This window comes from Adiantum capillus-veneris, chromosome 2 (assembly GCF_014529385.1).
Source record: "Adiantum capillus-veneris isolate H3 chromosome 2, ASM1452938v2, whole genome shotgun sequence".
Classification (NCBI taxonomy): domain Eukaryota; kingdom Viridiplantae; phylum Streptophyta; class Polypodiopsida; order Polypodiales; family Pteridaceae; genus Adiantum; species Adiantum capillus-veneris.
In genome coordinates, this window is record NC_140932.1 from 27,301,205 (window position 1) to 27,373,293 (window position 72,089).

General features: G+C 41.2%; 1 protein-coding gene and 1 pseudogene across 1 annotated transcript; one reads left to right on the plus strand and one right to left on the minus strand.

Annotated features, from left to right (window-relative positions):
- Nucleotides 1-32,337: 32,337 nt before the first annotated feature.
- Nucleotides 32,338-33,360, minus strand: LOC147462550 (uncharacterized; annotated as a pseudogene).
- Nucleotides 33,361-33,416: 56 nt separating this feature from the next.
- On the plus strand, nt 33,417-47,607 carry LOC147462551 (uncharacterized; the record flags this gene model as incomplete). Its single annotated transcript, XM_086493822.1, has 4 exons — nt 33,417-33,627; nt 33,731-33,776; nt 46,928-47,199; nt 47,308-47,607. Coding segments are annotated over 4 exons (564 nt in total), but the record flags the coding sequence as incomplete, so codon positions are not given.
- Nucleotides 47,608-72,089: the final 24,482 nt, after the last annotated feature.

Here is a 72,089-nt window from a genome sequence, read left to right on the forward strand (position 1 = left end):
AATTATTGTGTTAGCTCATGCTTTCCCTACGAGACAGGGCTAGGAAACCTTTTCAATGGCTTGGACTCAAGTTACTTGGTGGTGAGAGTTTGTCCATTAGAAATCTTGTCTATCTGACTATGATTTTCTCAATCAATTAGGGCCTAGCAACCTGTAAGGTGCCCTCTTATTGCCAAATGGATATGGTAACGGGGAGGGGACCTCACATGTGGTATCAGAGCCTAAGTTAGGAAACTGAAAAAATCGTTATTGTTTGAAAATTCAAAAAAATAAATTGGAGACTTAAGTTTGAGAACTTACTAGCATCTATGTTTAAAGAAGATGCTGATGTTGAGTATTGTAAGCTCAAGACCTTTGAGATAATGTATTTTGAGGCTCATCTCTCTTCAAATTTTGCTTTTCGATGCAACATGATGAAGACTTTCTATCCTCCATCAACAAGAATCCAAAGGGGATGGGAACTTGCATGGGGCTGTGAAGGTGGCATGCTCGGATGCCTCTCCTCTGATCAAAAGAAGCTTCGATGGGGAAAAGAGCTGCAAGTTATCCATATTTACTACTTTCTTGGTACTACTAGGGATGACTACACTGTTATCTCTGAAGATGGCCTTTCCATGACCTTAAATGAATGGGTTTTTAATCAAGTGGTGAAAGTGATCCCTACTTATAGGATCGAACCTATTTTTTTCCCTGACATCTTTCCTCAAAATAAGAGTCTTGTGTTCTATGAACCCCACAAAGATGTTTATAAAATCTACCACTCATACGAAATACTGGATTGTAAAAACTTAACTATAAATACCTATCGATTTTACCACTATGTCCCTGGGAATCCATCTCTAATAATCATATAGCTTTCTAGTAGAGGTAACCTTTGTATATATCGTAATAGAATAAAAAGATACTCATCCATGAGATCTCAACTTGTACATATCTTGATATAAATAAAGTTATCTAATCTTGAATTATATAAAGATAGTTGCTTTCCAAATTTTGTCTTGACTTGTGGAAGTTTAAAGCACTTGATATTGTGTTAAGTCTTTAAATCAAACCATCGACAAGCGTATTATTGAGTAGGTACCGTCAAATTCCTTATACACTTTTGTAAAGGAGAAAAAACTTCTCCTAAAACAAGCCCAACCGCCCACGTTCAAAGGTAAGGGAACCCATATCGATCCTGGATTGAGGCAATGGAAGACTATTTTGAAAGTGTAGGAACCCAACCTGTCAACCAAACTATGCTTGCAACGTTTTGTCATACTGGCGATGCAAAAATATGGTGGAAAAAAAATTGCAAGGACTTGGGAGTTTTGGGATCTTCCCAGTCTTGCGAGGATATTAAAGGAGCGGTTACAACACGATATCTTCCACCCGCTCATCGAGACATCAACATGAATGAGTTCTTTGATCTAAAATAGATATCCTTATCAGTGGGGGGGTATGACTCCAAATTTTTAACCTTGAAAAGGTATGCCCTAAAAATGTCCTCACTCTAATGCTAGTAGTTTTTCTTTAACCTCTACACCTAGTTCTCCTCTTTTGAGTGACGAGCTACAAAGATGGAAGAACTTTTCCATAGATGATGGGTAGCTACTCCACAAGGGGAGAGTTTGTGTACCAATAGACATGAACATTTGGTGCCAAATCCTTTATGAATGTCATGATAGTCTAGTGTAGGGCACCCAAGAATAAATAAAAATTATGCACTCATTCTATGGAAATTTTACTGGCCATGCTTACACGGGTATGTTTAAGAGTATGTCTTGCATTTCCAAAAATGTCAAGTGAGATAAAACGAAGTGCCTAAAAGTACAAGGTCTCTTGCATCCACCGGAGATTCTTAATGGTGAATGGGAAAGTTTCTCTATGGATTTCATTGTGGGTCTACCAACCACTATACAAGCTCACGACTCGGTATGGATGGTCGTAGATTGTGAGAGGTGGAAGTGCAAAACAGACTGGGTGTCCTCTACACCAAGACTATGCACGATGGCCTCATCATGGGAGGTACACAATAGGGGCGCCACCTAATAAGATATGCGGCTAGGACACATACATATACACAATCAAACATGCCATGGAAAACAATTTCAAGATCCACGCCCAAGTGTGAGATGGGGTGGTTGGAAAAGAGGAATCCCAAACTCCGAGTAAATTTTTTCGAGCAATGATAAAATCCAGCGAGTTAATGAGAGGCACTTTATCAAAACACACATAGCCAAGAGTGAGAGAGAAGCGAGACCTACATCAAGAGAGAGAAAGAAAGAGCAAAAATTGAATTTTAGAAAACTGTGTCGCCTATGCAGCTCTAGGAAAGAGAACCCCCCTGTCACCTTCCTTGCTCTTCCTCACTCTTTTTGTCGTACTTCTTAGCATGATCCCTAGCCGGCTCCCTGTGTCCCTTTCCTGGGCTAGCATGCCGAGCATGTGCCTTCTTATGTCCCCCCTTTTCATTTTTATTCCCCTTTTCACTAGCAAACCTTCCAAAGGACCTTCCTCGATTCCACTTGAACAATTGATTTCCCCTTCCTTTTCCATTTGGAATAATGTTTTCCCTCATGGCAATGCCTGCATGATTCTTGTGCTCCCTGCCCCTCCGTTAGTCGAGACGTTGCTGCCAAAGTGTGCCCCCATACCTCCCTCCCATAGGGGTCATCTCTTCCCTTGCTATCATGATTGAAATGATTGCACCTCTGCTGGTCGAGATGCTGCCGTCAAAGTGTGCCCCCATCCCTCCCTCCCTCCCACATGGGTCATCTTTCCCTATTTCCATGAAAGTGACGACTACACCCCCCACAACTTTGGATAAAGGTCTACTAGACGAGAGGGGGAGAAAGAGAGATTAAATTTTCCACTTGGGGATCTCTTGTAGCGAGAGAAGAAGAAGATGCAAGAAGCCTGAAACATCTATGCGCTGAGAGAGAGAGAGAGAGAGAGAGAGAGAGAGAGAGAGAGAGAGAGAGAGAGAGAGAGAGAGAGAGAGAGAGAGAGAGAGAGACTCCGCTCAATATTTGCACGCATGGATGCATGCGCGTGCGCACACACACACACATCGTCTCTCCATAGCCGCCGTAACTGCCTGAGAAGCTTTGAGATACAGAGAGTGAAGACGGAGTATCCAATTGAGTTTTATTAAAAAGAAAAACTCTCAAGTCAATCCTTAGAAAAACTCTTAACTCAATCCTCGACTCTTGAGCTACCTTCTACAGTCGCATCCGACCTGAGAGAGAGAGAGAGAGAGAGAGAGAGAGAGAGAGAGAGAGAGAGAGAGAGAGAGAGAGAGATTGAGATTGTGTGCCATGTGTACGTGGGTAGCTTGCTTGCTAGCAACCCTCATCGAGAGACACAATGGACCGTACACCGCTCATCAAGACTTGCACAATGCACCCTTCATATTCGAGCCGACATAGGAAAATCTCTCTCTCTCTCTCTCTCTCTCTCTCTCTCTCTCTCTCTCTCTCCCCCCCCGCGTGCGTGCCCTGTGCACTTTTGTCACTCCACTCACTTTTGCTTTTTAAAAAAAGGAATCCCCTTTTATTCACTTGAAAGAAAACCATCCAAAATCATTCTAAAAAGAAAGTCTTAAAACAAAAGCCTCCCCACTTAGGACTTAAGGATTTAGTAAAACAAGACAGAGTTAAAAAAAAAACAAAAAACAAAACCTCCTCTTTTCTTTTGTTGCAAAACTCACAATTGTGAGTGAATTATATTAATCAACCCATAGAATTACAATGTCTTGCCATGCTCGTGTTGAGCCATGACATCATCCAAGGACATAATTACATCGGCTATAAGGGCAGCCATCCCTACCAACTCGCCCCCTTATCCTTGATACATAAGGTCCATTATCATGTTCTTTTGAGAACTTTTAATTACCGATAGCCAAGATTTCCCCCCATCCTAGGCATATCCTCTGCTGACAACAAGGCACAATTAGTCCTAGACCAATCCTTCGGGTGTTGCTTACGCCCGAGTGTCTAAATTAGCACTTTCTTTTATAGTGATCGTTTAAGGAGGATTTGTTATAATTTTCTTTGCAAGGGGCCTTCAATGTGAACGTTGCGACAGAATCCTAGGTGTCTTACATTCACTATCAACTCTGCCTTGTATGCATAAGCCAAGAGGACCTTCTGGAAGCAATGCTAGGCGGCGAGCGAAGAGGAGGGGGGGGGGGGGGGGGGGGGGGGGGGGGGGGGGTCTTTGGTGGCGGCTAGGCATAGAGGCATTGACACCTGCAAAACTGGGATTTGCACTACAGAGGAGTGGATGATCTCCCCGGCGTTGGGGGCCATGGGATCGTGATGACGAATGCTCTTTTTTTTGGCCTCCCGATTTTGAGCATGATAGGTGATGGAGACTGAGGGATCCCCCCTTTTTGCAGTAGTACGTGTTTCTTTGATCAGGTTGATCTTGCACGGAGGACATGTCGGATCGAGTGAGAGGCCACCCAGCATGGTGGGATTCCCTTGGCAAGTTTTGCTCTTCGACTTTACGTTTTTCTTTTGGCTATGTTTACCTTTGTATAAGTGTTTAGCTGTGTGTATGGGTTCGAGGGCTCCCTATAAAACCCAATTGACTTGTGTCGTTTGATGGTGATCTCTCTAATACCGTGGCTCAGTTTGAGCAAGTGTGGTCTTGTAAATGATTTGGTTTATAATTTATTACTCACAAACAGTGAGTTTTGCAAAAGGAAGAATAAGAAAAGCTCTTCAATGTGTTTGAAAAAAAATTCTCCCTCGAAGGGTATATACGGTTGCACATCCTTTGAGGGATTTTTTTTTTCAGAGAGAGAGAGAGAGAGAGAGAGAGAGAGCACGGCTAGAAAAATGCATTTTTCCTAACCAATGAAAATAAGGGAAAACTTGAATTTCTCCCGATTTTTAAGTCAAAAATTGAAGCTTTTGCCGTAAATCACATTAAACTCGTATAAATTTCCTAGTTAAAAAAAGAAAAGCAAAACTCACAATTGTGAGTGATATTATATTAATTTATTTCCTAGTTTCTTAAACGCAAGCTCAAAAGCTTGCACAAATTTTGCAATTTGATTGGGTTAAAACACACTGGAGAGTTTCCAAAAAAAAAGATGCATTCACTGTATTTTAAAATGGCTTCTAAATCTCTTGTCACACTAGGGCGCCTACCCCAACCTCCTTTTGCAGATGATTGTTAACTTTGCTGCCACACTCTTGAAAACAAAAGCTACTTATTTTTCTCAGTGAATGGGAGTAGCTTAGGTGGTTAAACCTCCAACTTAGACGCTATCTGTTAGGGTTCAAAGCCTCTAAAATGAACTCCCCCACGCACTTTTTGTAGTTGGTGGGTGCTTGGAGAACTTGGACGAGGGTACGAGGCCATCCCTCTAACAAGGGGAGGAGGCCAACTTTTTACCTTTCATTTGCAAATGAGTGGCTCTGCCACCTCCGCATGTAATAAAACTATAGACATGGTCCCTAGGTGGCAAGCCTCCCTCTGCTTCATCATTGATATTGAGGATGGGTCTCAAAACCGCACCACGTAGGACAACACGGGCCTATGTTGTATAAAATATTCGTTGGAATTTTGATTCGCTCAAAAAATGTTGCTCGGTGTATGGTAAGTGAAATAAAACAAAGTGCCTAAAAGTACGAGGTCTCTTGCATTCACTGGAGATTCTTAATGGTAAATGGGAAAGTATCTCTATGGATTGCATTTTGGGTTTACCAACCACTACACGAGTTCATGACTCGGTACAGATGGTCGTAGATTGTGAGAGGTGGAAGTGCAAAATAGACCGCGTGGCCTCTACACCAAGACTATGCACTATGGCCTCATAATGGGAGATACACAATAGGGGCACCACCTAGCAAGATATGCGGCTAGGATGCATACATATACATAATCAAACATGCCATGGAAAACAATTTCAAGATCCACGCCCAAGTGTGGGATGGGGTGGCTGGAAAACAAAATGAGAGGAATGGTGAGTGAGTGAGAATAGGCTTGCTACTCATGCATGTAGTAATGAAGATAATGAGGTAAAGGAAACATGCAAGTATGCTCACTTCTCATACCAGAAGTGGCAAATCCGCACACCTTAAGATGCAATTAGCAAGATGATAGGAATATGAGAGGGAGAGAGAGAGAGAGAGAGTGTGTGTGTGTGTGTGTATGGTGGCGAATCCGCACACTTCAACATAAGAAAAATGAAAAGAACAAACATAAAGAAGTGTATCTCAAATGACACAAGGTATGGCACCAAGATGGAGTGTGTTGATTGTTTGCAAAAGATGAATACAATAGGTAGCATAGGGTAAGAAGATGAGAAGGGGACAATACCATAGGATGCATACTAATGGAGGGATGGGAGTTGATGGCGAGGAATATCATGAGTGTAGCCATTCTTCTTCTTGAAATTGCGCCTTCAATCCTTCATTAAAAGTGTGTGTAGACATAGTGCTCATTTTGTGCATGGTGATGATGATGATGTTGTGATTATGTCATTAGGGTTCATGCTACTAGCATGTAGCACAAGGGTGTGTATGTGTAGGTGTGTGGGTATGTGATATTGTGCATATGGGGTAATGTGTGTGTGTGTGTGTTTACAAAAGAGAAGGCCTCGTTTTATAGGCCAAGAGAGTGATTAGGGAAGAGATTATGAGCAAAAGGAGTTATTACAAAGTAACCTCAGATAGAGGCATTGTCCCAATGAGAGAGCTTTGTGTGCCTTGCTTATTGACCAATTTCCTCATAATTGCCTTGATCATGGCAAGCTTTGTCTCCATGCCACCTTCCATAGCTTGAGTCCAAGAGCTCCCTTTTAATATTTAAGAGAATCTTGATAAAATAAGAAAAAATATAGAAATAATGAAGAGAAACCTAAAAGAAATTGTGTGTGTGGAGCTGGATAGTCATGACTTCTTCCCATGTGGACAGATAGACTCCATTGTTTCGGTCGTATCTCCCAAACCATAGTTCCAAAAATTATAAAAAAAATAGGGGCCAAATGATCAGCTCAACGCTACAACTTAGCTGTTGAAAACTTTTTCCAATTCACAATGGAAAAAATATAGAAAAATCTCACAAAACTATGTGTCCATCTTTTCCCTTCCAAAATTTTTCCAGGCGGTCCCCTCTTGACTTCATGTGCAAGCCTTGTGTCCACAAGTGAATTATGCTTGAATTTGATAATATTTTGTTGACTCCAACTCCATAATGCATAAGATTCTCTTCCATTTCAGTATTGACTTGTACTCTTCACTTGTAGTGACCGTAAGGTAGTGATCGTCGGGTAGAATCAGCATCTAGTGAAGTTTTCTTTTTCATAGGGTTTGTTCCTACCTCTCCTTATTTTCGAGATCCAAATGTATCAAAACCATAGCTATGTACAAAATAAATACATAGACTTTTTTTGTGTGTTTTTCATGCATCGGGTCCTTCCTCCTCTTGGAGAGGGGGAATGGGAGAACACACCGAGCACAAACACAAGGGCCTCACTTTAGCTCAGGGTATCCACATCACCCCTGTCCTCTCGAAAAACACCTTCAAAACAAAACTTCACACCAGTAGACCACCGTCTGCTAAATTTCCACAGCTCACACACTCCACAAATCTACCACCCGATGCACACCTACCACCATAGTCTGTCTCCACCCTTACACACACTCACAGCCACTCAATCTCACTCTCTCACACACGACACCGTCAATCCTGGGGACGCACACATCCGCACTGCCGGCACCGAGCGGAAACACCAAAGCAGAAGAAAGAGAAGGAGGAAAGGGGAAACAACAACAAGACGGGGCAACAGTGGCTTGATTACACTTCAAAAAACATGTACACAGGCTAGCAACAACATCACCATGGCCATTTTCATGAGAAAATACAAAGGGCTTTGATAAGCACACTCCTCTATCACAAAGCTCCACTTTGCAGGCTTCAAACGACCCAAAAAAGCCCGAAAAAAAGCCCCTCATTTGATTAAAATTTGACTTTTATAGGGGGGGTCTTCAATTTAGGAAACGGCTCTCATATTTGACCATCTGGCACCCTGATTTGGTATCTTTGGGAAGGGGACACCGCCTTGCTTTTTTCATATACTCTTTCTTCCTCTCTTTCCACTTGGAAGGGGGGTTGCAATAGCAAGGTCGCTATTGCCCCCTAGGCATTTATTATTTTTTTTCACTTTTTACCCCTTTGGGAGTTTAGCCTTGCACTGCCTATTTTTACCCTTTGACCACCTCTTGTCTAGTTCATACCTGCCTCCTCTCTCTCTCTTTGGTCTCGACCTTGCCCAACCTTGCCTTGAGGTGAAGCCACCCCTTTGCACTTGGTCCACATGGCCTCCCCCTAGGGCTCTTTCTCTTTCTCTTTCCATGGGATTGACCCCCTTGACTGGCCTTTGATTGGGCTTAAACCCGGTTGCACTTCCCCTCTCTTCATCCTTGTGGGAGGTGCCCTCTATCTCATGGTAGGGGGGGAATTAGGGATGTCGCTAATGCCTCCCTCCTATATCTTTCCAAAATGGGGCCTCTTAGGCCGTAGGAACGGGTGCTTGCCACATCATCTGTTGATTGCGTTGACTGTCGACAACCGAGAACCGCCGGTCACTCCCCAGCGGACGCGCGCATTGCGCCGCCCCTCGCCACAAAAAACAGGCCAATTGAACCTCCTTGCACCACCACACACAACTAGAGCAGCGCTCACAACGCACACCATTGCCACGGGGTGAGGGAGCTCCCCTCTTTCTCCCTTTGTGTACTAACTCCACCTCACGGCCCAGCCCCTATAAAGACCGGGCGCCCTGTCTCCTTCATTGCATGTGGGCCTTATGCTAAGCCACGTGGCAGTCCCCGATTCATTTAGCTTCAAGACATGGAAAATTTTCCAAAAAAAAAAAAAAACCTCCATACAATGCTTTTCTTTGAGTCCACCTTCCCCATACTCCCTTTAATACTAGTTCTGTAATCGGACACTCAAATGTCCTGAGACACTAAAGTGTCCTGCTTTTCTAGCAACTTGTCATAATTATTTAGTGAATCTAAAAAAAACATTCATACGTCCCGTTCATATCTTAGGTCAACTATGAGGTGAAGAATATAGCCAAATTTTACTTTTGCCAAAATTAATACCAAATTAAAATCATAATGATAAGCTTTAAGATTAAAAAATGATAAAAATTTAGTGCAGTTTTAACAAAATTTTCATAAATTGAATATAACTTCTCATCAAAATAAGATTTTGCATAGATTTCAAGGTGTATGGATAGGAAAAAACTTATTATAGCAAGAAATTGAGCTTCATAACCTAGTTATGGGACTAGATATTTGTTATAATCAAAAGACCAAAATCTTGAAAATGATGACAAAAGAGGAAAAATTTTGTCTTTCAAGGCTTCTTTCATTAACATGATGAGGTAATGGAACAAAACCTAAGGTGTATAATGTATCTATAGGTCAATACCCATCAACTAAGCATTTTTCAAGGGTTCAAACTCATAGGAATCTTGTAATTTAACCTCGTTTAAAAAAGTTTGTAGTGCGTAATTTCTTGCACAAAAAACATTGCTATGAGAAACTAATGAAAGTGTGTATATAAATCTCCCAATTGTGTCCATGTGAGACATTTGTATACAAATAAGTGAGATGAACGTAAAAATTCAAAAGTGGACTTTATTTTAAGGCATATCTTTGATAAATAAAAAATCATAATTACAACATGTGTAGTTTTTTGGATATGCCATAAATCACCGAATGTGGCTTACATAACCATTAAAAATTATCACCTTATATAATGGAGCCATAGATCTAGTATATATGGATCATAAGAAATTGTAAATTTAGATGAAATAAATGTTTTTTGTGATCGTTAATTGAATTTGTGAAGGTTGTATATTTGACCACAAGACTTTCTATATTTAATTCTAGTCACAAAGGATTTTTTTCTCACATGAAAATTGCAAAAATATCAAACACATATTTAAGTAGTTACCATGGATTATTGAATGCACCCCGCTCATTTTTTTCTCAGGCTAGAGTACGAGTTTTAATGAAACATTGAATGCTGTTTTGCGTAGGTTCTTTCCATGTTTGTAGTTACTATTGAGGTTATGATCAAAAGTGAGGGATTATAATTTCTATGAGTACTTTGAATACCATTTTATAAGTTTGCAAAAGCATTTCTTGATATGTGTTCTAGATTTCATGTACCATTTTATTTAAATTCATGAAAAAGGACACTAAAGCGTCCTTTTTGGTACCAAACTAGTGTTAATGACTCCGGGGTCGGATCTCCAAGCAATAAAGACCCACTCGAGCTCCGCATCCCACGCTTCGACTACACTTGCCATCTCTGCACTTCGATCCCTTGGTACCCTCGAATCAAGTCCTCCAAACAAAAAAAAATCATTTGCAATCGCCCTTCCACTATCCACTGTCAATTTTGATCGATCATTTCTCCGTGCTCCGATCTCAGATTCACATGCCGTCGATTTGTGCTATCTCCGCATGATGCATACTATGACTAAGAACCTTGGCGAGGTCAAAGAAATGCAAGATGGATCATTCCCCAGTACGGTCGACTTGGCCCATAACTGGCTCACGAAAAATGTTCAACTGATCATATCTTGCTAACCAAAGGTCTATCATCAATCTGAAAAGACCAAGAGGCTCCATAAATTGAGCACTTCAATCCTATCACTTAACATCCACTAACATCAGCCTGGGCCACCTGTCCCCAACTTCCCTGTTTGTCGGGAATCTGCTACACACTCTATCCTTTGAACTGCAATAACTTGAGCACCGGGGCTCCGTTTGATGAGCCATCTAGACAGGCTTCTAGAGCACAGTGAACACTACATTTGAGAGCATTGACTTGGCATTTCGGGCACGTTGATCTACCATTCCATCTGGACCATCCCGCAACCCTTTTGGCCTAAAAAACCACTTTAAACATATACTTCCGCTACCCTTTGGCTACCCAGGACCTTAGTACCTTCTCTAGCCTTCTGCACTGCACCTGCCTGCAACCTTTGCTTGGCATAAACCACTTCCTACCTCGAACCAGCTTTGGCTGCACCATCATTGCGCACCCCCTTGTTGAACATTTATGTTCAACCACACATAGGCTTTTTGCACTAAAAAATTACACACCAAAAACAAACTTTCTGTACACCGCGAAAACACCTAACATATGTACATTAGTGGCATCTGTCACCTAATGTCTTTGTTCATGCAGGTTGCCCAGCCCCCTGCTTTACCTGTTATCAACCACCTCGGTCAAACACCTTGCATTGGTCTCTTCCATCCACCTGTAATAATAACAACTTTGCATAGTACCACACCAAGGCACACAACCAACTGCATATCCAAACCGCCAACATCATACTTCTACCACTCCAATCACTCATTGGCAAACTGCTCACTCGCATCCAAGCACCTCCAAGAACACCGAATAGAGCACCATCGTGCTCACCATACAAAGCCCTGCTTGCACCCTCGGTCGCACCAAGTAGACCTAACATGCTTGACATACTTAACTCGCCCTCCCAACCATGTAAGGCTAGATTCTCATCTAGCAGATCCTGCACCTGCTCAATAGCACACTGCACAACTCCCTTTATTATAATTCCCTTCAATCACCACTCACAAACCTTCTTAGTAAGCTTGGACACCGCCCTGGAATCCACATCACCTGTCATAGAGTGCACCGACTACATAGGAAGCACCTCTAACTTTGACTCCTCACTGCCTTTCTCACCTGCCATGCACTCAATTCCAGCATCGTCAATCTCCTCCTCTTCAACTGGCCCTTCAAGGTCGATAAGCACCATTTGCTTGTCGGCTACAATCACTTGCTCTTCGACCACTGCATCATGAAGCTCTACCAAGGAAGAGAGAAACTCGTTCTCTATTGCATCACCCTGGTCCTCTTCCACCGGCATGACTGCTTCACGCCTTTTGGCAAAACTTTGCACCTGCTACGCCACTATGGAATATTCCACCTCTACCTTCATCAACATGGCCATTAGCATGGCACTGCACATCAGCTTTACCTGCTCTTCCCCACATGTAGGCCTTTGTTGCTCCACTTGATCTCCACTAGGCACTTCGGCTTGCACTTCATGTTGTTTCTTGCACACATTCAATGCTTCACCACTCACATGTAAGAGGTTGAACTCATCATACCTGGATTGAGATGACTCTGTCTCCCAACTAGTGTCTGCATCCATAGAGCTACTATCACTTGACCCAATCTCCTCTTCTGTTTCAACCTCAGGAACCTCCTCTAGCTTCACCACTTTGACCTCATTTTCAAACCGCACTGTATGGCCTTTATCTCACTTCAACAAAACTTCTACAACCTTACTTGAACTTGACAGCACCTCCTTTGTCCATTCTGGAACCACCTGCACTTCCTCCACAATTGGAACCGCTCTAGCCGGCATCTTCGGCATAGGAACCACCCTTTCTCTCTGTAGCAAAAGAACTCTTGGTTCTTCTAGCACTTGCACTTCTGTTTGCACCACCTGCGGCTCCGCTACCACCACATCACACTGCTTTGGAATCACTCCATTTGGCAAACCCAGCCTAGCCTTGCGCTTCTTCAAAATCTTTTTGGTTTTCCCTCTCGCTAGAGCTACCGCCACTTCATACGACATTGGTCCATCTATTTCCACCTTATTGTGCACTTCCTCATGCACGCAATCCATAGATTTACACAACTTTAAAAAATTGACATTTTTTGCAGTAGCAATTATCTTAATCAATTTCCCCCAAAGGGCTTCGAACTCCCACTCGGACGCTTGAAAATCACCCTCCAAGCTTTGCTTCAAACCGTGGCTTGATTGCACTCCACAAAAACAACAAGATGGGGCAACAATGGCTTGATTGCACTCCACAAAATATGTACAGAGGCTAGCAATACCATCACCATGTCCATTTTCACGAGAAAATACCAAGGGCTTTGACATGAACCTTCGTGATAAATGTGGTTTGTTCACCAAATAGATAAGAGACTGATGATCTACGTGAAAGAATCCTATTGGCTAAAAGGTAATGTTTAAATTTTTGCAATGCATAGATCATTCCCAAGCATGCCCTCTCTGTAATTCTATAATTCTTTTCTGCGAGTGTTAGTACCCTCCTTGCATAGTTAATTGGTCTAAACCATCCTCGTCTAGTTTCTTGCATCAATGTTGCACCTACTGCCACATGAGATGCATCCACCAAAATATGGAATGGTAAATTCCAATCCGGAAAAATTAAAATTGGTGCTACAATTAACATCTTCTTCAAAATCCTGAATGCTCTTCTCCCCATTCAAATACTGCATCCTTCTTTGTAACTTTGCTAGTGTTGTACAGACATGTGCTAAATATCTCAAAGATCGGTTATGCCACTTCACCTGACCAAAAAGTGTACTCAATTCTTAATTGTCCTTGGTTCTGGTGCTTTACATACTTCTTCTTCAGAAATTATATGTCCCAAGAGACCTCCTGTCTTAACTGCAAATGCACACTTGGCTGGGTTCAATGACAATCTGAATTCCCTGCATTTCTGAAAGCACAACCTCAAGTGCTCAAGATGTTCCTGCTTCTTTCCAAAAACACTAAAATCATCCAAAAAAACCCTCATAAATGTTGTAAGGAATGTAACAAACACACGTTGGACCACCTTCTGAAATGTTGGTGGAGCATTGTTTAAGCCAAATGTCATCATATTGCTAGCATAAACTCCCCACTCAGTGACAAAAGGCGTTTTCTCCCTGTCTTCAAGTGCCATTAAGATCTGGCTGTATCCACTAAAACCATCCAGAAAATTATAAAGCTCATGTCCAGCTATTGTATCCAATAGTGTATCACAAAAAGGTAATTGAAATGGACCAGTCATTGTTGCAGCATTCAGTTTCCTGTAATCTACACACATCATGATCTTTCCAATCTTCTTGTGAACTACAATAATTGGTGACAACCAAGTAACCTCATCCAATGGGTAAATGAAACCCGCATCCAATAGTTTATCAATCTCCTCTTTAACCTGTCTGGCATAGTTAGGATTCATCCTGTATCTTTGTTGTACAACTGGAACTGCCTCTGCTTTCAAGTTAATTTTGTGTTAATAAAATCTAGCATCTACTCCCTTCATATCTGTATATATCCATGCAAAAATATCTTTGAATTCTAGCAACAACTCCTTCAGTTTCTCCTTGAAATCCTCATCCAGCTATGCTGACACCCTCACTGTTTGTGGTTCCTCCTGAGTGTTCAAGTTCAGTTCTTACAGTTCATCCTGAGTGACCCTAGCAGCTCTTTCAATCTGATGTTCAAAATCTCTTTCTGCCTACTTTACTGCTTCAATAGTTTCCAATTATTCCTTGTTTCCAATTTGCAAATTTTTCAACAACTCATTACCCAATTTGTAGTTGACTGCTTACCCTGAGTAATCAGTGCTTTTTGAATCAAAGACTTCAACCCATTATCTTGATGCTGCAAAACATACTTAGCTGCTATCTTTTGCACATCCACTTCAAAAATATATACCACTAATGAATTGGTTCTCATAAATTCTTCTTCTCCATCCTCTCCAATTTCTTCTACCATGTTCAGTCCCTCTGCATGTAGTGCCTTGAAACGTGGTGGTATTACCTTTCTGGCATCCATTTGCATTATGAATTTCTTCTTTTCTCTTTTGATCACAATGGAGTATGATCCCCATAACTGCTTTATTCTTGCTGCTCTTAACCATGGTCTTCCCAACATTATTGGATAAGAATGAACAGATTCTTCCAACCTGAGTACTACAAAGTTGGCTACAAACTGCAGTCCCTCAACAGAGATCTGCAAATTCCTCAAAATTCCCAAAGGTTGAACTTGCATTTGGTCTGTCATTTTCACCTGAAAAGGAGCAGGATCCCACTTTAGGAGATTCAAACGTTTGCAGGTTGACTCCGGGAGGATATTAACTCCTGATCCCCCATCTAAGAGTACACCGGGGAAAAACACATTTCCAATAGAAGCCCCAACTATTGGTACCTTGTAATCAACATACAAAGGTTAAACTTCACAAGCTTCCCCATCAACAGTTTCCTCAGTATACATTCTTGTTTCCTGATTCTTTCATGTTACTTCCTTAGTAAGCCTTTTTATTAGTTCTTGTGATAATGCATGTACCAGACTCAAAATTTTCTTTACTGTGATTGTTATTGGAGCTGTCAACAAAGCATCATAAAATTCGTCATCACCAACCTGTTCTTGCAATACAGTTGGATTGTGTTCTAAAGTCCTTCTTCCCTGATCATCCAATGATCTTGTAACAAAACTCCAATCCTCAGATGGTACACCCTCTCTCTGAGAGTCTTGCATTTCCTTGAGTGCCCCTGTCCTTATTGCTTTTTGATCTTTCCATTTCAAATTGTCCGGGTTGTCCACTTCTTCCAAGGTGGATTTTCCAACCTTGGCCTTTGCCCTAGTGACCACCAGGGAACCGGTACATCCATTGGGTTCTGAAACATCTTCAATTAGGATACAAGCCGTGTAGTCACAATCATAATGTCCAGGTGTTTCCCGAGTCAAGTTTCTCTCCTCCACCTATTGATCAATTTGTTGTCTCTCTTTGGAAAACTTTGCCTTTTTCTCAATCCATTCTTCCTCAGTCAAGCTCTTACAGCTGCTTCCACCAGATCAATAAATTCCTAAGTATTTGCTAATGGGGGTCTCTCTGCTACTTCACTTCTGAACTCCTTTTTAAGTCCCTTACAAAAATAATCTCCCAATTGCTCCATAGAAGGTTGTTGTGCTGATTCCAACCTATTATTTAAGTTTCTGACTATTGTGCATAATCTTCAACCAACAAATCTTTCTGCTTCAATTTCCTCAATTTCTTTAAAATGTCTTCAGGTGTTTTATCTTCCTTGAACCTTAATAAAAATATATGCCTCAAATCATTATAATCAACAAAAGCTGCCATGCCATATTGCAAGAACCAGTCCATGGCCTTATCCTGCAGTGTTTCTGCAAAATGCCCTTTCTTCGGTACTACATCCTGATGTAACACCTCATAACCACTTGCATACCACCTTGTTTGAAACTGACCAGCATGGCTATCAACATCTTGGGACCTTTTCCCACTCAACTTTGCTGCCCCCACTTTGGGATTTGGTGCAGCCATTGGAGGTGTCGAAGGTGTTTTGAGTACTTTGACCCGAGAGTGGATTAAAAGTTAAAGTACATGTTACTGATTGTACAAACTGCAATTGTCTTCTTGTCCTTAAGATTGACTAAGTCAGTAGTACCTTAACCAATTGTCCCAAAATAGGGTTTATTGTGGGAGGAGTTGTTTGTTGGCCTTCTTGGTTTGAAGGTGGGGTCTCTTGCAGCCTATGTTTAGGTTCTTGCAGTTCAGTCCCCGCCCCAACAGTTTCCTCGCTTGTAGCAAGCCCCCTTACAGGTTCTTCTTGGTCATCACTACTCAACTCTTCCTCCTGTCTTCCCCTGCAGCAAACTCTCTTCTCAGCCTAAACCTTGTGCCATATGAGTGTTGTGGTAAAGTGGACCCTTGTCCTGACCCACTCATATATGATTTCTTCTTTTCTGTCTTAAATACTGTACCAACACTTTCCTTTCATACAAACTGTAAAATGAAGGTAAATTGCATGCCCCAAAAGGTAAAAATGAAGTAACTACCTTGTCAATCCCTGCAATTTTGATTTCCCCTGGAAAATTCAGGAAGAACTCCTTCAAGAACTTGGTTGCATATTCCTTAGACTCTTCTTGTGGGGTTACCTAATTGGAGAATTCCCTCAGGTGGTCTATGTCCACTTGCATATCAGTTATGTGCTGTATTCTTGACTGCCATATGGTTCAGGCTGCATTCGAATCGATTGCTGGATCACCAAAGTGTAAGGGGCTCACAACCCTAACAAGAAACTAGTACAAGAGGTATGCAGTATATAGATAAATGAAGCAGGAGACTGCATATTAAAACACATAACTCCATAATAGATGAATGAGAAACACCATAATGAAGATAAAAAAGTGCAGCATTCACTGTATATTCATCATCACAATCAAACTATCAAGCAAAAACAACAGTACGACAATAGGGAACTACCAAAGTGCATGTCGATTACATCCAAAAAACCGCTACACGCCATATGACCCTTCAAGACTTTCAAACTATCTAGGCATAAAGTTCTTGTGTAAACAAATCCCTAAGGCTTAAAGCTAAGACCTTAATTACACTAAAACAGTAAGTACACATGGTGATGGTGTTGTGATTATGTGATTAGGGTTCATGCTACTAGCATGTAGCACAAGGGTGTGTATGTGTAGGTGTGTGGGTATGTGATAGTGTGCATATGGGGTAGTGTGTGTCTTTATACAAAAGAGAAGGCCTCCTTTTTTAGGCCAAGAGAGTGATCAGGGAAGAGATTATGAGCAAAAGGAGTTATTACAAAGTAACCTCAGTTAGAGGCATTCCCCCAATCAGAGAGCTCCGTGTGCCCTACTTATTGACCAATTTCTTCCTAATTGCCTTCATCATGGCGAGCTTTGTCTCCATGCCACCTTCCATTGTTTGAGTCCAAGAGCTTCCTTATAATATTTGAGTGAATCTTGATAAAATAAGAGAAAATAAAACAATAATGAAGAGAAACCTATAAGAAATTGTGTGTGTGGAGCTGGATAGTCATGACTTCTTCCCATGTGGACAGATAGGCTCCACCATTTTGGTCGTATCTCCCAAACCGTAGTTCCAAAAATTATAAAAAAAATAGGGGCCAAAAGATCAGCTCAATGCCTGCAATTTTTTTGCTGAAATATTTTTCCGATTCGGAATGGAAAAAATAGAGAAAATTTCCACAAAAATATGTGATCGTCTTTTCCTTTCCAAAAGTCTTCTAGGTGGTCCCCTCTTAAATTCATGTGCAAGCCTTGTGGCCACAAGTGAATTATGATTGAATTTGATAATATTGTGTTGACTCCAACTTGAAATTTTCTTTTTCATAAGGTTTGTTCCTACCTCTTCTTATTTTTGAGATCCAAATGTGTCAAAACCATAACTATGTATAAAATAAATACATATATATATTTTTTTGTGGTGATTTTCATGCATTAGGTCCTTCCTCCTCTTAGGTTCCTTGAAGCCTTGCCACCAAGTGCATACCAAGAGAGAGGTGAAGCAAAATTTGAAAAACGACCCTCAATTGGTTGACTAAAATTTACAAGTGTATTCCAACCAAATCCACAAATAAAACTGTAGACTTAGCTAAGTTCTTTGTTGAAAATTGTACAGATTGTATGGGTTGCCTAGTAATATTGTGAGTGAACGTGATCCAAAGCTTCACAAATGATTGGGTACACAATTGAAAATCAATATGGTAGATCTTGAGATGGATGGCCAGAATGAATATGTTAATCAAGTGCTAGAGGATATGTTAAGAGCATACCTTAGCAAAAACCAATTAGATTGGGAATATCATCTCCTTATTCTCAAGTTTTCTTACAGTAGTACTAGGCATGTGATGGCTAGTTTTATTCCATTCATGCTTATGTATGGTTTTCAACCAGTTACGATGGGGTTGGCAACTGAGAAAATTTAACAGGTTGGGTATTTTCTCCGAGACCACATGAAAATGTTGAGACTGGCTCATCAAAATGTTTGACAATGCATGATCAATACAAAAAGAATTTTGATGAGAAACTTTGGCAAGTTATCTGCACAAAAGGGGAAGAGGTATTTTTATGTGTGTCAAAGCATTCAAAAATTCTAAATACTGGGCCAACACCTAAACTATCTCCAAAATATTGTGGGCCTTTTGAGATACTCAAGCGAGTTGGAGATATGGCCTACAAACTCTCATTACATGTGCACTCTTGCAATGATCCAATATTTCATGTAATTCATTTATGTAAATGCTTGCATAGGGACAGCCATGTCGTTGACCAATAGATTTTGGTTGATTTCATTGTTCCTCTAGCCAACGGCATGAGTTTGTGCATATTCCCAACTATCATAATCTACATGCACGCCATCATGTGCATTCACAAGCATCAGTCAAGTGGAAAGACAAACTTGAAGAAGGTTCCACTTGGGAAAACATTAGTTTTCATAAGAAGAAATTTTCCACTTTTGTTTTTTAGGAAAAAAATGATTCTCTAAGGGGGGGAGTAATGTCAAGCCAAGGTCTAGAGGCCAGGGGCTAGTTTGAACCAAGATTGAGGATTGCCTATATAAAGGGATAGAGGTTGGGTGGAGAGTAGGGTTTTAGACACTCTGATCCCAAACAAAAGTGGTGGAGAAAGGCTCCTACTCATCAGAATGCAGATCCTAAGTTTTGTTCAATTCTGGATATTCCATTTGTTAATGTCCACATTTGTACAATGCATGCGCTTTGAAAAATGCATGTGCTTTGAAAAAATTGTGGAGAATTTAGGATATCTCTACATTGGGTTTTCTTGGAAAATCTAGAAGTTAGGTGAGATTCAAATGGTTCAAGAGGCCCTTGAACTAGTAATTTCATAAATGAGTCTTCATGGAGACAATCTCAAAATCTACCGAGACAAAAAAAGATCAACTAATGACAAGGACGTTCTTTCCAAACCATCCATTGCTAGGGTGCCTTCATCTATAAGGCTCTTGCTAGTTCTTATTGCATACTATAAGATACCAAAGTGAGCTTGGGTTATAGAGATGAGGCCTATAACATTAGGGAAAATTTGGACTCACAAAGGGGCCTTATAAGGAGTTTGACTTCCTCTCTCATGTCCAAAACTGGCGTGCGGTAAAATTTTTGCAAATCAACTCTAAACTTGGCGGAGATTTGACAGTTAGAATCTACTCTTCAAGATCTTTCTATTGATATATAGAACGCCATGAGATTTCTCATATTTTGAAAGATTCTATTTTTGATTCTCTAGATTCTAGACGGAGTTGTCACATCACAAGAGAATCAAAAATATAATCTTTCAAAATATGAGGAATCTCATGGCGTGCTATATATCAATAGAAAGAGCTTGAAGAGTAGATTCTAACTGTCAAATCTCCGCCAAGTTTAGAGTTGATTTGGAAAAAATTTACCGCACGTCCGTTTTGGACATGAGAGAGGAATTCAAACTCCTTATAAGGCCCCTTTGTGAGTCCAAATTTTCCCTAATGATGCACTCCACTAGCTCCCATTCCGTGTATGAGAAAGGATAAACATCTGTAAGTGTAAAAGAAAAAAAAAGGATAAGCATCTGTAAATGGAAGAGCTAAATGTAAGAATCCACTTATAGTTGTATCATGGATGATGTACCATTAAGATATTAAGGCCATGAGCAATCACATGAGCGAGTGAAAACATGTTGAACTAAAACCTCTTTTATAGTCTTATTACCAACTCCCACATTAAAAACCAACCACTCTTGCTTTCCATATATAACAAAAAAGATTTGTTGTACATGAACTTTTTGTTTTTCTTGGCGGCATGAGAACCTCGGCGGGCGGGGGGGGGGGGGGGGGGGGATTATATTTAAAACCTATATGTTGTGTGCATTCAAGGAATATTTATATATGAGTTTTTCACCAATGAACGAGATCCTTTTCCATTTCAACGTGTATTTTTTTTGCCATATCATTTTTCAACACCTTTGTGTATGTGAAAATGTGAGAAAATATAAAACAATCCCTATTATTGAAACCACGTGATATGAATTTTTCTATTTAGTGACCCCTCCCCCATATAAGAACCCTAGAACCTTTGTCTTTCCTCTACTCTTGCCCAGATTATCTATACTGAGGGACTTTGAGATGAAAATAAAGCTTATGCTACCTTATTTGTAAACGCATGGTGGTGAGGTTGGTTGGGGAGAGAGTAGCGCAACCCCTAGAGCTTTTTGGGTGAGAAGAAGAAGAAGCCATACTTCTAAGAGTAAGAAGAAAGATAGCTTCTAATGGAGGAAGAATGAGTTTTTAAATCTTTCTTAATGGAGAGAGAAAGGTAAACTTCTAGTGGATAGCTTTTAGTAGCAGGAGAATGATAGCTTTCTCGTGTATAGTTAAGTCACTATCTTCCAATACCTTGATAGCTATTAGAGTCCCTTGGTAGTGAATCCACATATTGAACCACAAACTCCATAAAGAAGAGGTTACCGTACAAAGAATGTTAGATTCTCCCAATTTTAGAATGTTTTATTTTATTCATTGATTTATTTCATGTATTTTCTACGTTATGTTGTGTTGTTGCTCATTGGATGCACTCTCTTTGCTCTCTCTTCAATATGGCCCTCTAAAAGACCTCCTAAATCTTGTAGTGATAGTATTAGACAATGAAGATGGGCTATAAAAAATCCCTTTAGTGGAGTAATATTGGCTTGATCACCTATGGGAAAGAGTAAGAGAGATGAATGCTAGAAGCTTGACTTTAAAATCAGCTCCAATTGAAGAAGCTTGGCTAGACCATCCAAATACCCATAGAATTGGAAAAACATTCTATATATGGAGATTGAGGATCAAAATAGTCAATCTTTTCTAATGCCCAAATACTCAAAACCCTACGCTCATACTTGGGTTATAACAAAGAAAAATACTTGGTGTATAAGATTACAAAATTAAATCGAGCAAAGCAGGCTTTAGATATGGAAAATCTTGAGTCGACGATTGTGTGAACACCCATTCATCGCACGATAACATTGGGAGAATTGTTGGAGATTAGACCACATCTAGGAGATATGTACAAAACTTTAGAAAAAGTGGATACTACGAGATTAACAAAGGAAAAATCCAAAGAGATGTGACTAGAAGAATCTTGAAAAAAACTTGTCAAATCTATCCCAATAAAAAAAGTAGGAGACTAGTTTGAGGGAAATGAAGAAAACACAACTCTTCTTATGGAATATAACAATGAAAAACCCATGGATTTATTGGACAATGGGGTTGGCGTTTTCATAGCCACCAAAGCAGTATGGAAATCTTGGCAAAGACTAGCAATCAGACAAATGAGGATGAAACTGCAATTGACAGATGGTCACATTGAATGACCAATTGGATTACTAGAAAATGTGATAATCAGTTCATGCAAAATTGACCACCAATACACTTTTTCCTTTGTGTATTTGAACAAGAAATTGAACTATGAGTGAATTTTTGGGACAACTTTTCATTAAGATAATACAACTGATTCAAGACTAAGGAAACAATTACCTATATCTAAAACATGTAGGATCAATTTCAAGAGTAGGCTTGGGATCACTCTTACAATGATATCGTGAAAACAACTACCCAAAAATTCAATTCAAAAACATTAGCTAAAAATAAACTACCATCATGGTTGAACAAAGACACTCCTATTTGGACATGTGGGCTTTAGAAAATGGTACTTTAAAGCAAAAGGATTAGGAGGGGAATAATGCAGATTACATACCTAAACCTTTTCTTGAACACTTTTTTGATCCATTTGAGTGGACTCAAATATTGGCTATTATGGACGTTTGTTTCAACAACTCCACATCCATCCTATTTTGCGATGATAAAAGCTATGACATTGTTCCTATCCAAATGCTAACTATTGTGCCATGGGACAATCAACAAGTTTCTTCGATCATTATAATGACGCTACTAATGAACTAGATGAAGAAACTCTTACAGTAGCCAAGGGGCCTATGGAATGTTATGGGGAAGACCATGGCTCAGAACTATTGGGGCTATACATGATTATGAAATCCACACATTGACTATTCAAGGATCTAGCAAGAGAATCCAAGTCAAGACAAATAACACGAGATCATGGAGGATGGCATTAAGACCAGAAGACCTGTGTAAGAAGTATGGTACAAAAGAGATAGAGAGGATGTTAGCCTCCATGAATATCTTCCCTTTAATAGCGATCAACCTCAGTGGGGTGTTGATGGATGTGCGCTCCTTGCCGCACTGCCGAAGCAAGGGACTTGCCTAACACTGTGTGCGAGCCACAGACGGCTCCAAGCACACAACTAGCTTAACTAGTAAGCTCAAAGAAAGCGATGGTGTGTCACTCACCGCTCTACGCTTGCTTCGTGGAGGATTCCTCGCCGCGAAGAAGAAGGAGCCGCCGCTTCGCCGCGCTCAACCGCTTCGCCGCAGCCGTGCCGTCGTCGCAATGCTCGATCACACACACACACACTCTCTCTCTCTCACACATACACACACACACACAAGGAGGTGAAGAAGAAGAAGATGGAGATGGAGATGGAGCAAGAGCACTCTTCTATTGCACAAATGAGAGAATGAATGAATTTTAGGTTTAGTTGGATTTTATATGAGCTCACCCCATTCACACTTGGGCGCCCATGCTTAGCCAACTAATCCCTTGAATGTCCCAGTTAGAGTGTGCCTCTCATCGGTGATCACTCTTACCCTTTTCCTATTGGTTCGACAAGCCCAGTACCTGACTCTACCAAATACATAATACACGTCCGTCGTAGGTGATGGGGTGTCCGTGAGCTGTGAGGGTTAACATGCCCCCCTTCCTAATGTAGATTCCTTCCTCGGAAGCTATTGAGTTGAAGCTCGTTCGTCGAGGTGGAAGAGCATTTGAGATGAATGTCCTTAGCCTTCTTCAGTCACTGCAAAATCAAACAACATTGGCACAGTAATTGCATTCTCATAAGTGATTAAAAAGCATATGCAGTTTTAGGTAGACAAATTGATTGGTAAAAGAATTTCAAACAATTTGTCAGCAATGAACATTAAATTGCAATGTAATCAAATGCATAAACAGATGTAAAGGTAAAAAATTAAAGAAGTCTGGGGTCGCTAATTTGACGGTCGAAAGGCACTAGAGATCGAATATTAATACCATGGGTAAGCTTCTTGATTTTCTATGGTCAATTAAGTTGTTTAATCGCGAGAGCCAAGTATTCATGTTCGAGGGCTGACTAGAGGCTATATCTAGAAGACCTTGTAGTTAAGCTACCATAAAAGGAATTTCTCATGAAATCATCGCCTGACTGATTACTTTTTCTTTGACCCCCCAAATTCTTTTCACAGTGATTCAATTTTGATGTGTGTGCTTATTTTGTATGCCTTGGATTTTTTGGTTTTCAAGAAAAAGCACCCATACTGGGAACCTCTAGCGCTCTAGTACCATAGGCGATACATGTGAGTGAAGTACCCAATCAAGCTGAGATTTCTCTTCTAGCTTAAGATTTTACAATGTGGCACTTTGATTTTTTGTTTGTTCATTTTCATCATTTTAATTTTGTAACTTTGGGGGGTCATATAACACTGATACACCTCCCCAGGCTCATCACACTAGTAAACTCCCTTTATAATACTTAAGCTAAAGGTCAATAGGGTCAAGCCCACTAGAAAGACCTAGTACATTTCACACAATGCTGCCTAAATTGGATTAAGAACCTAAGTAACCATTAATTATTAGGAAGGCATTCCCCATGGTATTAAGAGAAGATCTCTAACACCTAACTTGGTCAAACTAGCTTAGTCGGACTTGCTTGATGTTTAAACCTAGACAAGGGATTATGACAAAAAAGACATTGAATTAAATGTTTGATACTAAGCAAATGTGCTGGATATTATGCTACCAATCACAATCAAAGTAGAAAATCATAGACAACCTGTTTGTGTTGATGGTGGCGCTTGATATGAAGTGTGAACGAGAGAAAGGTTCTATGAAGGTCCAAATTCTATCAATAGCAACATGCTCTTGTACACACTAGGAAACAAAAGGAATACCTCCAGGAGGCACATTAGTGGGAAAGGTACCAACACTTATTGAACACAACAAAAAAAATAAGGAACCCTAACCTAATTAGTTGCACTCCCCCTAGAGAGTCAAGGGAATAGGATATTGTAGAGGTTGGGGGAAAACCCTAAGGCTAAACCCCTATCCTCATCGTCGAGATAAACAAAGTCATCATCCATGAGACCATATGTGCCATTCGTGTAGTCCTGTAAATTTTCTTCTTCATCATAGGTGCCCATGTTTACTAAGAAGGTCACTAGCTGATGCCTATAGTCATCTTGGTCAAAAGGGTAGGCTTGTGCAATGGGAGAAACGCTCTCTACTAAGTATGGATCAGACGTGGTCAAGAGACGTACCAGCCATTTTAACTCCTCAAAATTCCTCGCACATGCTAGCGTACCTATCAAATCCCATTCACATGCAAGCACTGGAAAGACCATGTGAAATATTTGTGAAAAGTAACGAGGGTACCTCTCACCCAAGGCAGGAGTGGATGACTCTAGCGTACTAGCTATATCTGTACATGCAAATAGATGATGGTTAGAGTGCAAATATTACAAGGGTCGTATTCTTGTGTATAATTTGTTTTTGTGATTTTGTGTTATGGCTCTTGCTCTTTTACTTTTTTATCTTGTTTTTGTGAGTATAAGGCTTTATATATACATTCCCTAAGATTGGAGATTAAGGGGTCAGGGGGAAAGGTTGAGAGGAAAGTGAGTGAGTGATGATTGTCAGCAAACACTCCCCCCTTCCTTGGGTAGATCATACCATTTGAAATGAGCTCGTCACCCTTTGAAACCAATTGTTCCAGTTGGTAATAGGTGAGGATTTTTGCCATTAGTTTTCTATTACCCTAGGTGCCTCATCAAGTTGCAAGGGTGGTAAGGTACTCTCCCAGGATCGAACTTGAAGTGGTTCATCAGGTGATTCTTGAACACTGGGAGGTGTGGATTCTTTTGTAGCTTCATGGAGGTCCACTACTATAGATGGAGGCTGTGTAGAAGCTTTTACCTCTATGGATGTATTACATGAGGAGCTAGAAGCTTCATGGAACTCCCCCCTTCCTAAGCTAGGTGGAATAAAAATTGCCTTGGAGCCCAAGCTAGCTCTGGACTAGGTGTGTAGCATTCTGTGATCTTTCCCTTCCCACGGTCTGCCATTGGCTTTAGCGTTACACTGTTTGACTCATGTGGGTTTGTTGTCGATAGGGAAGGACACATTTTACGTTTAGGTACCCAAATTTGCTCATTTCCATCATAGTAGCCTTGGGCTTCTAATAGTCGTTTCGGAATCCATCGTGATTTGTTCTTGAATCTCCTAGAGCGTGCTATTGGTTCTCCAGGGAAATTTTTTCTTGAAATGGATGGGAGGGTTGAGGTAGTTGGAAAGAAGGCCTTGGGGACCCATTGATATGTACTCTTAGGTCGTGCAGGTTGAGTACTTGCAATATTACTACTTGCTGCAACTACAAGTGTTGAAGTGCTAGGTTCATGGGTAGCCGGCAAAGACGAGTTAACCACCTTGGCTTGTGAATGTTGGCTATCCTTCAACTTTGCTAGAGTTTGCAACGTAGGTGACTTTGCTTGAATGATAGGGGTAAGAGTCGGTGGTCGCGTCGTGACACTACCAATATCCCAATCAATAGTGCATTTGGTTGCCAACATCCACGTGCATCCCAGGTTTACGTTGCCTTCCATAGCTCCCGCGGGCATGACTAGAAACCTCTGCACTATGCTTCCATTGTCATAGACAACAGAGGTCTGAAGGACTCCAAGAATAGAAGTTTTATTTTTATTAATGCCCTTGACTTGCATCGTACTCGGGGATAGGGTCGGTTTCCCTAATTGACACCAAACTCCATAGGATAAAAAATTGTGTTTAGCTCCCGTATCTAATAAGGCATTGTATAGTACTTTCCCATAGGGGCTATTTAGCTCAATTGGGTATCGTAGCGGTGGCTCAGATTCTAACGAGTCGTCATCTGTGTCCTCGAAAAATGCTTGCGTGATTCTCAGATTAGCCTCTCGTTGGCGTCTAATACGTTGTTGTCGTTCTCGAGCCTCAACTCTTGCTTGGATTTTTCTAAGCTTTGCTTGTTCCTTGGCAGCCTTCTTCTGATGGATAGCTTGCAACTCTTTCTAGCTTAGAGGATCATAATATCTTTTGAATTTACTCCCATTAAGGAATCCAATGGTTTCAACTCTATCTAGAGTCTCCACACGAATGGTACCTTGCGGGGTAATTTCACACACTCAATATGGTCCCTTACCAGCGTATTTCAATTTCTTCTTTTCATTACGTACCCCGTACATAAGAACTTTATCACCAACCTTGATGTCTTTATCCTTTAAATGGCTATCAAAACACTTCTTTCTCCTATCCTTCTCCACTAGAGCATTTCGCACAGCTAATTGCCTTTCTTCATCTAGCCTTTCCAGGATATATAATCGCTCCACTAAGGGGTTACCATCCCAACCTTCTTGAGAAGCTACTCGAAGACTAGGAATGACAAACTCCCATGGCATAACTTCTTCTTGGCCATACACCATCTTAAATGGTGTGCAATTAATAGCAACTTTATACGCAGTACGATAAGCCCATAAAGCTGATGTAAGCTTTAGGTCCCAATCAGTGCAATTAGCCTCAACTGTCTTTGTCAAAATGGAGATGAGAGTTTTGTTGGTACTCTCAGCTTGGCCATTTGCTTAGGGATAATAGGGTGTAGACTTGTGGTGAGATATCATGAAGTTTGATGTGAGTTCTTTTATTACTTCATTTATAAAATGAGTTCCATTGTCACTCACAAGTTCAAAGGGGCATCCAAAAAGTGTGATAATGTTCTCAAAGAGGAACTTAGCTGTTGTTTTTGCATCCGCCTTTCGTGTTGCTTTTGCTTCCGCCCATTTGGTTACATAGTCGGTAGCCACAATGATATATCATGATTGCATGTTATGTGCATCCGGACTAATCGGTCCTACAAAGTCTAAGCCCCACTTTTCAAATGGTTGGGTTACCTTGATGGGATGTAGAGGCATCCTATCCCTTCTTTGTGGCTTGTTGAAGCGTTGGCATTCATCACATCCCTTTGCAAAAAGTGATGCATCCTTAAACAGAGTGGGCCACCAATAGCCTGACTGTAAGATCTTTCGGGCAGTCAACTTTCCTGAAAAGTAACCACCAGCTACGCCCATGTGTGCCTCTTGTAGAATAGATAATGGACCCAAAGGTCGCATAAGCAACGAGGAAAAAATTATATATAGAGTTGAATGAGGAGGCCATGAAGAGGTGACACTGATTGGAAGCTCTTCACACTCTAATGGCATCAACGTCTCCAACGTATGGCTACTATCTACACTAGCTTGCACGACCCGCCTACCGGCAGGTCTCGCTCGCTCTTACTATGACACAAATTAAATTAATTTAATGATACTTGTTTACATGATGTCAAATGCCGATTTATTCCACTTCATGTTGGATGCAAGAGAGAGAGAGAGAGAGAGAGAGAGAGAGAGAGAGAGAGAGAGAGAGAGAGAGAGAGAGAGAGAGAGAGAGAGAGAGAGAGAGAGAGAGAGAGAGAGGGGGAGGGAGAAGATATCGTGCTAGTTATTGTGCATTTTCACTTATGCTTGCAAACATTTCATAGGGATTTTTCTTTCTCTCTCTACCTTCAAAGAGAGAGAGAGAGAGAGAGAGAGAGAGAGTACTCTCTCTCTCTCTCTCTCTCTCTCTCTCTCTCTCTCTCTCTCTCTCTCTCTCTCTCTCATTTGATTCACCAGCTTGTGTCTTGAAATTTCGCTCCAAAATAGAGAAAAATAGTGTAAAACCCAAAAAAACAATGTAATTTTAAAAAAAAATTATCTTGGGAAATTCAAGGAAAGGAATACTGCGAGGAACAACTGAAAATAGCCTACAGCGTATGCGATTGCATTTGGATAGACACCCTCGCTTCGCATCCAGTGAAAAATCCCCAGAGCTCCTTGGCCCTACCCAAGTTGGGCATATCCTACAATCAATGCACTCCTTGAGACAACATTGCATATCCCACAATTAGTGCTTTTCAATAGACGACATCTTGGACAGGAAGCTCCTAAAGTATGTTCTGTGCTTTATGAAGTGCACCACATTAGGCATACATGTCGACCAAGGTAGTGCAAAGCATGATGACCAAGGTAGTGCCAAGCACGATATTTTGTTTCAACAACTACTGACTAACAATATCATCCCGAATTCTTTTGTCCATATTACCATCTTGTAATGCCACATGCCTTCAAGGTGCAAGTGTACCTGATCGCATTTGGAGAGATGCCCTCTCTCAACAACTGTTAAAAAAGATCTCTCTCTTCCTTACCTGACCTTGTTGCATCAATGCACTCCTTGAGATAACATTGCATCATGAGAGATGCCCTCTCTCTGCATTAGCTGAAAACAACCTAGAGCGTATGCATTTCGATAGACACCCTCGCTTAACAGCCGCTGAAAAACGCCCGACCTTGCCCAAGTTGGGGCATATCTTGCAATCAATGCATTCCTTGAGACAACATTGCATCATGAGAGATGTCCTATCTCTGCATCAGCTGAAAACAGCCTACAACGTATGTGATTGCATTTGGATACACCCTCGCTTCACATCTGCTAAAAAAACGCCCAGAGCTCCTTTGCCCTGCCCAAGTTGGACATATCTTGCAATCAATGCACTCCTTGAGATAACATTGCATCATGAGAGATGCCCTCTCTCTGCATCACCTAAAAACAGCCTACAACGTATGCGATTGCATTTGGATAGATACGCTCACTTGGCATCCGCTAAAATTGCCCAAAGCTCCTTGGTCCTGCCCAAGTTGGACATATCTTGCAATCGATGCATTCCAAGAGACGGCATCCCGAACAGTAAGCTCCTCAAGCACTTTTGGTTCTTTATGAAGTGAACCACATTTGGCATACATCTAGACCAAGGTAGTGCCAAGCTCGAGGTTGCATCTGCTGAAAATGGCGGAGAGTTCCTTGGCCCTACCCAAGTTGGTGGGCATATCCCGCAATGAGGCATGAGAAGCAGAGATCCTAGAATGCAACCACCACATTCGAAAGAGAAAGTGAAAAAAGCTGAAATGTAGCAGTGGGGACTCAAGAGCCCATTGGCCGTGGAGTTTCAATGTTGAAGGGATTTGTTAGTGTAGGTTGGATTTTCTCATCACGTGTGACGTCTACGCTCTACCTAGAGAGAGAGCATATATGGAGAACATCTGGAAGCCAAGATGGCCTCACTATATGAAGATATTTCTATGGAAAGTGATGTGGGGTGCTCTGCCAACGGGCAATAAGATACAAGAAAGAGGAATCGGGTCCGATCGCTGCTCGGGGTGCAGAATAGCTAGTGAAGATCTAGCCCACCTTTTCGTTGGGTGCCAGGCTATTAGTGGCATGGCTGGAAAAATCTGCAAGTGGGTACAAAGGACATGGCAAATCAAGTTCTTCAAGACTGATCTGTTCTTTGGTAGTAACAGGATGAGAAGTCCTGCTCTTCTTGTTTGCACTCAAATAATAAGATACTACTTCTTTCACCATATATGGCAAGCAAGGAACCAAATTTGACCAACTCCGACAAAAGAGGAATTCATTTATTGAAGAGATTGTTAGTCATGGGCTGTTGAAAGAAAATATCGTCCTCGGCAATGCCTTGCTCGATATATATCTCAAATGTGGTGAACGCATGTGGCACTACGCAAGACACTGATATGGGAAAAACAATTCACGATCATGTTGTTAGTCAGGGGCACTACGCAAGACACTCATATATGGACAAAAGAATTCATGATCGTACTGTTAGTCAGCGGGGCCGTTGAAAGATAACATCGTGCTTGGCAATGACCTGGTCAACATGTATGCCAGATGATGAAATCCCTAGCTCTTCAAAAGGACATCGACTTAAGATGTTCAATTCGATTCGATGATAGAGATCGACATGTATGCAAGGTGTGGTGTACTTTGGTATGAGTTTGTAATATGCAATATGGCTAGAGAATATGTGGCTAAAGTAATCACGTTTGATAATACTATAACATAACTGAGGATATATCTTGATGTTACGATGGACTTGACCTTCAAAATTTTATACACTAAACATAGCTTTTTTTCGTGGACTTGAGCCTCAGCGCCCTGAGGCAATATACTCTTTCGAATACTGCCGAGGTCAATACGATGTGTAGATTTATGGATTGGAAATACTTTATAATCCAAGAGGGATACACGTTTTTTGTAGCTTTGCAATTTCTCAGGCGTTCAACATAAAAAACAAGGTCGTCTACAGTAGACGAGGGCACTGCCTTAAAGTAAATGTTAAAATTGCTGGCTCAAAGTGTTATTAAATTATGCTTGGCGATTCATAGTAGTAAATGATATAAATCGTGATCTGGGTTATGGAAGATATGTGGTTTACAGTAGTAACTTACTGAAAAAGTATGGTGCAGGAGAGGATGTATTCAAGATTTGAACCAATATGACCCACTCCTCAGGTGTTGTATGTTACTCTTGCTGAGAGAATTTCTTGAGAACAGCATTCAAAAATGGACTATTTATTGCATTGTGTCCTAACATTTGCAACCTTCCCAGCAAGAAGAAAAATACACATTACGAGGGTTACAATCAAAAACCTGTTCCTATCATTTTACGTGTTCACTAAGGTCATCGTTGCGCTGGCTGCTGTAACTCAAGCATGTTTCGATTCATAAGCAGAAATTCGCATTGTCACATTGAGTTAACCTTCCTCGAGTAGTTTAAGGTGAGTTCCGTAAGGCGCGAGATATTGATCTCTTTGAGAGGCTGTGTGTAATGGTCTCACACTTTGACATGTTGAGCTAAAGTATAGAATGTTCCCTAACCTTGAGCTAGTTTTTTTGGGCGAAAAAAACACCTTAAAAAATGAACAAATTCTAACATAGAATAATAGGTATCATAAAATCTGAATCTCAAGGCATTCGCTTTGTATTGATTCATTGCCTTAAGGGCTTGAAATGAAATAATTAATTCAACATTTGTGTTTGTGAGGATGGTCTGTCTTTCCTTGTTATTGGTTCACATGTAATTGATGGTAGGTAGCATTATTGCCCTTGCCACTGCAACCAACCAAGGCAATTCTCAACATGGAGAATCACCAAATCAAGGCTCAGCTATGCAATGCAAGCCTGCCTTGGTTTCTAGTGAAGGGGCAAAAGTAAAAGGTCCTGAAAGTGAGCCAAAAGCCACCGATTCCGTACATTTATCAACCCAGAATGTATTAGGCTCTAAACAGTCTGATTCTGTGGTCATTGGGTCAACGAAGTTCACAGAGCAATTGACAAACTTGAAGACTTGGTGGAAAGATGTTCACGATGCTTACAAATTAAAGAGGACTCTGACACATGGGGTTATGGTACAAGTCCTATTTTTACAATACACTTGGGACCAAGTGGCCAGATCGAGAAAGTTACGAATTGATCAGAAAGAAATTTAAAGGCGACGATCAACAGATGATGTCATTCCAAGTTTTGATGGAGAGAATCTCACATGATGGAGAACCAAGATTGAGGCTTATAATTAAGTTAGGTGAGGGCATCGCCTTCATTCCACACAATGAATTGAATTTGCACTCAATGGAAGAATTACAATTGAATTGAAATTTAAGGGTGTGTGCAGATTTACATTACAAGAAAGCTCTTAGGCTCAATAATGTTACAAAGAGGAATTAACCAGCTTACTTAAGCTTCAAGACATTGTAAAACTTGGAAAAAGGCGAGGGCTATGGTGGGGTGAAGGGTTGGAGGATTTAGTTGGATGTAGCGGCAGTACAATGCATGCAGCTCATCGTGTTGTCCAATCAGCTGGTGAGCACGAGCTCTTCAATCGACTCTTCAAAATCTAGCAGGAGGTCCTCCGAATAGCATGTCTCGCCTACCATGGTTGCGCCATCCGCATCCATCATACTACATGGCATGCTCATCCTCATCATCATCGTTATGGGCACCTGTGTCACGTGCATGGCGTGCATCCAGGTCATCCTCGGCGTATGCTCTGTCAGCATGACCCTGTCCTACGGCGATGCCATCCGCCTGTGCAACGCCGTGCCCTGCAGTCCTGTGGCCGCAACAGTCAGACTCATCACATGAATTTACGATGATCTCGCTCATGCCATCTGTATCTGCACTGTAATCAAGCCCTGCAGACAGATTTGCGCTATACTGGCTGTAGCTGTCTGAAACGAGCAGCTACATTGCCGGCCTGGTGTTACCTGAAAGCTTGCAGAGGACGCCGTACTGTTGTAGTGTCCCTCCTCAGAATCTACAGTACTACAACTGAATGCTGTATGTGCTGCACTGAATGCAGTCCTGGAGCTTCCTGCTGTGCAGTTGCTGAGCCGGCTGCTGCAACTGCTCATCACATTGGCTGACGCCGCTTCAACGTCATGCAAGAGGTGATCTCCGTCGCGGATAATGTCGAAGCTGCAATTAAAGGACTCTTCACACTCAAAAGGGTTCGTACAAAATGTCGTCGCCAAGATGGGCTTGGTTGTCCAGGACGAGTTGGGAGGGCTCCCTGGTTGACCATGTGGTGGATGCGGAGGGAGTCGCTGTGGGGCCGATAAGCACAGCTCAGCAGGTAACAAGTCTTAACAACAAAAATAGCAATCCAATGCATGCCGTCCACCTAAAAAACATAGCCTTGCTCGGCAACTCCCCATTGGCCTTTGACCCTATGGCCATGGCGTCAAAATCCGTCCCTATAGACCCTGCCTAACGGCAGTGCCAACAAAGAACAGAGCGTCGACAGAGGCGGGGAACGTCGAACGAGAGACAGAAGGAGACATCGAACGAGAGACAGAGGGAAAAACGAACGCCAGAGAGGAGGGAAGGCTGGAGGAAGGAAATCAAGGTTTGATCATCTCTGGAGCTTTGTCTGTACATGGTGAGTGTGTGTGTGTGAGAGAGAGAGAGAGAGAGAGAGAGAGAGAGAGAGAGAGATGTCACTATGGTAAAAAGGAGGAGCACACAGTTTGCAACGCGTGCAGGTCCGAAATTTCTCAAAGCAAAGCAAGGAGTATCACTTTCCCACCGGTATGCAAGACTGACTCCATTTTGTAATAGCTAGTGTATCTGTGGGTGACGATTGTGTGATTTTTGTTGCCTTGTATTATTTTGCGAATGAAAATATTTGTTCAAATCTTGGAGTAGACATCGACACCCTATGTTGGTCAGTTTTTTTTCGAAATTCATGCCTGTAATAAGAAATACCCTACCATAATTTCTTCTGACCTCGCCTTTTTGATCAATTTCTTTGTTTATTATGAATCAATGTGTGAGTATCTGATGATTATGAGAGCACGCATTAAACGTATAATTGTTAGGCAAATCTTCAAGCTGATTATCTTGTCTTTAATATAAGGAATAGATGCACGCTTGGTTATCTTTGGCCGTTGGTCTATAGTAAAAGTTGAGTTTGTTGATGCATCAATGGACAGAAATGATATTAGATATCTTACTCGTCGTAGAAAGTTTGAAATATAGAGTCTTACTTATTTTGCCTACGCCTATGCCATAACTCGCAGGTTGGAACCTTACAGCCTGATTATGATATGTGATATATCAGTTGGTTAGTCGACTAAGTCTCTATCTTGGGTGTGAGCTATTATATACACTACAACATAACCCAAAGTTATCGACGTTTTATATGTCGACGTCCGTGTTTTTTCACGTTCATATCGACGTACTTATCGTCCGTCGATATATGCGTCGATATGACTGTGGATATACGCGTCTAAAAGCTAATTTTTTCACGCATATATCGACGCAGGTATCGACGAAAGTAATTTGGGGAAAAAAAGTCGAACTCGCGCGAAGGGATCATTTTCACCCTCAACGTACGCGTTCTCAGATCTTGGCCGAAACCTGTTGCGAGGTATTATGGCACTCTTCCTCCCCCTAACCCTTAACCCCTCTCTCTCTCTCTCTCTCTCTCTAGAGAGAGAGAGAGAGAGAGAGAGAGAGAGAGAGAGAGAGAGAGCGGGGTGTGTGTGTGTATATATAGAAAAGAGAGAGAGAGAGAGCGGTGTGTGTGTGTAGGAAAGACAGAGAGAGAGAGAGAGAGAGAGAGAGAGAGAGAGAGAGAAGTGTGTGTGTGAGATAGCGCGTATGGCAAGCCGTAGGTCAATGGGTTTGAATTAACGTCAAATACACAAGCTGTAGGTCAAATCCGGTTGCGTTTTTTTACGAAAAAACGCAGACGGACTTCGAAAATGGCTTCTATGTCTTCTGAAACCATCCGTAGATGATTAGGTAGTCTTTAGGCAATGTCAAGAGCGCGTATAGCAACCCGTAGGTCAAACGGATAGAAGAAACGTCAAATACACAAGCCATAGGTCAAATCCGGTTGCGTTTTTCTACGAAAAAACGTCAACGGACTTCAGAAATGGCTTCTATGCCTTCTGAAACCATCCGTAGACGATTAGGTAGTCTTTAGGCAATGTCAAAAGCGCGTATGGCAACCCGTAAGTCAAACGGATAGAAGAAATGTCAAATACACAAGCTGTAGATCAGATCCGGTTTTTCTATGGAAAAACGCAAACGGACTTCGAAAATGGCTTCTATGCCTACTGAAACCATCCGTAGACGATTAGGTAGTCTTAAGGCAATGTCAAGAGCGCGTATGACAAGCCGTAGGTCAAACGGATAGAAGAAACGTCAAATACGCAAGCCATAGGTCAAATCCGGTTGCGTTTTTCTACGGAAAAACGCAAACGGACTTCGGAAATGGCTTCTATGCCTTCTGAAACTATCCGTAGACGATTAGGTAGTCTTTAGACAATGTCAAGAGCGCGTATGGCAAGCCGTAGGTCGAACGGATAGAGGCAAAGGGGTTTTGCCCGTTACATGCATTGCCATGTACACCTGGGAGTGCACGTATGTGTCTACCCATATAGGATTTGACCAATAAAGACGAGATTTTGACCCGGTGGTCCTGATCTCCGTACACCTTTGGACCGAGGTGTATGGAGATTGCGCAAGACTAGAGAATGCGAGGTAGTTTACATTGTGAGGAGTATACATATTAAAACAACACGGATAGCATGTAGGAGGCGTATACATGGTATATTGTTTTTAAAAAGTTTATGTAAAAACGAAGAGAACTCTGCCGAAATTTCTGCGGGAGCACGGTTGATTTTGGTGCTGCTCGCTTTCTTAGGCAGAGGGCAGGAAGTTTGGTTGTGGTGCCTGTGTCCATCTTTTCATTGGGCACAGGCCATGCTACCTGTCCTCTGCCCAAGAATTTTTTTTTACTGTTATGGTCGTCGATATACGCGTCGCTATACCCGTCTATACCAGCGTCTATATACGCGTCGCTAAGAAAGCCTTTCTATGTGTATATCGACGCTCTTTACGACAGTTTCACAGGGACGCATATATCGACGCGTATAACGACGTTAAGCGTCGCTATATACATCGATAACCCCCTTTTTTGTTGTAGTGTTATCAAGGAAGTATTGCTAGATAATACATTAAGTATTAAAATCCCCATGTGTGTATCTTATCAGGTCTTATGGATGAAGCAACTGATGGAGATTTAAATGATGAAATCTTGAATTCAATAATAGGATTTCAATCTATTTGTGATGAGCACCATGCTTCTGTGGATCTGCAAGATAAAATCCTCAGACACCTATTTGAAGGAATAGGTACATCAAAGGGAAAGCGCTCCACATCTGAAACGCAAAAGAAGCCTCTGGCTTCTCTCTTGATGCAAAAGTCGATGGATTGGGATGGGAAACTTAACGACACACAAGTCCCATGCAAGTGGTCGGACATAATCAAGCTTTACAAAGATATGGGGATGGTTCCACTTGAAGAGTGGAAGTTATGTCTTGGAGATGAGGCCAACTCACACCCTCCCCACTTAATGAAACCAAGCTTGGAGGATGAGCAAGACCACAAAGATGCACTAAAGTGTCATTGCCCAAATATGATTCTTCTAAGAGATTGTACCATATGCTGTGAAAGATGTCCTTTGTGTAGCAGAGGTAGAGATTGTACCATATGTTGTGAAAGATGTCCTTTGTGTAGCAGAGGTAGAAAGGACATAATTTCTTTTCACTTTGTCTCTTTGATAAGCCAGCTAAGACTCTTATGTAAGAGCGAAGCAATATGTTGGGATTTTCTTGCCATGTGGAGAGCAAGAGAAAGATGGCTAGGCAAAGCTAGTCATGAACATCCAGAGCTTATAGATGAGTTTTGGGATGGAGAGAAGACAAGAATCTACCAAGATTTTTGGAATCCGGACAAGGAGTGGGAAGCACTTGTACTATGTGATAATCCTAGGTGTATGCGAGCACATAGAGCTTTTCCAAAGGAGCTAATGTGCAAGTCCTTGCAGAGAGGATGCATCGCTGACCAAGAAGAGTATACTTTTAGGTGCTCAAAGTGTGCAAAACAACTATGTGCTAGAAGGAATTGGGTCAAGGTAATCCTTTCCTCTCTCTTGATTCTCAGACATATGCTTTACTCTATGCTAACAGAAGCTTGTGTTATAGGGAGATCCAAGAAATTTGGCTCTTCTTCTTCATTGGGATGGATTTCAAGATGCATCAACAACACAAAAGGATAGCGCTGTTGTGGAAATTGTTGTTTTAAATGGTGGCAAGAAGTCAATAGTTGGATCTATACCTGTTCTTTTCTTGCCCTTGTCTAATGAGCAGCTTAAAAGAAAGCATGGCGACGTGTTTTCATCTTTTCTTCAACCATTAATGGATGAGCTTGAAACAGCTTTCTTGAATGGCTTTGATGTTGACTATGCTATGCCCAATACGGCCATTTGTGATTACCTTCAAGAGGGAACAACAAGATTAAGATGCATGTTGATGGTGTGGGCGGGTGACCACCCTGCTCAGTGTAAACTTGGTCAAGTAAAAGATGGCAGAATGGCCTTTTGTAGGTGAGACAAGGCAACAGCAGAGTTGCAGCGAGATAGTAATGGCACACATCGCTATGTCTATTCAAACAATAGATATCAAGGCAGATATCCACCTGAGCGATGACATGTAGATGACTTGTGGGAAAGTATTAAAATGTCAAAACGATGTACAACAAAGGAGAAGATGGAAGAGACTTTAAGAGATGCAGGTTTAGCAGGTGAATCTGTGCTGTGGAAACTCTATCATCTTTATGGATTCGATATCTCTAAAGACCTTGCATATGATGTAATGCATGTGCTACCCTTAAATCTCTTTCAAAAATACATAAAGAGATTGATGTCATCAGCTTCTACTCAAACTAAAAAGAAGATTGATCTTGCCGTCAAAGAAGTTACCAATTCTATTCCAAAGCCTATTTTGAATGCAGGTAGATGGCCAAAACATGCTACTACGCAATTCAAAATGTTCAAGGCAGAGGAATGTCAAAAATTTAATCAATGGTGCCTACTGCATGTCCTCAATGTGGTCGATGGTATTAGTGAAGAGGATAAACAAATTGGGATACTTTTAATTGACATCGCCCACATATTTTTTGATTGTAGCCGGAAAAAGGGTTGGACCAAAGAATACAGTGATGTTTGTCACTCCTTATTCTTATCATGGCGTATTCTTTGTGAGGAGTATTATGGTGCCAACTCTTCTCCTCTTGAACACGTGGCAGGTATGGTTAAGTGAAAAAGTAATTCGTTTTGGTTAAGATAAAAGAATTTCTATACCTATTCCTAAAAGTGTTTTGTTTTTACTTGAAGGTAACAGAGAGATCCTAGATGATGTTTATCGACATGGATCTCATGATGGCACATGGTGTTTTCGCATGAGAGAAATGTTTCCAATTATTTGAGCATTCACACCAACAACAAGTCTAATGAGATATCTTACAGCAAGTATCATAGTCGAGTTTTGTGTACTGAAATACACAAACAACTCGATGTAGAGAACGATGGTCTCACAAGTTGTGAAAGAGATATGGTTCTTATACATTCATGCTTGATCCTGCCTGAAAGTTTCGTTCATGGATCAAAAGATAAATGTTTCCCGATACATGAAAAATTTGCTTTTCATACATCTTCTGAGAAGAAGGCCAAAAATATTTGGAATGCTTGTCTTCGATTGGTGTCATGCCCATGTCAGAGCATGATTAAGAAGAAAGGAGTTCTTGTGGGATGAAAGAGACCAAAGCCAATGGACCTCGGCATATTAGAGAAAAATGGGATGATAGAGTTTTGGTTGAGCACATATGGTTATGCATTTACCTTGGATGAAATCCACGCAAATGCATACTTTTACCACAAGGTGTTTATGAATAATGTGAAGTACACTGTGGGGGAGTTTGTGGTCATCCAAGTGCCCAACACACAAGGAGATAACATCATTTTCAGGGGATGTTTAAAGAAAATATTTGCTCATGAACAAGAAGGGGAAGTGAATGTCTTTATCATGGTGTACAGATTACTAGACTACCTTGAGACACTCGATGGGATCTCTGGAATGTGTCTTATCCGCAAAAGCTTGAAGACAAACTGTGCTCTCATAGTTTTGCCTGTTGATTGTTTGCAATGCAAATTTTTTTGGCTTTCACTACAAGAGGTTGTGTGCTCTTGTGACGCTGTTAGCGACGGAAATACACTGGGTTTTTATAACCCCCGGCGTCGCTAAAACCGTCGCTAACAGCGTCGCTACGAGAGCGTCGCTATAGGCGTTGCTATATGCGTCTCTATATAGCGACGCCTATAGCGACGCCTATAGCGACGCTCTCACAGAAGAGTATAGCGACGCATATAGCGACGCTACAGAGCCATAAATAGCGACGCTTATAGCGACGCCTGAGAGAATATTTTTTTGGTGGCAGGGCATTGAATGCCCTGCCACCCATCAACCATATTGTACTTGATTCAGTTTTTAAAAAAAGTGCAAAAGTAGATAATAGACCCAAAATAGTCACCCACAAGACGCATTGTTTGCAAAATTGACAATTGTACACATCATAGGCAAACTGAATTGATTGGCAAATGTAATAATGACAATTGTACAACATCATAGGCATAAAGAATTGATTGGCAAAAGGAATTGCGGTGACAAATGTAATAATATACATGGTTCAAAAAGACGTATAAAATCCGTCTCATGATACATAAGCTACGAGAAACCCTAAACTAATGCTATCTAGCTACGGCTAAACTGACGTCGTCTAATCAGACGTCTCATCGCGTCCAAGCGGCGTATCTGTCGGATTCTGCAAAAAAAGACAATAAGACAGTTTTCAGTAAATATAAACATATAACGACATTTATAAAACAAAACAAAAAATAAAAAAGAGTAAACCCTAATACTAACCATGCCGCCGCGAGAACTGAGAATGTCCATCAGGGCGTTTAAGCCCTTCCTGCCTGCGTACTCGCGCTCGTACGGTGTGGGATCACGTCCTGTCATCGACCACTGTCAAAACATACAAAGATTTCATTATGTTAGAACTAAAAAACTCATAAACCCTAAACTATCGAACATGCATAAAGAGCAATGTGAAAAGACTTACAAAATCGGCCTCAAATGATGCCCATCCACCGCTCCCCAAGTGGTGCGAGCTCCCTGCCTCTACTCGCGCTCTGGCTGCATCCTTTTGTTGCTTCCACTTGTCGGGATTCTCGCGCGCTGCTTTCTTCGCATTCTTCCAATCTTCTTTGGCTAGCCAATCTGGCCTATTCCACCCATTCTTGATTGCTTTTTGCACTTCGGAACGCTTGTGTTTGCAGTATTCGCGCATTCGAATCTTCATCAGGTCTTCATTGAAGCGCTGATCCCGTGTTGGAACGGGAAACTCATCATGAAGTATGCTGATGACTCTGTTTTTTAAATCACTTGGTACTTCACTCCATTTGTTTAGTATATAGTGTCTAAACAGCTGAGAGCAAAGACCACGCATGCGCGAGATCACCTTCTTGCCGTCATCATCCATGATGATGCCGCCGCTGATGTCGACGGAGTAAGGCAAGCCCTCTGGCCGGTGACGCGTGAACCTGGGTGTCCCGGCAGGGGTCTCTAGCGGCGTGTCGATGGGGGTACGGACGTCAGGTGTCTCCACCGGCGTCTGGGCGCCGAAGCGAGGAGTGTCGAGTGGGGTGGCTCCCGGCGGAGTAGGTAGAGGTGTGTAGCTTCTAGGAACAGTCAGCCGTGCAAAACCTGGCGTAGATGGCGATGCTGTGGCTGGTGTGGGGGCGGGCAAAGAAGGGGAGGGTAAAGAGCCTCATCGAACACGAGGCGGTGTGGAGGCATCGGTGGCGGAATCCCCACAACAACCGCCACCGCCACCACTAGAGCGCCGGTGTCTAGACGAGTGTGACGCTCGTCTCGTCGACGCCGAAGCTTCGGAGCGCGCCGAATGCTCCGAAAGAGAGGGAGATGCGGATGGTGTAGGAACGCGCGATGATGCGCCAGAGCGATGACGCTCCACGTACCACTGTCTCTGCTGCGGTGACAAAGAAGAAAGAAACTCCTCATCATCCATACCTGCATTAAACACACGAATATTTAAACTTAATATTGAATGAATAGAGTAGACAATGACGCAAAGACCATTAAATACAATGACGTAATGACGCATATAAATACAATGACGCAATGAATCGAGTGATAAAAGAGGCAAGTCGAAAACTCAGAATTTTCAATCAAAAGATGTGAGCGCGAGTAGAAAAGAGCGTTATACACCATGGAAGCTACTTAGAGAGCCAGAGCTTTTACAGCACGGAGCAAAATTGTTCAAATACAATATTTGTGGCTTTAAGAGATCTCTCTCTCATCCTCGCATAACTCAGCATAACTTCCTATATCTATATAGAGCTCTCCGTTTAAACACATATCCTCTGTTTCATTTTGTAGCTCCTCTGCATGCACCCCATATAGAGTAGTAGCATCTTGATGCTCGTCTGGCACCACCGCAGCGGCTTCTGATTGAGCATCTTCTCTGATCTCCTCCATTGATGTCGTTGTGATTGGTACATGGTAGCCTTCATACGTCCTTGCACTACGAGGGGCTACCTCTATGACGTACCACCAGTTTGATGTAGACTTTGTAGGATGAAATACTACCTGCCAGAGCCACATAACTTACATGGGAGCTTTCAAGCACATAACTTGTAAAAGGGGGATGTTAACTATTTATATACTTACTTGTTCACAATGCTCGGGTAGTACGAAAGTGTCTCTTAGGTCAGTCCATTTCTTAGTAGAATCCACCTCAAGAAAACCAGACTCTCCTCTACGCACAGTAGCGTTTCGACCCTCCATGATTATCTTGAACCATTGCACGTCGAACAAGTCGACAAAAAATCCTCTGTAATCGATCCTCAAAATCTCTTGCAGCGTGCCGAAGTAAGTGAGTTCCGCCACCACGGGATCTGCATCAGAGGAACGTCGTCGACTAGACTGTTCAAATTTTGCCATGATTCCACAATCTTGAGTAAAACGCTTTTTGTCGATTCGTTCCACCCTAAAATGTCGACCTTTACACCATGCTGCTGTGTATGACTTATACTACAACGAACAAAGATTATGAGTGGCCGTTCAAACGTTTATAAATAAAGTCACTTGCTAGTCGTACATTGCAAACTTACCTTGGTCGCGCAACCCCGAGAGTACTCCCACTCTTCTTCAGTCACTTCGTCACCGCATTGTTGTGCGCTTTTCAATTGGTTGTGCAACCATCTTAAGCTCATGAAGGTTGGTAGGCTCTCCAGAACCGCTGGATAGTGCATCGGTGGTCGTCTTCCCCGTCTCCACTCGATTCGTGCCCTTTGTCGCTCTTGCTTTGCATCCTCATATTGTGAAATCCACTTTTGCATCACTGGATTGTGAAGCATGCAAAATCGGTTGATTTTAGCCTCTAGATCTTCCGTCATCTTCTTCTCAACACCGAGATTGCACATGACAATCCCAGATATGCGCTCATCATCTATGGTTCGCCATAGCGTGTCCCGGGATTTATCAAATCCGTCTAGCCACTCTCCAATGTACACTAGGGACTCTGATACCAACCAACCTTCTGCCATGCTACCCTCCGGACGTGCCTTTTGACGCACATATCCCTTAAGCGTTTTCATGAAACGCTCTAAGAAGAACATCCATCTGGAATGAACTGTGCCAGCTATTTCCACCTCATCAACTATGTGAACAAGAAGATGCACCTGAATGGTTAGTATTGTAGTAGGAAAATGTTTCTCAAACATGCACACAAGCTCCGCAGCATTTAGTTTGGCGAATGGTATGGAGTCTACGTCGATCTCCTTTTGTGAGATCCATTGCACCAGCTTTGCAAGTTTGTAGATTGTGTTACGGATGTCGAGAGACAAACATCCCTCAATGGCAACCGGTAAAATAAACTGTAAAGTATGTGCAGCAATGATATTAAAGTCCACATTTTATGCAATGATATTAAAGTCCACTATGAACGTACCTGACACATTTTATGCCAATCGTGTGACTTCAAACCGGTAAGCTTTCCTTCTTTAGTAAAACACGTTCGGAGCGAGTGCATTACGCCAGTGGGGGTCCGCAAAGATCGAATGGCCTCTTTTACTTTGCGTTCTTGGGCTCCTGTGAAAATCCATGGTGCTTTAGGAAGTTTTATCGATCCATCAGACGCTGTTTGCGGCCAATATTGCTCCATACGATCCACATTTCTAAGGTCAACTCTGGCTCCCAAAGTATCTTTCTTGCCGGTCAAATGGTCCCATAGTAGATTACCCACATTCTTGAATATGTGCATTGGATCGAGCAAGTGATTGATCACGAGTCGGGGCCAGTATGGTAACTCGTACCATAGAGATAGTCTCTTCATCCCTGGAGGCAATCCGTCATCGCACATCTCCTTCTGCTCTAACCATGCTTGTGCAGACATCCTTGGTGGCTCTCTTCCCAAAAAGCCGTCGTGTAACACATGATTCTCCGGAAGATACGCTTGATGACCTTCGTAGATTTGCTTCTTCAGTGAGGGTGCCCTACGTGCATTCAGTCTAGGTCCACATGTGACACATGCTCTGTATCCGCTTGTTTGAAGCCCTGCATGTATACACATGATAATAGATCAACTATGGGGAAAAACAAGATTTACAGTGTCTGAGTGAGGAGTGTCAATAGATCACCTGAGCATTCTGTTAGCCCGGGATAGTCATGCATGGTCCACATTAGAATACCTCTGATCAAAGCATTCCGTCGTCCTGTGTGTCGGCTCATATCCACCACCTCTATGCCAATCCACAATTGTTGTAGCTCTTCCAATAGTGGACGAAGATACACATCCATATTCCCCACTTTATATCGCCCTGGCACAATCAAGCTTAGCCATAGGTGCCCCTTCTTCGTAGTCAACCACGGGGGAATGTTGTAGTTGACGATGACAACGGGCCATACACTGTAAATGTTGATCTTTGACCAAATGGATTTACGCCATCCATAGCCAGGCCTAATCGCAAATTTCGAGCTTCCCTGGCAAAATCCGACCATGTTCCATCTATATGTTTCCAGGCTGCGCAATCTGCAGGAATTCGTAGCACACCATCCGAAGATTTATTCTCCTCATGCCATGATGCTAGGGCGGCCATGGACTTACATTCGAAGAAATGCTTGATGCGAGGAAGCAAAGGAAAATGTCGCAAAACCTTTTGTGGAATTTTTGTCCCGTGGAGATCTACTCGATATCTTTCGGAATCACATTTCGGACACTTCTCCATGTCTGTGTATTCCCCTCTGAAAAGAATGCAGTCATTAGGACAAGCGTGGATAGAATTGTAATCCATCCCCAAGTTTCGCAAAATCTTTCTTGCTTCATCTCGGGAATCTGGCATCACATTGTCAGCTGGTAGAATGTGCTCTTTCAGCAATCTACACAACATAAAAATATGATACAGTCGTGTAAAAATCTATCAGATCATTATACATTTAGAGTTCTATTAAAGTAAACTAATTGTAATAGATCACCTGAAAAGCGCTGTGACGCTAGTGTCACTCCATCCAAACTTTGCCTGCATGTTGAGAAGAACCAGGAGTGCTTTCAATCTAGACATACGTGCTCCATTATACAATGACGTATCGGCTTCACTTTTCATATCATCATAGATAAGCCTTTCTGAATCCATGATCGTCTCGATCATTTCATCAATCTCGGGCTCAAACATTGCCTCGTTGGGAATGTGCTCTGCATGATCATCCCCCGAGATGTCAGAGGGTACATCTTGTGGCCTCACATATGCTGCTTGACCAAAGCGCCTGCGAATACGTCTATTGGGTTGCAAGATTGCTGCTTGTTGGCCAGCGTCAGAGTCCGACGAGTTATAATTGGCAACAACTCGATCTATAATAGATGGATCGAACTCGCCAAATTCGCGAACGTGCTGCAAAGAAACACGTCTTGTCCGTCGCACAGCATGCTTGCATTGATTACAAGGACATAAGACCCTCGTTGAGAGATAGGTGTTTCGGTTGGACGGTCCCACATCCTCGTCGCTACTCATAATGAGGATAAAAAACTTATAACCTGGACAACAAATTTAATATTCTATTGGCATTCTTCGTCTTATCTCTCTCTCTCTCTCTCTCTCTCTCTCTCTCTCTCTCTCTCTCTCTCTCTCTCTCTTACCTCACATTCTCTAGTCATGTCCAATCCCCGCACACCTCGGTCTAGAGGTGCACGGAGATCAGAACCACCGGGTTATAATCTCGTCTTTATTGGTCAATACCTATATTTGTGGGTACAAGAAATCTACACACCCACGTCTACATGATACTGCATGTAGTGGACAAAATCCCTTTGCCTCTTCTCTAGCTGTAGCACTTCACTTCATCTTAACATCTTTTCACAGTAGATCTTTTCACTGTTCGTCTAACTCTAAACCCTAAACCGTAAGTAATTCTTGCGTGGACTCGATCTAACGTAAATAAGCGTAAATCTAAATAAACGTAAATCTAACTAAAAATAAAGCTAAATCTAATTTAACGTAAGTCTAATGACTAGAGGTTGTTTAGATGGTCATTGTGTCGGGGATGTAGTGACTCTTGTCGCCCTGAAGATCCACCTTCTTCCCTATCTTCTGAAGACATTTCACCAGTTTTTTTGGATCGACGGAGCCCACCATGAGTGAAGGCAGCAATACCCTATATTCCATTGAGGGCTTTCTTCACCCGCTTCATGCAGGCATCGCAGTCTATGGAGACCCGCATCTAATCTAATATAACGTAAATCTAAATCTAGCTTAAATAAACGTAAATCTAGTTAAAAATAAACCTAAATCTAATTTAATGTAAGTCTACATATAACCTAATCTTTAACGTCTTTTAAGATAGTTTCCTACGACGTTATAACTCTCTTCTTCCTGTGTGTGTGCGCGTGTGTGGATGTGTGTGCCAATAAAAAGAGATAAATGGTATAACCTTTCTATCACCCATGCCAAGTATGATAGATTGATTATGCCATTTCCCTCTTGAATAATAGGTCTTCAGTTCAACTCCTCGTCGGCTAGATCTTTAGGTCTTTTATTTTAATTAGTTTCCTACGACGCTCCCTTAGTTTCTCTTTCTTTCTCTCTCAATGTGTGTGCGTTTTTTTGGATCGTATGCATGTTTTCTTTCTCTTTTCCTCTTTCAATGTGTGCGTTTTTTGTTTATGCATGTTCTCTCTCTCTTTTCCTCTCTCAATGCGTGCGTTTTTTGTTTATGCATGCTCTCTCTCTTTTTCTCTCTCAATGTGTGTGTGCATTCTTTGTTTATGTATGTGTGTGCGTTTTTGTTTTTGTTTGTACTCTCTCTCTCTCTCTCTCTCTCTCAAAAACACTATGTGTGTGTGTATGTGTGTGTGTGAGAGAGAGAGAGAGGGAGAGAGAAAGAGGGGAAGGGAACATGAGAATGAGGAGAGGGAAGGAGCATACCTGGCTCTCCTTCCTCTCCTCGTGTGTGTGTGTGTGTGTGTGTGTGTGTGTGTGTGGAGAAGAAAAGAGAGAGAGAGAGAGAGAGAGAGTGAGGGAGAGCGTTACCTGCTCTTTGCTTGAGGGCGCCGAAAAACTCAGATCTGAGATCTGAGTTTTTGGGCGCGCTCGGTTATTTTTTTTACCCCAGCTGGCGTCGCTATGAGCGTCGCAAATTTACAAATAAATTTGCGACGCTCATAGCGACGCTTATAGCGACGCTCATAGCGACGCCGGGAAATTTTTTTTTGAGCGTCGCTGTGTGAGCGTCGCTAATATGAAGAGCCTTTTGTAGTGTTTGTACAAGGTTGGATGAAGAAGAGATACTTTATGAAACTAGCGGCTCCAAAGTTCGCTCGAGATTAGTATGTCCAGGAGATGTGGGGTGTATCCCGCAATGGATTGAGGAGGGTGACTTTGTCCTTGCAAGGCAGACTCAAGATTTGAATAGCACTGCATTTGTGAGAAGTGTGGATATGGACAACGAAAGGGCACTTGTAGCATGGGAAGATGAGGAACATGGACAAGAGTGGGTGGATTGGAAACACATCTACAAGGTTATGCAAGGTATTTAACTTATGTTTAGTAGAATACATCTATTTTACTTTGTTGTTTTTCTTTATTTTGTCGTGGAATCATGTTTATATTCCTTCTCTTTCTTATGGTTGTTTGTAGATAATTCTATGCATTGCAGTCCTGAGATGACTTGACTATGGATTGTTCGATCATCCAACGAAACTATTTTATTTTTGTTAGCTGGTGCATAATTCTTGCACTTACAGTTTTGTCAAACAATGATTTTGATATGTAAGCAAATCTATGTTTCTTGTTGGACTTTGCCAAAAGCTTAGTGACTTATTTACAGTTTAGTTTCACCAAGTTCCCGAGGTCGATGCAAGTATGTAAGAGATCAAAACAGGTATGTAAGAGATCAAAACAGTGACACAATTAATGCATTTGGGCAAAATTGATAACTTGTGCGCTTTTTGTTAGTGGTGGGTTTTTCTTTGTTTTTGTTTTTGTTTCTTTTCTTCCTTTTTTATTTTGTGGGACAATGGTGGTAAATGAAAAGGCACGTATTGTTGTTGTAGTGCTGGCAAGACTGGTGGTGGGAGCAACAGAAGAGGGTGCTTCGGTGGAGCTGAAGTATGGACAATGCTGTTCCCCATGACAGGGACAAGCCGCAAGAAGGCAGCAGGATTATGAGGGAGCTTAAATAGGATTGAAAGAAAAATGGAAAGGACTGAATGACTTGATTCATTCAAATGATTCGTCCATTATTATATGCCTCTGGACATTGCCAGTAAAGGCATCGCCAGCTGTGTCTTGGGGTCTGTGGTCTCTTATGGATGCTTGTGGAGGGGATTCTAATCAACTTCATCATTTACTTCACGTGGACCACTTGTTGCCTAGTGGCATGCTGTGGCTTTGGGAGCACATATTTTCGCAAAGAAACTTCATGGGTGTTAGCATGACGAGTCAGTGACTCAGGAACTTTAGGGCGAGTCAGTGGCACAGGGACTTTAGGGCCAGAATCCAGCATGCATGAAAGCCGTGAGATAGCAAAAAATGAAGATTAAGCTTGGAATGAGGGGAAGCTTACAGAATTCTAGACCTTGGAAACCTTGGAAGCTTGTTCTTGAAGGGATGCCAATGTTGTGTTCATTTCACATCAGATAAAGTCATCTGAAGGAGGGGGAAAAATTCAGTTTTGGAGCTACATTTTGAATGTTTGCCTTGTGCATAATTTCATAGTTTACTCGTCTAGTCCATGATTATGTGGATGATAAAGTTGTTTGTCAAGGGCTGGTTTTCTTGGCTAATTTTTGAGTCTCCAGTCTTGCCAACAAGTCAGTCTGTTAAATTGCATGTCAGACGTCCATTCGCTTTTTGCAGGTTGAAGTAGTTGGTCGGGTAGCATATGTATCGCAGAATGCTTGGATTCAAGGTGGATAACATTTTGTTCGGTGGGCCTTATGAGAAGGAGCACTATTAGAAGGCAATAAGAGCATCTTCCCTTGAAAAAGACATTCAAGGATTTTCGATTCTTTCGGTGATCTTACGGAGATTGGAGAATGAGGTCTGAATATGAGTGGAGGGCAGAAGCAAAGAATCCAACTTGCAAGAGCTTTGTATAGTGATGCATATATTTATCTTTTGGATGACCCCTTTAGTGCTGCGGAATCGAACTGTGACACTATTGGTTACATCATGCAAGAGGCAAACCAAGTCATCTTTGATGAAATTAAGCTTTGACTTTATCTATGGGATAAAGATTGATGTTGTGATGAGGCCGAGGATCTTTTATCTACTAAAAGCACAAGTATTGAATGTTGGTGGTTCACCTAGTTTTGATATAGCTGAGTGCATCACTTGTCATGGTCATTTGCTCTTGATGCGCCTTTCAAAGCAGTATAATGTAATGTTGTAAGACTAGAGTAGCGCATCAAATTCATACAATCGTACACAAGATCCTGAAAGATTGATGTTTCACTAGCATAAAATTAACTTTGGGTATGATGAACTATGAACTAAAATTTGACCTGCACAATGAACTAAATTTTGATCTGCCCATAGAGCTGGTATCAATATGTATGTTCGTTGTTAGTCCATTTCTGCAAATTGTTTTGTACCAAAAAAAGTTTTTACATTGGATGCATAGGATGACTTGTTTTGATACCTTCATGGATAGGGTGTCAATTGTCTCTATGCTGGCAAGTGATTGTTAAATTGGAAGTGTCTGTCTCGATTGTATAATTGGTGTCTTTTGGGCTAATATAACCATTGTATAGGAAATTATGGTCAAGAGATGAGGTTTTTATTTTGTGTGGGTTGTAACTTGTTGCTCACCTTGCAGGAGTGGTTTGAAGTTAGTTTGAAACTGCTAATTTTTTGCTCTCCATGTCATGAATGAAAAAACATTTTTCAACATAAAACAGTGTATTGATATGTAATCAATGTGAACATTATTACAAGAAACAATGTATTGATCAATAAGAAAAGTGAAGTCCATTGCACAAGGGAACATCACTTCTATGGTTGAATGAAACATATAGATATAACAGAAATAAAGCACATAAGTAGCATATATCAAGTTGTGAATTGTGGCAATCTTAGCTTGTAGTATGATAGGAGTTTGTAATGAATGTGATGAATCTTTTGTTTGTGATGGTGTTTGTTTGGCAGGACGTCATGTTACGTAACGAGATCAATTAAGAGCTCTCTCTCTCTCTCTCTCTCTCTCTCTCTCTCTCTCTCTCTCTCTCTCTCTCTCTGTGCACGCGTGTGGAGATTTTTCCGATTTTAGACGGGCCATTACTCAAGTTTGCATAAGGCAAGAAACCTTCTTGTCCTCGACATGTGAAAACAAAGGAGCCTGTGCGAGTGGCGGATAGTCAGAAGGTGATGGGCCAACGCTAGGGCTACATGTTCCCATGTGGTATGTCTTCCATGTGCTGGCGAGTTTCAAGTGGTGGCACACTGGCCTACAGGTTGACAGGATCGGGAGGCTGCCATGCGCTGGCATGGTTTAGAAGGAGGGTGATAGGCAGCGGTCGACGAGGGAGGAAGGGAGGGCGATAGGCAGCAAGCAAGGAGGGAGGAAGAAAAGAAAGAAAGAAAGAGGCTCCCACTTGCGGCGAATATTTCATCGTAATGGCCAGTTTTCTTTTAAGACAAGCAAGTAGGCAACGTAGAATAGGCACAAGCAATACCACTTTTATAGAAAAACAATTCAATTTCCAGTAGTAGCAAGGAGTTACAATGCTATGTAGTGAGGGATATGTCCCTATTCGAAAGATTGAAAATGCCTTTAATAGTAGATTTCTCAAATATTGCCCTCACTTTTTGAAATTTTCCTCATTATTATGTTGAATTATAAAAAGTTAAGAGACTAACAAGTGAGAAATATATTTCACAACTGTGAATGTTAAAAGTCCTTGAGTGAATTATTTTCCCTTATGGGAAATGTGAATGTTAAAAGTCCTTGAGTGAATTATTTTCCCTTATGGGAAAAGTGGACGGAACTTTTCATTCATGTGACTTCTAGTGTGGAAAAGTTTCACACGAGAGAAAAAGTCGTCCTAAAAATATCCACATCATTTCTCACGAAGGAAAAATAAGTGACTTGTGGTAAAAATAGTGTGAATTTATTCCCTTATGTGCCTTTATATATATATATATATATATATATATATATATATATATATATATATATATATATATATAGAGAGAGAGAGAGAGAGAGAGAGAGAGAGAGAGAGAGAGAGAGAGATTTTATTATCGTCCTTAAAGGTCAAATATGACCTATGGGACCAAAGTTACATGTGATGTAGTATGTGTATGGCTGATGAGTGACTCTCGATGCTCCAAAATTGTGGTGATGAGAGTCGCAATGGAGAGCTCACACTGTGACTTGGGAGAGGAAAGTGTGTAGGTCTAGGTTATGGCTGAAAATGTGAGAGAAGCAAGTTCGGATGTGACCAAAAGTTGAGCACTCTAGTAGTGTGTGGTACCCAGACTCTCGAACTTGTAGTGAGCATAATGTGCACAGTCGATTTGACTCTTCTCCATTGCCCCAACGCCGTATCTTGCATCGAAGGAAATGGGAGCTAAGACGGATGGCTGCGATACTGCGTATCGTAGACAAGGGAATAGGCTCAAGCATGTAAGTGTGAGTAGGGTTTCCTCTTTCAGCAAAGGTAACATGGTTTTGTAGTTAGGGGCAATATGGGCGGTGTAATGTATGAAGCGTGACCCACCGTATTTCTCCCAAGCCGTAATACATTGGCGTTGTAGAAAAGCTTCATTCACTTGGGAGTCAATTGAAGCATCATGTAGCAAGTGTAATGCATCCCATCTCCCAAACCACTACTTTACGTCTTGCATCCATCCCGTGCTCAAGATCTTGCTTTTATGTGTCTTTTGAACTTTTTTGCTTGCTTCCCATGCAATTGTAGGAAGTCAATGTGAGGGGTTTTGACGCATCTTTATCATGTGCTCCACAACCCTTTCCATGCCCATAACCTGAATTGGAAGAGATCCCGACTCAAGAAGTAGGAGCATATATGGTGTTTGTGTCTTAACTTGGAGAAAGTTTGTAAGAAAATGCTTTTGGATATTATCAAACTCTTTCCAAGTAGACTTTGAGATGCTCCCGCCCCACACTTCAACTCCATAAAGAAGAACCCGTGTCACCAATGCATCAAAAAGATACTTCTTGAGAACCCAACACTTGATGTTTCCCGCATTCCACATGTTCTCAAATGCATAATATGCTCTCTTTCCCGCTTCCAAATGACGCATAGCACATTCATGCCACTTGTGATTGGACGGAACCTCAAGGACAAGGTACTTAAAGATCTCAACAACTTCAAGTGTCTCATTGTCGTACACAATGCATGGCTTCTCCTTATGGTTGGTTTTCACAAGCATAACCTTTGTTTTCGATTCATTCACAATCAGCCCACTATGCAAGCAAAAGTTCTCAAGGACAACCATAAGCTTTTGTGCATCTTCTAAAGTGTGTGCTAGAAGCACTACATCATCCGCATACAACAAAATCATGATTACCACATTGCAAATAGTGACCACTTCAATGCCTTCGTCTTGCATAAATTCAAGTACCATTTTTTCCAATTAATCGATGCATAGACCAAAGAGAGTTGGTGACAATGGACATCCTTGTTTAACCCAAATAGTGGTTACAAAAAATTCCGAAATTTCTCTTCCCATGCACAATTGGCAAATCACCTTCTCATAAATTCAAGAAACCGTAAGCATAAACTGAGTTGGCACTTGGAGTCCTTCCATCATATAAAAGGCTTTCTTAAAATCCACAAAACAACAATACAATCACTTGCAACCGACTTTCCTCCATGAGAATACGAAGAGTGACGAGATGATCAATGGTGCTATGGCATCGACAAAAACCCGCTTGTCCCTTTTCACACTTGTCATTCTTTTCAGCCCAATCACTCAATTTCATGTCCATTATGCACCCAAATAACTTTTCCATAAGAGACTCAATCATTATAGTCCGGTATTTGTTTACATTCTTTACATCCCCTCCTTTATGCACAGGCTTAACCCAATTAGTACTCCAATCATAAGGCATACCATGTTGAAGTGCAAGGCTGAACATATCACACATCCACCCATGGGTAAAATCTCCTGTCCATTTGATCATCTCTGGCTTGATACCTTGAACATCTCCCGCTTTGCGAGTAGCCAACTTTTCAAGCCCACCGCATACATCCTCAATAGTTAAAACAAAGGGCGTACATTGAAGTCAACCATAAAATGATATTTTTTTAGCATTTTCTTGCTCATATAATTTCCTACAATGTGTGTACATATCCACTAGACTCAAGTTACCAAAATTCTCTACTTGCTTGCCCCTCAAGTTTTTCCAAAACCTTCCACATGCATCTGTCTTTTCTTGGCCTTGAAAAAGTTGCTGCTTTACTTCCCATCTTCTTCTCTTCTTTTGAATCAATGCCTTGTATGCATGCAAATTACTTTGATAGTTGTCTTTGTCCATAGTTGCATCAAGCTTTATCAAGGACTTTCGAGCATCTTGACATTGTTTATCAAACCACCTCTTGTGTGATCTATCTTTGTTGATACCATGGAGATGCTTTATGGCAAAACATTCTTCCACACAAGAATAAATAGCTTTCTTCAATGGTGCATCATATTCAAGCTTTGTCATCCATAATTTTTTCTCGACCATTTCAATGTACATTGGTGCCCGTTTGAAATCCATACATACATACATACATACATATATATATATATATATATATATATATATATATATATATATATATATATATATATATATATATATATATATATATATATATATATATATATATATATATATATATATATATATATATAGAGAGAGAGAGAGAGAGAGAGAGAGAGAGAGAGAGAGAGAGAGGCATGCAAGTGTAGCCTACACTTGTAGGTACGCATGTGGTGATTTGACGGATTTGAAAGGAAGAGGAATGCAAATCTTATCAAATGATGTTTATTCATTTGGTTTGCTACAAACTGAAGGTTTCGTTTTGAGAGAGAGAGAGAGAGAGAGAGAGAGAGAGAGAGAGAGAGAGAGAGAGAGAGTTAATGCAATGGACTATTGACGTTTTCAAAAAGAAAAGGGTAAAAAATACTTCCTCTCTTTGCCTATCGATACATTTATTTTTGAAAAAGAAGGGAAGGGACAAGAGCCCTCCCCTCTTTCGTGTACACATAGATGATTGGGGGCTCTTGGACCCCTCTTTTCTTTGCATCTGAGAGAGCCACAACTAGCACTAGACGCAACTCAAGGTCTTGTTGCTATTGGGTGTCCTCACTTGGGAAGTCAGTCTATCTATGCCTTGAAATCCAAGGTGACTATTGCTCTTTGCTCTAGCAGCCCAAAACCCTTGATCAATTGTCATGCAGATAGAAACATCTGATGATTTTGATTATGGGGATGAGGCTGGAGAGGAGTGTTTGATCACCAAGACTTTGCCAATTTATTGAGAGTTTAGGATATGGATATGGTTCCTTCTAATCCTAGTGTGCTAGACAATTTTTTCAAGGTTATGTGCAAATGTACGAGAGAGAGAGAGAGAGAGAGAGAGAGAGAGAGAGAGAGAGAGAGAGAGAGAGAGAGAGAGAGAGATGATTCTATGAAGATAAGCAACAATAGTTTTTTGTCTTTCGATATGCACTAAATGAAATCATGCTTAACAACTTTCATGGCAATGATGAATGCCTCTCATGGAAGCAAAGCATGAGTGTTTCTCTAGAAACTACTTCAACTTTGTCTTATCTACATTAGTCTTGTGGATATACTATCATTCATGGAGATTTGATGTCTCATATTTTCCTCTTAGCAGAAGATTTTAGTGCAAAAGGTTAGTGGAATAGGCATGCAAGTGTCGTCTACACATGTAGGTAGCATGTGGTGATTTGACGGATTTGAAAGGAAGAGGAACGCAAAGCTTATCAAATGATGTCTATTCATTTGGTTTGCTACAAAGTGAAGGTTTTTGAAGTTCAAATATTATATAGAGGCCATTGCAGTAAGCAGAGCCTTGATAAATAGGGAATTGGTGAAGTCACTTGCCAAGTAAGATTGCTTCCTCCTCATACATATATGATCTTAGAAATGGCCACTTTTATTGTATGTATACTAAGTAGACGTAGAATGTTTACGTAGAAAGTTGCTCTACACTAGGAAAGTGCTCCTAGGCCAAAGTGTGGATGTGTTACTAGAGAGTAGTACTAGAGGGGGGATAGAGCTTTTTGGTATTGTTGTGGTGGTTGTTGCCTCGTATCATTGTGGTTGTTGATAGTACTATTTCTTGTGATGCAATTCATTGTTGTGGCTACTCTACTAGTTATGACATGGTACCTACTTAGAACATGGTGAGATTCAAAAAACGGTCATATGTTCATGCAACTCTCGTCCAAGAACCTATAATTTTCATTTATGTTCATGAGAAAGATATGCGAAAGTGTTATGGACACCTATGTATGTGGTTCAATATATGGCCAAATATATGCTTGTATGGTCAAATATTTTCAAGAACCATATGCAATCCACTGTATTGATAAGGTCTAATGATCCAAAAACTTATATACTATCGTTAGTGCTCTAACAAGAAACATATGGATACCATAAGTGGTGATGTATTCATTTTTGTCCTTCTACCATAAAATTCATCTACATAAGGTCATCTATAACCTTGTCTCTATAGTCATTTGTATAATCATCTAGGTGGACATCTATAGGGTCACCTCCTACAACTAGCCATACAAAGGTTGTGTTTATCCATGTGGATGGACATGTACTTTGATTTCCTCTAGCCATAAATGACATCCCATCATAAATTATGATATTCTAATCCAAAACATCTACTAAGAAGGTATGGATAAGACACATATTCAATCTAAAGTGGAGAATGTAGAGATATATGCATTTGGTGAGGTAGGATCCAGTATGGGGAATTGACTAAAATTAATTTTTAAAAAGGTCGAATAAATGGGAGATGATCTCAAAATATTACTGAGCATGTAAGGTTTAGAAGGAGATAAAGCAAGAGAAAGCAATGGAGGTGAAGGCCATGCTTTCTATTCTCATTTTGCAATCTGTCTCTCTCTCTCTCTCTCTCACACACACACACACACACACACACACACACACACACACACACACACACACACACACACACACACACACACACATGTAAAGCACACCAGCAATCGAAGGTCTCTCTCTCTCTCTCTCTCTCTCTCTCTCTCTCTCTCTCTCTCTCTCTCTCTCTCTCTCAGGATAGTTTTCTACGACGTTAAAAAATCTCTTCTTTTTGCATGGGTGTGTGTGTGTGCCCGCGCGCTAATAAAAAGAGGAAAATGGTATAACCTTTCTATCACCCAAGTGTGGTAGATTGTTATGCTATTTTCCTCTTGAATAACAGGTCCTGAGTTCAACTCTCCTCGTCGGATAGATCTTTAAGGTCTCTTGGGATAGTTTCCTATGACATTAAAATTTCTCTTCTTCTTCTTCTTCTTCTTTTCTCTCTCTCTCTCTCTCTCTCTCTCTCTCTCCCACTCTCCCACCCATCCCTCTCCCTGTGAAGGTTGGTTAGAAGTGAAGGAAACCATGGGTGAGGGGATTCATGAGGATATTGGTTCTCAGGGGTTGTGTATTTGTTCTTGTTGTGGTGCTTTGGCCAGTACAGAAGAAGAGGCATTACAATTTTGTTTTGAGGTTGACACAAGGTTTTGTTTTGAGGCTAGCACTTGTGCCAATGATGACCTCTATGTAATCATTTTCGATATTGTAGTGGTTCTTGGTATGTTTCTCTACACTATGGTATTATGTAATTTTTTCCACTATCCACTTCATCATCTTCACTTGTATGCCACCCACATCGTTTACCATCCATTTTTGCTACGTGTCAATTGTTGTGACATAAACTACATCTTGATGTGTAGCTTTGATAACAATATAGTCCTAGCAAAAAGCTTGAAAAAATAGTTTAAATTGCAAAATCATCAAAAACAATCTCACAAATAAAATGCACTCTCACAAAAACACACACACACATCGTCTCTACATGGCCGTCGTAACTGCCTCAGAAGCTTTGAGAGACAGAGAGTGAAGGCACAACATTCAATTGAGTTTTATTTAAAAAAAACTCTCAAGTCAATCCTTAGCAAAAGTCTTAACTCAATCCTCGACTCTTGAGCTACCTTCTACATTCGCATCCTACCTGAGTGCAAGGTTCCACCCCTCCATAAGAGAGAGAGAGAGAGAGAGAGAGAGAGAGAGAGATTGTGTGCCATGTGTACGTGGGCAGCTTGCTTGCCAACAACCTTCATCGAGAGACACAATGGGATGTACACCGGTCATCAAAACTCGCACAATGCACCTTTTATATTCGAGCCGACATGGAAATCTCTCTCTCTCTCTCTCTCTCTTGCGTGCCCGTATGTAATTTTGTCACTCCACTCGCTTTTGCTTTTTTCTTTTTTTTTTTAAGGCATCCCCTTTTGTTCACTTGTAAGAAAACCATCCAAAATAATTCTAAAAAGAAAGTCTTTTAAAAAAAGCCTCCCACTAAGGATAGAGTTTTTTTTTAAAAACAAAACAAAACCTAGTAAAGGATCTACGCCGGCGCAATCCTTTAGGAGGTTTTGTTTTGTTCTTTTTTAAAACTGATCTACGCCGGCGCAATCCTTCAGGAGGTTTTGTTTTGTTCTTTTTTAAAACTCTCTCTACGGGGTCTATCTAATTAATTTCACCAGAGATTCTAGCGAATTTGTGAATTTGAAAGAAAACGAACACGTTTGGTCGTCATTATCTAGTCTCCGAAGCCCTTGAAAGGAAGAGAGGAGGCTTGGTCTCTAGAGCTCGCCCTTAGACATGGAAAGTCTCTCCTTCCGCTCACAGAGAGCAGTTGTATGTCCCCCTCTCTCCATCTTCTACTGGACTCTTTCCTTTGCCCGTCACCACACCATGGCGATCATTTGCATCCTGTCGGCGATGGCACTTTTTTGAGCTGGAATCTCAAATGCGATGACTATCCCAAAGACACAAGGACACAAAATCTCTCTCTCTCTCTCTCTCTCTCTCTCTCTCTCTTCCTTCGCGATGGGGTGCATGGTGAAGCCATTCTGAGCATTACGACTTTCCCTCTCTCTCTCTCTCTCTCTCTCTCTCTCTCTCTCTTCTCGCGATGGGGTGCATGGTGAAGCCATTCTGAGCATTACGACTTTCCCTCTCTCTCTCTCTCTCTCTCCCCCCCACCCACGTGCCTTCCGTTTCCTCCGATTTCAAAGTGAAGACATGGAGTAAAAATATCTCTCTCTGCACCTCTCGCCATCTGGCTCTTGCGCCAAGCTTTGAGAGGGAAAAATCTCCCTCTATCTCTGTCGCCTTCGACTTGACAGATGCGTAGCAACAAAACTTGATCTATGTCCTCCACGTGTAGCAAGTGAGACTCAGACTGAGAAAGAGACAGACACTGCGTTTAGAAGCGGGGCATAGAACCCTTGGTAGAGGCACTACAAGGCAATGGAATCACGAGGGGCAGCGACAGAAGAGTAGCACGACACCATCGCGAGGCACGTCTGTAGATAGGGAGAGAGATATGGCTCCTGTCTTGCAAACAGACAATAGGTAGAACAAGAGACGCTCTGCCTCACTTTTGTGCGTGATGTCCATTCCCCTACTCCTTCCCCTCATCATTTATCAAGCACACAGCTACAACTGCAGCTTGTAGAGCACTACAGAGAGCCTATCGCACCACCTCATCCACTCTTGTCTTGACGCAGAGGTCAACCTCTCTCTATTCTCGATCTGTCCCCCACCCTTTCCACATTAAAAAATATTTTTTTCTCTTTTTTTCATTTCTCTCCTCCACGTGTCATTTGGCCTCTATTGCCTTCAAAGCCATGCAAAGCATCTCTCCAGATTCCGCTTAATCACGCACCTTAAAAATGATTGGCAGGACCTACGTTGTTTTACTAAGTCCTTTAGTGGGGAGGTTTTTTTTAATAATATAACGCTTTCTTTTGTAGTGATCCTTTAAGGAGGATTTGTTATACTTTTCTTTGCAAGGGGCCTTCAATGTGAACGTTGCTACAGAATCCTAGGTGTCTTACATTCACTATCAACTTTGCCTTGTATGCATAAGCCAAGAGGGGCTCCGTGAAGCAGTGCTAGAGGGCAATCGAAGGAGGGGAGGAAACGTCTTTGGTGGTGGCTAGGCATAGCGGCATCGACGCCTGCGAAATTGGGATTTGCATTGTAGAGGAGTGGTCTGCGGCGTTAGGGGCCATGGGATCATGATGATGAATGCTCTTTTTTTTTGCCTCCCGATTTTGAGCATGGTAGGTGACGGAGATTGAGGGCTCCCTCCTTTTCGCACTAGTATGTGTTTCTTCGATCAGGTCGATCTTGCACGGAGGACATGGTGGATGGAGTGAGAGGCCACCCAACATGGTGGGATTCCCCTGGCAGGTTTTGCTCTTCGACTTTACGTTTTTCTTTTAGCTATGTTTAGCTTTGTATAAGTGTTTAGCTGTGTGTATAGGTTCGAGGGGCTCCCTATAAAACCCAATGGACTAGTGTCGTTTGATGGTTTGTGAGTTTTGCGAAAGGAAGAATTAAAAAAATCTCTTCAATGCGTCTTTTAAAAAAATCTCCCTCAAAGTGTGTATACCGTCGCACATCCTTTGCTGAGGGAGGTTTTTTTTTTTTTTTTTTTTTAGAGAGAGAGAGAGAGAGAGAGAGAGAGAGAGAGAGAGGGCTAGAAAAATACATTTTTCCTAACCAATGAAAATAAGGGCAAACTTGAATTTTCCCCGACTTTTAAGTCAAAAATTGAATCTTTTGCCGATAATCACATTAAACTCGTATAAATTTCCTAGTTTTTTTTAATTTAAAAAAAACTCACAATTGTGAGTGATATTATATTAATTATTTTCCTAGTTTTCTTAAATGCAAGCTCAAAATCTTGCCCGGATTTTGCAATTTAAGTCGGTTAAAACACACCGGAGAGTTTCCAAAAAAAAACGTCCATTCACTTTCGTATTTTAGAATGGCTTCTAAATCTCTTGTCACACTAGGGCACCTACCCCACCCTCCTTTTGCAAATGGTCATTAACTTTGCTACCACATTAGACTTGAAAACAAAAGCTACGTATTTTTCTTAGCGAATAGGAGTAGCTTAGGTGGTTAACCTCCGGCTTAGACGCTATCTCTCAGGGTTCGATGCCTCTAAAATGAACTCCCGCATGCACTTTTTGATAACTTAGCTGACGGTACGAGGCCATCCCTATAACAAGGGGAGGAGGCCAACATTTTACTTTTCATTTGCAAATGAGTGGCTCTACCACCTCCGCATGAAAAAAAACTATAGACATGGTCCCTAGGTGGCATGCCCCCCTCTGCTTCATCATTTATATTAAGGATGGGTCTCAAAATTGCACCATGTAGGACAACACGCGCCAATGTCGTATAAATATTTGCTCAAATTTTGATTCGCTCGAAAAATGTCGCTCGGTGTATGGTAAGATCATATATACAATGCACGAGAAAAAAAACCACTTAGTGAGGGAAAAAATGCCCCAATGGTCCTAAGTGTTTTCACACACATCACTACCACATGAGTGTGGTAGCAAAATCATCACACAAGTTTTTTGAGTTGTTCTTGGCCTTGTGAATGGGTGGAGATTCCATGACTAAACTAAAGTGTGTTTCTTTGTTCTGATCTTTCGTAAAAAATTAAACTGCCAACTCTCATAGTCAAAGGCACGCTGCCGCATCATGAACTTTTCAAGATCGTCAGAGAAATTGTCAAGGTAGGTTTGTAAATTCAATCAAATTCTTGGATTTTTTATTCTTGTTTTTTCATTTCTTTATGGAGAGGATTCCTCCACAATTACCATGGAAAGATCTTGGCTTAATTTCACAAGCGGTACAATCCTTAGGGTTTTGGTTTTTTCTTTGGGCAAGTTTCGGGTGAATCTAGGGTTGCTTGTAAGAGTATTGAATACGCATTGTGGTGTTTCATGAGGTTGTAGGAAATAATTTTTTCCATCTTTAATTTGTTTTCGAAGCACATTTTATGGTGGTTGATATCATTGGGCTAAGCTACAAGCATACTATGGTTTTTTGACAAAGGCTGTAAAACCAAAATTTTGTGGTAAAGCACATGCATGGCATGAGTGATGTCACGACAACGATCCTAGAGACTATGGCTAAGAGAAATTCTAGAGTTTCATCAGTGGCAAGGGGCCTATTAATTGGAGAGACGATTCTCCGATTGTAGGGTTTGTTGGCTGGGTGGAGCTTATGATGCAACTCACCTCCACTATGAAGGTCTATGGAGAAGAGGAGTAGGCCCCTCCTCTTTCCCTTGGCCTTTCTAATGATTCTTGATATTTTCTATATATCCTTCTCAATGTATGCCATCTATCAACTATTTGGAAAGGAGGTTTTCATATGCAAGGCAATTCTCTTCACATGGATTATATTAACATGCAGAACATGTCTGCTACAACCCAACCAAGATGAGTATTTAGCAAAATCTAGTAGTCTCTTTGCATGTCTATGATAATACATTTCCATGGTATAAGATTTTTTCTACAGAACTCAAGCACGTCACAAATAAGAAAGAAGTGCAAAAGAATATGTGTTATCTCTTAGAGTTACATCATCTGTCCAATGGTGGCTCCAATATCTACCAAGAGCAGTTTAGGGAGTGAAGGCTATATTGTGGTTGTGCTGATCAACCCATCTACCATCCCCATGGTAGATGTACCTTCCTTGTGGCACCAACTACATGTTGTGCCTATCTAGTAGATGCAACCCCTATTCGTAGGGTTTCTCGTGGCTAGAGTCTATAGTTATGTGCATTTTCCTTTTCTATGTTCGACCACGGACCATATTTAATGCCATGGGTTAGCTGATTATTAGTTAAGATAATGTGGCATATTTATTGGGTGCCCCTATTATTTATCGAGTTGTGGTGTGTTGGGAGGCAAGTGGGGAAAATCTGGAGAGTCCCTATCTAAGGACTGCCACCCCCTTGTATTCATTCATTGTGTGTCATTGGTAGATTGCTGCCTAGCATTTTGGGACATCACCTCTCTAGCATTTTTTACCAATTCCAGTCTCTCCTCTTTCTAGAATTTTAGATAGTGATCTCATCTCCTCTCCTAGCATTCTAGATAGTGATGTCATCTTCTCTCTCTAGAATTCCACTCTCTTGCTCTCCCCTCTCCCTTCTGTATTTTGTGCCCATTGTGTGCTTAAATATTTTGCACTCAAAATCTGTACAATGGGCCATCAACACATAGAGAGGAGATATGTCATGGTAGATTTGAGATCTAGTGGTTTCTTGGTCCTAAAAGGAGGTTTTCTTATAGTAGGAGGCTTGATTATCACCCTTTTTGCTCCAGCTTTAACATGGTAGTGGAACCAAGCCATGCTCTTAAATTGGATCGAAGAGTTGTGTGAGTTTATGGTGCTGATTTTTCATGACAAAAAGAGGTATATTGTGGTCTCAAGGGGTTCACTATATGTAAAACTATCATATCGCGTGCATTCAAGACATGTTTATAAAACCACTTATTGCGTCCACCTTTGACATGGTAGTAGAACCAAGCCATGCTCTTGAATTGGATCGATGAGTTGTGCGAGTTTATGGTGCTGATTTTTCATGACAGAAAGAGGTATATTGTGGTCTGAGGGGGTTCACTATGCGTAAAACTACCATATCGCGTGCATTCAAGAGATTTTTATAAAACCCCTTATCTGTGAATTGTTTTAGTAATATAATGTACCCTTGTTTTTTCAAATTTGAAAAAATAGAATCCTTTTGTATATATATTTATGTAAGTTTTAAAAACTTGAAATACCCTTCTATTGAATTCACGTGATAGGTTACATTTTCTTAGGTGACCTCCCCGAGATTGTGGTTATAGCTATTTTTTACCCTCTTACAGACAAATGCTGAATGGCCATGTCCTATAAATTGAACCTCTTGCCCATATGAAGTATCTCCTACTGGATTTCTTGTAACTTGTTGATAAGATCCCTCATGTTTGGCATCCATGATCATCAATTGCACATCCAAATCAATCCACTTCATTGAAAAGACTCAATCATATAATGTGAAAAATCAATCCCAAATTTGTTTCATGTCCTTCTTCAATCGGATGTCACTAATGATAGATGGTGTATTATTGCAGATGATGAATGATTGAATCCTAGCATGCTCCCATAGCTTCATGCCCATTGGATCCTTTGGCTTTAGAAAGTTTCTATTGTCACAACCTCCAAGCTTGTAAGAGTCAAAGACCATTGGCATGGTCACGTTCCAAATGGCAAAGCTTTCATCGTTCACTTGGTAATCAAAAGGAAAGGTAGGAAGGGTATGAATCTTCATTGGTTGATCACCTACACTAAAGTAGAGTTGGCTCAAATCTCCCCAATCCTCGTGACTTGTTTCTCCATCATTGACTTCCTCTTCTTGTAATTCTTCATCTTGGACCAAGTTCCAGTATTGTTTTCCAGTAATCATCAATTCTTGTAAGTATGACATCTTTAGTTCTAAGTACCAACCTGGAAAAGCTATATGAACGCATCCAGCTCATTCCATTTTGGCTATCATGGTGGTTTGAGCTAAAAAGCTTTGAGACAGGCAAACTATAGAATGATCTCCCAACAACTAGTATTAGAGTTGTTGTATGTCCACAATGCCACCCACATAAAGTACCAGAGGTCATCGGCCAACAATTCGTTTATGGAAAATTAAGAGAGGGTCACTACAATTCTAGAGGAGACTAAAGTAGGATTTGAAATTGATCCACAACTTGGGAAGCAGACTGAGATTGCTCAAGGAGGGGAAGCTGCTAATGAATCAAGGGATTCATAGCATTCCAATCATTCCAGGCATCGAAGAGCTGAAAGGGCTACTAGATGGAATAGGACTCAAGGATCCAAAAGACAAAAGCAGAATGATGAGAGTGATAGGAGTCTAAAAATTCATCACTCACTACACAATGGAGCCAAGAAAACAATTGAAGAGATAGTGACAAAGATGGAAACAAAGGACAGTGAGGTTGATATTGATCATTACGACAAGAAGAAGCCACACGGGAAGAAACCAGTATTATGTAAGACCAAAATCAGCAAGACCAAGGAACATTCCAGTGATTTGAAATTTTCCTTTCCTATATTCAAAGTGGGAAATAAGGATTACCCTAATGTTCACATACAAGCCTTTGATCAGTATGTTGAACTGAAAGACATACACAAAGATGAATGGGGGGAATACTTTTCGCAAACAATGAAGGACGCAGCTAGGAAATGGTATTACCATTACCCAGCCTGCCGACTTAGATTATATCACAAGTTCATTAAAGCCTTCAAACTGGAATACTCAAACAATAGGGGAGATGAAGATATTTTGTGTGAGCTAGATAAGATCAAGCAAGGCAAGTTGTGTGATCTAGATAAGATCAATCAAGGCAAGTTGTTGGTCAGAAGTTATGTGGAAAAGATAAAAGAGCTAACCAGACAACTACAAGAACCTCCCTCAGAGAAAAGGATGAGAGCTTGTTTTCTGAATGGCTTTAAGAATAGGAAGTTGCAAGAGTAAGAAGTACCAGTACCAACAAGGAAATTCAATGACTAGGTACAGAGAGCACCGAAGTTTGAACAATAGGCAAAAAAGGAAAAGGGACATTGAAAAAGGCAATCTGGTGATGATGAATCATCTATTGAAGAAAGTGCAGAATGCAGATCCATCTCCAGGTCTTCTGAAAATGAACCAAAGGAAAAGAGTAAAGCTAAGAAAGGGGATTGGACCATGAAGATTGAAGAAATGTCAAAGAAAATTGCCAAGATAGCCAAAACAAGACGTTCAGTCATAGGAAAACTGAAATATGGTGTTCTAAGTGCAAGTCAAAGGACCGCATGTCATTGGTCATGTCTGGAACAACTATTGAATTTGGATTCATCACTTCAAAAAGGAAAAGTACTTGTCAATGATTGCCCTCACGAGTCTAGAAGCACCCAAGGTAGATGGAGCAAGTGGGGCTAGGGGAAATGAAGCCACTACAAGCACTTGAGGGGCAGGGGACGGTACCAAAATGGAACTGAAAGTGGTAGAGGCAGAGGATATTTTTCTAAAAGAAACATGAACTGCTATACTTGTGGCAAGTATGGCCACTTCGTAGCTCAATGTCCATATTTATCAAATCCAGAGGTAGCTGACCAAAAATCGCCAAAGCTACTACCCATAAGAGTAGTCACAAGAAGCAAAGTAGTGATTGAAGAAATCCCTACTGAAGAAGATAGCCAAACTATTGAGGCCAGAAAGTGGGAATAGCATGGGAAAGTGTGGAAAGATAAGGGTTAAGAAAAAATAGTAGACAAATGGCAAGAAGAAAGGGAGCTTGCAGCAAAAATCATTGAAAATCTATCAAGAAAGCTCTTCGAACAGCCAAAAAGTTCAGCCGCTTGGACCATTCACAAAATACCACCTCAGCCTTTAGAACCAAAACCGGAGAAGGCAGCAGAGGGACTAGATGAGTCTATGACTACTGCAGTACGGAGCTTGAGAGAATAATCAATGAAAAATTGGTCGAGGCTGGACATACTGGTCTAGGAAAGAATTAGGTGGATTCATCTCACAGAGCCAACCATCAACTACAAACAAACCAGTAGAATGAAACTATGAAGATGCTCAGGGGGAGAAGTCTTCTAGTTCAAAAAACGGGAGGTCGAGCAATGATTAGGATGAGATATATGTTAAGATCTATGATCAGATTTAGAAATTATCTATAGAGTTGGATGAAATTTGATGCACATTTCCAAAGATAGCCAAATTTATCAGACATAAGAGAAAAGTTGAAGCAGAGGCCAGAACAGTAGATAAGAACATATTAGGTATTTTGGTAAAAATCTCACATTATGGGAATCTCCAAATCGACTAAATTCATGTAATTTGGGAATTTTCCACTTAAAGTGGGAAAAATTGAGGTGTGTGGTTAGTAAATAAAGTGAAAATCTCATAGGATTGTGGTGTTGATAAACACCAAAAGTCAAGAGGATGTACAACACATGGATTTGAATAATAACTATAAATTACATAAAACAAAGGAAGATACAAAAAAGATTTTGTTTACAAACTGACTAGTATAGTCACAATAGAAGCTCCACATAATTCTACTCCACATTTGATACCATATCTGAACTTTGATCCAAGTGTGGTTGATGTGCACGAGTGAGGCCTTCTTTGGCTTTTAGAGCATGCCTTTCTGGAATCTTTATTCTAGAAAATGGTCCTTCTTTGTTGGGTCTCCAGGACCAAACAATTGCATCTACAGTTTCCCACACTTGTGGGTCCTTATAGTTGACAGCCCAATAACCCTTCCAACAATTGCTGTAAGCTTGAGTATCTGTCATCCCACTTTTTCTCGCGCAAGGTGCCCAATATTGAATCAAGATTTTTCTGTAGTTTGGTGATGTAGGCTCATTATCAATGTCAGATAAAGCCATTGCAAGCCACACTGGATAGATTTCTGTGTCACTCGGAACAAGCATAAGAAAGTCACCTTGGTGCACATCAGACATAGGGTCAAACTCTTCCCTTGGCCTATCTCGTTGAGGCCCACAAAAATGATCATTCAACTCTTCAAGGCCTAGGAATCTTTCTGCTCCTTGTTGCAAATTCATTGTAGTGCTTTGTAGGTGAGAATATTCTTGAGTTTTTGGCCAAAACATTTCATACAAGACTCCCTCTGATATGATTGCTTTTCCAATCTCTTCAATTACCTTACTCCAATAATCTATCATGGGTCTATAATATCGCGGAATACTCGAACCATTCCCTAAATTTTTCCAAAATTTTATATAGTTCTTTAGCCCCAAAATGACTTCTTTGTGGGCCTTGACATACTCCGCCATTTGTACTAGAGGTGGATCTCCATGTGGTAACATTGGATTGCCTTCTGTGTCTGTTTTCCAAAGGCGAATACTTCCACTCCAACTTGATACACCTACATGTGCCTTATATTGCATCATTGCTGTCTCATCCTGCATAAAGAACCTGAACTGAAGCGGTTTGGAATGTCCAACAAGTATGTCTTGTCCATCACAAAGATAGCCATCACAATATTGCTTGAAATCGGGGATCTTTGTGAGAAAAAATGGAGCTGGAGATGAAGATGAGCTGTTTCGTAATGTATTCATCAAATGTGGCAAAGTATAGGTTTGTGTAACTCTCAGCTTCTCTGAAAACCTACTAAGCATGGCGTCTATGTCCTCATGTGTATGCCCAACCATTAAAAATCCCAGCTGGATGGTTTTGAAAACACCCCTTGCAACAAGCATTGACAAATAGGCAAATAAGTATCGATTTTTGTTTTCCCCTGCACAATTATCCAATTGTAACAACAAGTTCTCTGGCAATCTGCGAAATGTTGACCCCAATTCCTCTCCTGCAATTTCTGACGACTGCACAATGGGCTCTTTTCCATCACTCAAGTTATGGTAGTCCAAAGCATCCCTTGATTTCAAAGCATGTAGTAGTGAAATATTGCTCCTTAGAAGTCCATTTGTTACTAGATCACCAAGAGGATGCTTATCTATCCTCTCTAGGTTATGTAAACAATTAGCAATTGAGCCAATTGTAAGATTTGGATCAGCTGGCCACAAACCATTCAAGAAAAAGTGTCCGTAATGACCTTCTCCATATCCATGAATGATCATGCCAATCAATGCCACCTGCAGATTATATCCTGAATCCAAATCCTTGGGAACAATGCGTAATCTAGGAATGGCAGTTTTCTTTTGATCCATCTTATCATGGATTATGCATACATATTTTTGTGGTTGAGTTTCTGAATACGTGCGCCATGCATAATATAGGCTTCTGCAACTCTTTTGTTGTGCCATGTGAACTTCTTTCTCCCTCAAAAGAAGAGCTCTCTCTTCAAGAGAAGGTTTAGCTTCTAACCTTGCCTTGATTGAGCTACAAATATTGCACTTAGAGAACTCACTTGTCTTTGTTAAAGTGACATGTGGGTACTCTTTGTTCCAAATTCTACCAAAAGAAGATTGGGATAGCTTCTTCTCATAGCCCATTTGGTCAAGTGTCGTGTTGATTTCACATAAAATATCCACTTGTTTGTATGTTGATGGAATCACCAATTGAGTCTCTCTTGAGCCATCTAGCAGTGTTCTCCTTCTATGTGGCATCTTCTCAGAGTTGTTTTCCACAAACTCATTTAGTAGTGCTCTTGCTAAACTAGTATGTTGAAGTCCCCTTCTCAATGTACATGTGTTCCCATGTACATATTGGCGCACACCATTTTCAAAGTTCTCCTTGTATCGATAAAATGATGTCTTTGGTATTCCATGTAGCTCATACCATGCTCTACAACAAACAATAGAGCCATTTAGCCTGAATTGGTATCGTGACTTCTCATCTTTCTGATAACATATAGAAAGAACATCATAAACATAATTAGTGCGTGATTTTTGAGACTCTCCCCAAAACTGTTGTCGTAACCTTGTCACCATATCACGATTTGCAAACTGGCAACATTTTTGTGCACAACAATCAATGCATGATACCCTTTGAATTGATTTGTTTGAAAGGTAAAAAGTCGAAGCTGGTGCTGCTTTTGATTTTTGAGTCCTGTTCATGAAAGTGTATCGTCTCTTCCTTGACAACTGGACAACATTACTCCCATCAAGTTTTTTTCCAACATTGTCATCGTTGGATACATCCTCATATGTAGCATGCATGCCATCAACATGAACAAATCGGTGTAATGGGCTCCCATTCAACATTGTTGTCTGCTTGATGGGCCACTTTAGCAAAGTGATGCTACCCACTTCAACCACATCATCAATGCTTGCATTTTCTCTTTCAATACCCACACCCACACAATCAGTTACAAGTTCCTGAAAGTTGACATAATCATGTGGAAATACATATAAGATGGTCCCTTCATTCATGGTTTGCATCATTGTGTCATCTTTTAAAAGGACCCTCTGATTTCTCCAAGACTCTCGAATCATTGCTTCAAATTCTGGGCTTGTCATAGGTATTGCATCTGTAACTAGAGGATCAGAATGATCATGTTCTTCATCACCATTGTAGCTTTCCTATGGATCAATTAGGTTCCCATTTAATACAAAAGATTGCAAAAGAAGCTTTGACCATCGAAGAGCACTCCATAATGAGCCTTGGAGAGATGAAGTATCCATTGTAGGAAAAGGCAGGACCACATCCTTCAAGCATTACTCCACTAGTATGGAGACATTTCCTTGCCCTATCTTTGTATCACCACAAGTGGAATCTGGATCTGTTCTACACACACAACCAATACCAACAATTTCATTGTCAAGTATCATATGTACTTTATCCCCAGATTCAAAGTCCATCCTGTAAGTGAAAAAGATTACATTGTTAAATCCATAGTTATAGAAAAATACTCTTCAAACAAAAAATCATGCTACAACATGGAAAAGGTTTGCATAGGTTGGACAAGTGGTGAACCTTGAGACCAAATCCTCCTTGCTATATTAATGGAAGCAAGGTTGGAAATTATGGTGGATCTTGAAACCAAAGCATCCTTGCTATATTAGAGCATAGGTTGGACAAGTGGTGGACCTAGTTGTAATACCCACTGCCACCTATCAACTACTATAGGACTATGCTTTCCAATGTCCAAGTATCCCTTGAGTCTTTCAAGGTTGAACACGTGGTGGACCTTGAAACGAAAATCCCGTTTCTATATCAGACCATAGCTTGGACAAGTGGTGGACCTAGTTATAATGCCCAATATCCAAGGTGAAACACCTTAGGACCTTGCTACCTTGCTTGCCAATGTTTACGTAGACCCTCATTTCTTTAATGGAAGCAAGGTTGGACAAGTGGTGGACCTTGAAACTAAAGCCTCTTTGCTATATGAGAGCATAGGTTGGACCTAGTTGTAATACCCACTGCCACCTATCAACTACTATAGGACTATGCTTTCCAATGTCCAAGTATCCCTTGAGTCTTGCAAGGTTGAACACGTGGTGGATTATTGAAACCAAAATCCCCTTTCTATATCAGAGCATATCTTGGACAATTGGTGGACCTAGTTATAATTCCCCTCCTTTCTTTAATGGAAGAAAGGTTGGAAAAGTGGTGAATCTTGAAACCCAAACCCTTTGGCTATATATAGAGGATAGCTTGGACAAGTGGTGGGCTTAGTTGTAGTATCCAATGTCCAAGGTCCAAGGTGAACTATGTAAAGACCTTACTTCCAAAAACAAAGTCGTACAAGTGGTTCTCCTTCAAACCAAAACGTCCTTAGTGTATTAGAACATAGCTTGGAGAAGTCGTGGACTTAGTTGTAATGGTGAATGTCCAAAGCAAACTATTATAGGACCTTGCTTCCCAAATCAAGTTTGGACAATTGGTGGATCTTGAAACCAAAACCCCCTTACTGTATTAGAGCATAGCTTAGATAAGTGGTGGACCTAGCTGCCATGGAAAATGTTCAATGTGAACTGCTACAGGACCTTGCTATTAAATGTCTAAGTAGAGCTAGCTTCTTTAATGGAATCAAGGTTGGGAAAGTGGTGCATCTTGAAACCAAAAATCCTTTATTGTATTAGAGCATAGCTTGGACAAGTGAGGGACCTAGTTTTAATGTGTGATGTCCAAAGAAAAGTATTACAAGACCTTGCTTTCCAATATTTGAATTGGTCAAGTGGTTAAAACTAAGTATAAAACTTTGACTATTTTCTTCTCGAATTGCCAAAAAACTAGTTTTAGACACCCCTAAATGAAAATGGTTTAGGGTGGCCTTAAGCAACGTTTTTACAAAGACTTGAACAAAAGGGTTGCCGAAGAGTAATGAAAATTTATTATGGCTTGAAGTGCCTGAGTATTGTTGGAATTAGGGTTGCAGAGAAACACACACAGCTTGGAGAAGACGAAGGAAGCTCAAGGCACACAATAGAGAGTGTGTTACTTAGTGTGCAATGGAAAGATAGATAGCCCTAGAGTGATGGGCGTATATACAATGCACGGGGGAAAAAACCTCCTAAAGAGGAAAAAAATGCCCCGGCGGTCCTAGTGTGTTCACACACATCACTACCACATGTATATGGTAACAAATCCCCCCTGGAGTGATGCGGTGAACGAGAGCTGGCACATGAGTAAAGGGAAGTGCCATGCCCTGAGGACAGGATCAGTCCACAAAGGGGAGTAAGCCCAAAGCTTTGCGGAAAGCTTCAAGCTTCTCACGAGACAATGCCTTTGTGAAAAGATCTACAAGGTTGTCCTGTGTTGGCACATAAGCCAAGCTAATCTCTCTTGCTGAGAGCCTCTCCCTGACATAGTGGTAATGCACCTCAATGTGCTTTGTGCGAGCATGAAAAACTGGGTTCCTCGCAACTGCCAATGCGCTCTGACTGTCAGTGTAGATAGTGTTGGCAGTGTCTTGTCCAACACCCAAGTCAGCCATAAGGCGTCTGAGCCATACACACTCAACCGTAGCTGTGAAGACTGCCCTGTACTCAGCCTCACAACTCGAAGTGGCCACAGTAGGTTGCTTCTTGCTCAACCATGATATACATGAACTGCCAAGCATGAAACAAAAACCACTTGTGGACACTCGCGTGTCAAAACAACCAGCCCAATCTGAGTCCGAAAAATCATGTAAGTCTGGCGGCAATGATCCCCCCTTGGGATAAAACAAGCCAAGATGTAAAGTGCCACTAAGGTAGCGGAAAATCCTCTTGACAGCCTGCCAATGCTTAGACCCTGGGCTATGCATAAATCTGCTGACCTGCGAGACTGCAAACTGAATATCTGGCCTCGTGTTGCATACATAAATGAGGCAGCCAACAACAGTTTGGTAAAGAGTGACATCAGCAGGATCGCCAGCATCATGTAGACTCAACTTCAAACCTGTTTCCATGGGAGTGGCAATAGGTTTGCAATCCTCAAGTCCAAACTTACATAGCAATGTCTCTATGTAACTTTTCTGACACAAGGCAATACCACCATCACACTGCTTAAACTGTATACCCACGTAATGATGCAACAGCCCCAAATCTTTCATCTTGAAAGTAGCATTCAAATCAGCCTTAAATTCAGCAATATGTCTCTCATTTGGTCCAGTGATCAGCAAATCATCAACATAAAGAACCACAATGAGAAATACATCATCCTCACGCTTTACATACAATGTGCTTTCTGTTGGACTGTTACGAAAGCCTCGTTTAACCAAATGAGTGTCAGCTTTCTCATACCAAGCACGAGGAGATTGCTTCAACCCATACAAAGCCTTCTTACATTTGCACACTTTGTCCTCTTGTCCTTTTATGACAAAACCACGAGGCTGCGTTACATAAACTTCCTCAAATA